This window comes from Leptodactylus fuscus, chromosome 5 (assembly GCF_031893055.1).
Source record: "Leptodactylus fuscus isolate aLepFus1 chromosome 5, aLepFus1.hap2, whole genome shotgun sequence".
NCBI classification, from domain to species: Eukaryota; Metazoa; Chordata; class Amphibia; order Anura; family Leptodactylidae; genus Leptodactylus; species Leptodactylus fuscus.
This window is the reverse complement of record NC_134269.1, coordinates 34,362,013-34,420,597: the sequence shown is the minus strand read 5'-3', so window position 1 is coordinate 34,420,597 and position 58,585 is coordinate 34,362,013. Positions and strand designations below refer to the sequence as shown.

At 44.6% G+C, this 58,585-nt stretch overlaps 2 protein-coding genes across 2 annotated transcripts in view; both read right to left on the bottom strand.

Moving 5' to 3' along the window:
• Positions 1-2,974: 2,974 nt before the first annotated feature.
• LOC142204482 (zinc metalloproteinase-disintegrin-like 4a) lies at positions 2,975-33,280 on the bottom strand. Its single transcript, XM_075275794.1, has 19 exons — positions 33,112-33,280; positions 31,992-32,074; positions 31,026-31,102; positions 30,793-30,871; positions 22,088-22,164; positions 21,019-21,196; positions 19,889-19,951; positions 19,210-19,281; positions 18,926-19,095; positions 18,688-18,769; positions 16,841-16,971; positions 15,900-16,077; positions 15,396-15,485; positions 12,805-13,000; positions 12,445-12,547; positions 5,770-5,914; positions 3,510-3,590; positions 3,134-3,212; positions 2,975-2,997 (listed from the first exon to the last, which is right to left on the bottom strand). Exons 1-19 carry the CDS (start codon positions 33,278-33,280, stop codon positions 2,975-2,977), a joined length of 2,076 nt encoding a protein of 691 aa, XP_075131895.1.
• Positions 33,281-44,778: 11,498 nt separating this feature from the next.
• Positions 44,779-58,585, bottom strand: part of LOC142202925 (C-type lectin domain family 12 member B-like) — a 21,380-nt gene continuing 7,573 nt past the window's right edge. The window contains exons 5-12 of the mRNA XM_075273313.1: positions 58,482-58,532; positions 57,961-58,077; positions 51,028-51,069; positions 50,505-50,582; positions 49,709-49,762; positions 49,425-49,573; positions 46,263-46,366; positions 44,779-45,109 (exon numbers count right to left, since the gene is read on the bottom strand). Of these exons, the coding sequence (XP_075129414.1) occupies positions 44,977-45,109; positions 46,263-46,366; positions 49,425-49,573; positions 49,709-49,762; positions 50,505-50,582; positions 51,028-51,069; positions 57,961-58,077; positions 58,482-58,532 (728 nt within the window). The 3' untranslated portion in view covers positions 44,779-44,976. The remainder of the gene's footprint in view (positions 45,110-46,262; positions 46,367-49,424; positions 49,574-49,708; positions 49,763-50,504; positions 50,583-51,027; positions 51,070-57,960; positions 58,078-58,481; positions 58,533-58,585) is intronic.

The window sequence follows — 58,585 nt, the reverse complement described above, 5'->3', positions numbered from 1 at the left end:
CTCTAGTCAAATATCAGGTGGAAAAATGGTGAATAATGTCTCCGTGTTATCTGTGAAGTGGGAACCAGGAAGTAATATGGTCAACCAAAAAGAGAAGCGGTAAAAAAACATGTCTCAGCCTGAAGCTAATAGCAAGAAGAAGAGGCTGAGATACGATGCTGCTGTGTCACTAATGGACAGAAGGAGCTGTGATAGAGATTCTAATGCCGAGATTGAGCAGCGGTCATTGGCATACAGATACAAGAGATGGTCTGAAGTCATTGTTGATGTTAAGCTAATTTACAAAAAGATAAAAGTGCTGAGAAACCAGAAATGTCAAGTGACCGCAACTTGGAAAATGAGACCGCCAGATCGAGACATCTGGAGAGACACTGGGCAAGATTGCCTGATTAACGAGGGACGTCGTCATTATATGTCTTGTCCCATTGTCGCTCGTCCCATAAGTGGTGAGCTGAGGGGGAGGAATACATAGGCGGAATTTATTATTTATAAATTTGTCAAAACCCTTCACAAATTCCCCTCTATTTTTGTACAGGGGATTTGTAGATGTGCATTGGTGAAGCAGAGCTCTAACCTCTATAAGGAAACTGATAAGCTGAGATTGCTGGACGTTAGAAGCTAGAGACTCAGATGTCATGTCACAGGAACATATTCCTTCTCTACTATCATTCCTCCCATCATGTAGGACTTAGCATTCTGGAATACTCACATTTTCACCTGTTTCCAGGACATCAGGTATTTGCCAGCATTACCAACAGACTGGCAACAATATGGAGACCAGCGCTAATGGTAATGTCCACCGCCATGTACACAAACTCCACAGCACAGAAGATACTGGGGGGTCCACATCTGTAAAAGAAATATAGAGACGCCCTTATGGAGCAATGTTTTCTGGATACTTGTAACAGAACGGCTGTGAGGGTCTTGTGCTCTGGAAGAAGCCTTCCCTCCACTGCAATAAGTTCTGGGTTGCAGGTGTCATAAGTATTAGAGAGGACTTTAGTTCTTGGACACCCCCCTCCATATTACAACATGAAAGCTGAGGCAGCCGATGAATGACCCAAGTGTCAATCGGAGCCCCTGTTCTGTTCATGCTAATTCTGCTAATAATATTTTTGGAGCATTTTAGTAAATAGATGTTCTGCTAGATAACAATGATGAAGTGTCTTCCATTCCGATCCTAGAAATGGATGTCAGAGGTGTCAGTGGTCCATGATTACCCTATCATTATTCTGATGAAGGACTCCAATTTCTAATAAAACCAGTTAGGTATAATACTGTGACATTCTGGTAAAACCATGGACAAGCTGCAATCCACAACACAACCACTTGTGGCTGCACATAGACACATGTAACATATCACTTTGTGAAAGAATACTAAAAAAATCTATAGTTCTAAAAAGCTGCTCTTCCCTTGGTACAGATATACTGTATATGGTATGTCCAGCCAAGAGGACAAATAAGGGAGGATACATCTGTATATACGACATATTCATGTACAAAAAAACAAAAACAACCCCCCCCCAAAAAAAAAAAACAAAGAAAAAACAATAACAATAGGTATTGGAAGTTTAAAGGGGCTCTATCACTAGGAAAAGTCATTTTTAACTAATCACACCTTTGCATAGCCCTTAGAAAGTCTATTTCACACCTACCTTTTGTATGTAGATTGCCTCAGTGGTTTCTGAATAAGTCCGTTTATATTCATATGCTAATTAGACTAGTGCACGATAGATGGTGCACACCTCTCCCTGCTGTTTTCTATGGGGGGCTGATGATGACTCAGCTTCCTGTTTGCTTCTCACACATTGAAGATAATGGGAGAGAGGAGGCTGCTGGGAACTTCCTGTACTGGCTGGAAGCTCATTAGCATATGAATAAAAACGGACTTATTCAGAGACCACTGAAGCAATCTACATACAAAAGGTAAGTGTGGAATAGCCTTTCTAAAGCCTATGCAAGCATGTGTTTAGATAAAAATGACTTTTCCCAGTGATAGAGCCCCTTTAAGGTACATGACTGCTATAGTTTCTGTCTGTGTATATAAATGTGAGATGGCGCTGTCTGATTTTTTTGGCCTTTTGGAACACAAAGATTTTACATGGGGATGCCCCTTAAGATTTAACCCATTAGTGACTGGCGTATACCCTTTGCATCAGTTTTGATGGAATAATATGGGGTACTGTGTACTCACAGCCAGGTACCTGTTCCTAATGACCCAGAATGGCGCACCATTGATCCACCTTAGATGCTGCGATCGCTATTAAGATTTTGGAAGAAGGGGCTCCATCCTATAGACATCAGAACCCCTGTGAACAAGATTGCAGGTTCCGATGCCTTTAAAGGACAGCCGGGGCCATATAGAATGCCTGCCATAAAATGACAAGTCGTATAATGCATTGCACTATATAAGGCTATGTCTCTATATGGAAACAGTTTTTGTGGTCATCTAAAGATCAAAAAAACTGAGTAGAACGGGTCATTGAATTCAATGAGTTTTTAAAACCATCCGCAGGTATGTGTTTGGAGTATGTCTACCATGTGTCTGCTCTTTAGGACGGAGACAAGAGTTGGACTTGCAGAACTTTTGCTCATTCCAAAAAATAAGTATACACAATGTCCAATGTATGGAAATCAAAGACAAATGGATTACCAAAGAATAGTAATCCGTTTTCGTTTCCATTTGGAATCCATTTTTCTCTCTTTATTCTTCTCTGCAAATGCTCAGAATGAAGAAGGGGGGAAAAAAGAGGACACCAATGGACAGTATTTGTTTTAAGAAAAATACCCATTGACTAATCTGTCTAAATTATGGTATGTGCTGTGTAGCCACTTGTGACTGTTTTTTGCCAAATCCGTTATAATATATATATATTATAATATAATGCAATGCATTATAAAAGCTATCAGAAGATTGCAAGCATTTCTATCCCAAAATAGCACCATTAAACACTACCAATTATCACAGAAAACGCTATAGGGCTTGGTAGGTGACAACTGAAAAATGTAAAATATGGTTTGGTCATTAAGGCCTAGACGAGGTCGCTCATTAATGGGTTAAACCATCGGTCTGCACATCCCCTTATTATAGTACAGAAACCCATTGGTTCTGTCTTCCATCTTGTAAACTTACTACTTGTCTCCACATAGACTGTACAGTCAGGGGGTGCCCAACCCTCCTCACAATGGCACTGCAAATCATGATCACAAACCTGTAGAGAAAAGAAGACACATCAGCCACATGCAATATTACAGAATGTATAATGTCTTACTACCAAATACAGTATATACAGATATCTCCACCCTTAGCTTGGCCCATATTTGGTTTAAGGATACCAATTTCTCTTGACTCAATTCAATAATTCACAATATTTTATCAAAACCCATGACGGGCCACCCTGCATAATATGACTTCTTGGTGGCATGTGTCCAGCCAAGAGGAAAGGTAAGGAAGGACACGTGTGTATGTATCTGCAGTACAAAGATCTAAGGAGCATGTCTAGTCTCACCGCATGTCCTGTGCATTTGCTTTCACAATCTGCTGTCTTGTAGGACTCCTCAATGCTGGAACATTTCCCATTGATACAGACCTGAAATACGCAGGAATTTACAATTATATATTGTATTATATTAAATCTTACTAATATTATAAATGTAAAAGTTTGGATGTTTGTGGGTTTTTGTGTTTGTTACTCAATCATGCAAAAACGGCTGAACCAATTTGGATGCAATTTGGCACATACATAGTTTGTAACCTCAATTAAAACTTAGGATACCTTTTATCCCAGTAAATGACATGGCTTCATGACTGTTATAAATTTATGTTCATATACTATATTACACTGCTCTTGGCAGGAACTTATCTCAGCTAATTGGAGTTTGCTGATAAAGCCAGGTCCATTATCTCTCTATGTAAACACACAGATAACACTGAGTCCATTGTGTACAAGCATGTGCATATTATGCTCCAGGCAACATGCTGACACACTCAGATGGGAAAACCACCTTTAATCCAAATTGGCAGTTTCCCAATTTTAAACATGCCGGGAAAAAGAAAATCTAATTTGTTGCAAAATTCTCAAAAAATGAGAGCTATGAGAGCTAGCCAGAAGTCACAGACTTCTCCTCAAGCGGAGCTCAGGAGGATTGAGCAAGCTAGGCGTCAAGCGGCTCTTAGAGCTGCCAAAACACAAGAGCATGCTGAATATAGGCGGATCATCGACACCAACAACACGCAGACGAAGTTGCGGGCAGAGGCTAGTTATATTATATTAATACTAATCAAAGAAATGTTGCTCTCTTATCTTCTAAAATCTTAAGATCTTATTGTATCTTTCACTACAAACATCCAAAGCTCACATTAGGATAGAGTTGTACTACAGATAAGTGAACGGTAAGCTATGACTACAGATGGTATTCGTCCAGCATCACAGCAGGGGCATATAGGGGTGCAGTGATAACAGTCACCACTGGGCCCTGGACCCTGCCATATAAAATATACCACTATCCTAAATGGTACAAGGTTGATAGGGGCTCCATTACAGATTTTGCCTTGGCACCCAGAAGCTTCTGCATCCCAACATCTCATCCTCTATATGAGGTCTTCTATTTCCACTAGGTTGGACATGGGAGCATTACCAACAATACAGGTGCCATCACCTACTTCGGAAGTCCCAGGCCCATAGCTGCTATGCCTGCAGTCCTGGTAGTTACATCCCTGGGTAATACATGTACAACATTTTATAAGAAAACAGGATGTATTTTCACTAGTAAACCATCAGACCCCAGCAAGTTAGATTCTCCAATACCCATTCACTATTTTACTTAAAGGCTTGTTACTTCTACAGACACATTTTATTTTTACTCAGATGCATCTAAAATACAAAAATAAGAAACCTTGTAAAATGCTGACTATCCCCATAATTTGTGTATACAGCCCCTGTGCAGTCCTATGTGTCTCCATAGATATACTGTATAAGCCAGCAGAATCAGACTACGCACAGGGTATGTCTCTAGTCTGTTATCACGGAGACACATTGGCATGGACAGGAGCTGTAGCCACAAGACACTAGGAGATTTCTATTTCTATCTATTTGCTAAATTTCTTTCTATTAGATGCATTTGAGAATAACACAATGGTTGTAGTTATAGCCTTATAATGAGTATTGTGGATTCACTTACAGTAGGTGACAGTAGGGCCGGGCGATTAATTGAATTAATTTTAGTAATTCACCCCTAGGCTAAGGCCGCACATAGCGTGCTGAAGCAAAAAAAGCGCAGAGCTTGTCATAGAAAGTCTTTCTGCTTCTATTATATCTATAGCGTTTGCCTAGGAATACTTGACGTGCTTTGATTTCCAAAACCCCATATTTTCCCACAGTGTGGGAAAGCGATTTACTAGATACAATACACTATAAAGCGACTGTAAAACGACACGTTTTTTTTTGCTCAGCATTTCTGCCGCAGCCAAACCGCAACGTTTGCGCCAAGTCAGGCATTCACCAAAATGGTACGAATTAAAACTACATCTCATGCCACAAAAAAGACACCTTACACAGCTCCGAATACGGAAAAAAAAATAATTATTTTTCAAAAATAAGAAAATCAAGAATCAAAACGAAAATCCTCTCTGGGTTGAAAGAAAATCGAGATTTGAACTTTTGGTAAAATTGACCGGCCCTAGGTAACAGTGGTGTGGGCACAGTTGGATACATCAGTATCTGCCAGCTTATAATGTTAGGTATGCAAGGTGGACAGGTATATACTCACACTTGTAGCACTGCACTTTGTCCCTGTATTCACCACTCCACCATCAAATATAATCGCTTTACATTGGCCAAAGTTAGTCATCATTCCACTGACGCTAGGAGCTGCTGAACCCCCGACACAAAATAAGAGGCCACACTTTACATTCCTGCAAGGAAAGACAAAGTCTGATCTGCACAGATGGCTGAGTATTGTATATAGACAGCACAGGGTGATTCTGATATGTGACCACTGACCAACCAGAACCGACGTGGAAATCTCATCCATAAATTCACAGCAATGTTTTATGGTGTTGTCATGTGTCTTGCCAGAGCCATACTGTTTTACAACACCCTTAAGCTAGCGGCACTGATGGTGCACTTTTTGGATCCGTTTATATCCATTAAAAATGGATCATTGGATTGGGTCAAAAAAGAAAGAACACTGAAATGAATACATTTTGTTCACTGACAGTTGCAAAACGGATGAGACTTAGCCATCAAAAATGGAAAAACAGAAAGGAACGGTCACGTGAATAAGGTGTTACATGTTATACAAATCCTATGCACATGCTGCAACTAAAACCTGCAGTAAGTCATTCACTGCTGCAAGTATCACCCCTGGGGTTTAACCTTTGCAAAGATTTACATGTAGGGGGAAAAATTATCAAAGAATCCAGACCAGTATTATGGCAAAGAAAAATCAAAATTTGAGGAGCATAGCCAAAAATTGCAGTGTTATGCTTTATACTTTTCATGTCCTCTATGATCTGATATTATATATTTCTGCAAATTACACTGTCTGTTCTGCAGGTATGTGCCCCGTTGCTAGAGATAACAGTGCTGTTCATTTCGGCTACCAATATCACTGCACTGTCAGAGGCAAGGGCGTAACTACCGTAGAGGCAGCGGAGGCGGCTGCCACAGGGCCCGGGCCATTAAGGGGCCCGGTGACAGCTGCTACCGCTGCGTTTTTTAATAGGCTGTAACGGGCCCTATTTACTTGCTGATCCTAGCTGGGCCGGGATCGGCAAGTGACACCGCGGGCCCCACAAATACTATCATTATACTCGGGGGTCTTTGCAGACCCCCGAGTATAATGATCGGCGGCCCGGGAGAGGTAAGGGAACGTAAAAAATACTGTTACTTACCTCTCCACGATCCTGCCAGGCCTCCTTCATACTTGTCTAACGTCTCTGATGTCACATGAACCCGGCCTGCTTCCGGGGTCATGTGACGTCCGACGTCATTAAAGAAGGACGAGAGCGGCGGCCGACAGCCTAGGAGTCGGGGAACAGGTAAGCAACTGTTTTTTTAAATGTTTTTATTCCCCCGGGTCTCCGATTATTATACTTTGGGGTCTGAAAAGACCCCAGAGTATAATAATTGTTTATGGGTGTAGACAGTGGGACATAATACTGTGTGCAGGGGCCACTGTGGGAGATAATACTGTGTGCAGGGGCCACTATTGGGGATAATACTGTGTGCAGGGGCCACTATTGGGGATAATACTGTGTGCAGGGGCCACTATGGGGAATAATACTGTGTGCAGGGGACACTATGGGGGATAATACTGTGTGCAGGGGCCACTATTGGGGATAATACTGTGTGCAGGGGACTCTATGGGGGATAATACTGTGTGCAGGGGACACTATGGGGTATAATACTGTGTGCAGGGGACACTATGGGGGATAATACTGTGTGGAGGGGCCACTATGGGGGATAATACTATGTGCAGGGGCCACTATGGGGGATAATACTGTGTGCAGGGGACTCTATGGGGGATAATACTGTGTGCAGGGGACACTATGGGGTATAATACTGTGTGCAGGGGACACTATGGGGGATAATACTGTGTGGAGGGGCCACTATGGGGGATAATACTGTGTGCAGGGGCCACTATGGGGGATAATACTGTGTGCAGGGGACACTATTGGAGATAATACTATGTGCAGGGCTTACTAAGGGACATAATAGAGTGTGGAGGAGGGGGTCGGTCGAGGTCTTCGGCGTTGGTGTCGGTTAGGGGGGGCCCCATGTCAAAAGTTCGTCACGGGGCCCTGCCATTCCTAGTTACGCCACTGGGGCCCTCGTATTCTTTCTGATGCTGAGACCTGGGAATGTCACGGGGGGTTTCATCACTTTAATGCATAGATGAGAAGTGAGAGGTACAAATCAAATTGCCAGAAATCTGCATTGAAATGTTCCACTACATGGATTCAGTCTTAGGGGGAGTTCACACGGAGTTACGTGCCGCCTGATGTGGCACGTAGACGCCGCGGGACCCTTTGCGGGCCGTACACGCTCCCATTGATTTCAATGGGAGCGGGGATCGTATGCGCCGCGCTAGTTTGCGGCCGTGCATTTATTTTTTTCTGCTGTGGAGATAAAGAGTTATATGTCAAAATAGGTAAAAATGATCTGGAACCTTAAAAATAGAAAAGCTGCATCCAATAAATTAATTAAATCCAAATATCTTATATCATGAGCACAAATCTCAGGCCATTAAAGGGTTAAAATAGCTTGGTCTCCATCCTGGAAGAGGTTTGTGATGGCATGAAATGTTCGGGGGCCTTGAGCTGTGATGTCACAATCTGCACGGAATGTTCGGGGCCTGGAGTTCTGATGACATCACAATGACCTCAGCCAATAAAGGGCTGAGCCCAGAGCCCACTCATCAGAACAGTGTGATACTCCGTACCGGATACTCGCAACTTCTGATAGAGAGAAAAAAACGTGACAGACGTCATCATGAGGCTTCATGGACGTCGCCATCGTCGTGCCCAGCGGCTGCTGGACACCGGTCTCTCATCCTGCAAGTCAATTGGCTATTTCATTCGTGCCATCAGCCAAGACACAGGTGAGAAGACACCAACCTACATAGTAGGGGACACTGACTCCACTGCAACCATTGCAAAAAGTGGAGCTGTAACTGCTGATCCAAAAACTTCACATCAGGGGCCCTTTATACTCCCGGGAGAAAAAGGAGACATTGATGCGAAGGAGCCATTCCATGTCCAAGAGCCACCGCCTGCTAAAAGGACAAGAAAGACTCGTCCAAAACAAGACCCAGTAAGAATGGTCATGCCTGATGAAAATCTGAAGGCATCAGGTGAAGGTCAAAGAGTCAGCCGTAAAAGAAAGGCACCTACCTCCAAGGAGAGTCAGCCCGGGACCTTCCCACCAGCCAAAAAATCTGCAGTGGAACACACTATTAATCCATCTGCAAAAGTTGTAGGGAACCCGGAGAAGAAAACACCCCAAGTGGAGATGCCTGATACCTGGAGACAGCACAACCAGCTGTCTCCAGAGCACTTATCTATTCTGAGGAGTACAGGAGAAGCCGGAATGCTGGATGATGACATCATCAACAAAGCCCAGGAGATCCTACAACGCCAATATGAGGACTTCGATGGCTTGCAGCCCTCCGCCGTTCTTCTCTTTCCAGGCTACATTGTACTAAAAAAAGCAGTACAAATCCACTACGATGAGGACAGGGTGCACTGGCTGACCACCTGCTTCAGAGATGGCAAAATCCTAGTGGCCGACAGCATCAAGACCAAAAATCTGTCTCAATCAATCCGGGAGCAGATCATTAATATCTACAGTGACGTGGTAAACGAGCCCCTAAAGAACCTGGTATTTCTGAATGTGGATCAGCAGAGGAACGACTATGACTGTGGGGTATTTGCTATAGCGTTTGCCTACGAGCTTCTGGCAGAAGATGGTGACCCCACAGTCATGTATGACCACAAGAAAATGAGAAACCATCTTATATCCTGCCTGCAGAATGGCAGGATAACAGGATTCCCCAAAATGGTCAAGTAATGACTCCATGTCGGCCGACATGTAGAGTCCATGGTGGGCACAGTGATTGCCCTGCCCTTCAGAGAGACCTAAGACAGACCCAGGTCCTCCCCAGTAGTCACTGCCAAACCCTGAAAATCGCCAGTGACTCTGGTACTTGACCACGGCATGCCAACCTGTTCTATCCGGTAAGTAACCATTGACTTATCTAAGTTCATTAACGTACTGATTGTAATAAATGATATGGAGGGGGTCACTGCTATTATAGGGAGGGGTCATTGCTATTATAGGGAGGGGTCACTGCTATTATAGGGAGGGGTCACTGCTATTATAGGGGGGGGTCACTGCTATTATAGGGAGGGGTCACTGCTATTATAGGAAGGGGTCTGACCTTCATTGTTTTCACCTTTTCTTTCAGAATGAATATCAAGCAAGTGTTGATGTCGCTGTCTACACCATGGAGCAGAGAAGATTACCAGGATGCAGATTACCGGCTGGTCTCTGCTCTCGCCCTCGGACTTGATACTTCACCGGACTTTCCGCAGTCAGACGCGCTCACTGAATAAGTGGATTTTCTGCTGCATCAGGAGACAGATTCCGGGCTCGGTCTTTGTTCTCACCATCCTGACTTTATCTGGAAACATCTAGATTTATCACCTTGTATAATTTAAATAAAGAAGTCAGTCTTAGGGCTAGTTCACATGGGGGCAATGAGGCGGATTTTGACTGCGGATTTTGCCTCAAAATCTGCCTCCATACAACAGTGGTCTATGGAGACCGCTAGCGTTCATTTTTCTGCTAGCGTTTTTTCGCCGCTAGCAGAAAAAAGAAGCGACATGACCTTTCTTCATGCGGATTCCGTCTGAGGAAAGCAATAGAAGTGAATGGGAGGCGGAAAACGCATCGTGTTTTTTTGCAAAAAAAAGTGTCACGTTTTTTGGCGATTTTTTTGCAAAAAACGCGTTGTGGGGTTTTTTTTACGGTCCATTCACTTTAGGGGAAAACCGCCAGTCGTTTTCTACCAAAAACCACTCCAGAAAAACGCTCCATAGTAAAAAAAAAAACGCTTCCTAATTAGGAAGCGTTTTTTTTTCTGGCCCTTATAGAATTTATCTGGCGTGGATCTCAGCCTCTATCTCAGACCTGGGCAGCAGAGGCGGATCCAGGGCCTGGCGATCCGCGCCTAGCGGAGCCTGCGGTAGAGCCCGGACCTAACAAAACACAGGTCAGGTTGGTCAGCAGGGCAATTGCAGAGGGCCCCAGCACTTGCAGGGACCCCCTGTCGATGGAATACTTACCCTATTAGTATAGGGAAAGTATATGTGTGAAGCATACTGTGTACCTGCAGCAGCGGTTAATAGACAGCAGCCAGCGCAGGGAGCTGCAGCTATTGAAGGAAGCTCCACTCAGCGATCTCAGGACGCTCCTCCTCACCCCCCTTCTCTGGCTGCCCTCTGTCAACCAATGAGAGGGTGAGGGGAGCCCAGGAGGCGGGGCTTATCGCTATACAGAAGATGGACCCAGCCGTCCTGCATCTTGCACACATGAGGGAGCAGAGGAAGCTTCAGCAAAGTGAAAGTAAAGAAAGAACACACAGCCTGGAGGGGGGAGGGGGGTTACTATCCATATTAATGTCAGGCAATTGGAGTTATTAATTTAGTTTTAGTAACTCCATGTGCCTCATATTAAAAGCAACTAACCCCATCATGTCCCTCACATTAACCCCCTGTCAGTAGCGTAACTACCGTAGAGGCAGCGGAGGTGGCTGCCACAGGGCCCGGGCCATTAGGGGGCCCAGTGACAGCCGCTACCGCTGCGTTTTTTTTTTTAATAGGCCGTTACGGGCCCTATTCACTTGCTGATCCTGGCTGTGTGAACTTAAAAAACACTGTTACTTACCTCTCCACGATCCTGCCAGGCCTCCGTCCTACTTGTCTGACATCACATGAACCCGGCCTGCTTCCCGGGTCATGTGACGTCCAACGTCATAGAAGAGGGATGATAGGGACATATGGATCCCTCCGTATGTTGTAGAGGTCCTAATTAGATAATTAATTAACAGGCCTAGATGGACTGCAGCCATCTTCTTTAGGCCTGGAGAACTGATTAAGACACAAGATGGTAGACAGTGTAGGAGCCGGGGACAGGTAAGAAACAGTAATTTTTTATGTTCTCCCCGGTCTCCAATTATTATACTCTGGGGTCTGAAAAGACCCCAAAGTATAATAATTGTTTATGGGTGTCCACTATGGGGTATAATACTGTGTGCAGGGGCCACTATGGGGGATAATACTGTGTGTAGGGGCCACTGTGGGGGATAATACTGTGTGCAGGGGACACTATGGGCTATAATACTGTGTGCAGGAGACGCTATGGGGGATAATACTGTGTGTACTGTGGGGGGGGGGCATGTCAAAAGTTCGCCACGGGGCCCCGCCATTCCTAGTTACGCCACTGATCAGAGGTGACAGTCTCACACCTCAGCGTCATCACTTGGTGATGCAGAATACCTCCTGAGGATACATCTCTATAGACTTGTATTGTAAAGGTTGGGCGTTCCTCACCACCCAGCGATGACGCTGTTCTGTAAGGCCGACCTCACTGACAATGCAAAGATATCAGTAGCCAAAACTAATGCACCAATATCTCTAGCACCGACGCATATACCTGCAGAACTGACAATGTCAGCTTTGCAGCAGCACACATTGCAGAGAACAAGAAAGCTCACCTTTAAGACTGGAGAAGGAAATGACAAATTTCTCAAAAGCAATTCAAGAAAAACATTGCAATGCAAACTGCTGTGTTGTTTTTTCACACTTTTTGAGCATAGAATGCTCTATATTCAGCTACAAAAAAAGTGTATGAAGGAAGCCTCATGTCATGACATACTCACTCCGTCTCACATGCTATGTACTCCGTTCCTTCTTTCCTGCAGTATCCCAATATGTTGCCTTCTACATTCATTCTAAAGCATTGATCATATCCAGCGACGGATCCTATATAAGAATAAGGTAAAATGTAGCTAAAACCACAGATTCCAGGAAGCAGCTGTAACTCTACATCCTGCTGTAAAATCTCCATATCCACAAGTGTGGGGAGAACATTATAGATAGCAGTATAAGGATAATGTTTCAGGTATTGCCCTTTACCACCTTGCGCTCTTACCAGGGAGGTCCTAATGTAGATGCGCCCTCACCTATGGTCTATATACTGGAGAAGACATTTTTCTGCTTCCTCCTTCTCCTCTGCTCACCTGGACCCCAGAATGCTACACATTGGCTATCCATCAGTGGACATTTTCCTCTGTAGCAAGCCCCTTTTCCATCCATACATGGAGAGCCATTTACTTTGAAGCTATCCTTCGGACAAACAGGAGACTCCCCATCACACACATCGGTAAGGTCACACTCATCTATGGCAGGTCTACAGAGAGATCCTGCAGGTTTAATCTGTGGGGAAAAGAAACATGTACAATGTATTAAAGGGATGCTAAAGTAACAAAAGAAACAAAAATAAAACTTTCCATAGACGGAAACTGTAAGATGTTCAGCAGCTCCTTGGACAAGCAGAGAAGACGCTGCAGCTTCAGAGGCAACCAGCACACCAAACCAGAGATACCAGTCCATACTGGGAGCAGAGAGAAGCAGGACTGAGCAGGAATGTCCACCTGCAACATCGCTACGCTCCTGTCCTGCATGAAGCCAGCAGTGGCAGGAGCAATGCTGCTATTCCGCTCCTCCGCCCCCCCTCCCCTCCCCTCCGGAATAGCAGCATTGCTCCTGCCGCTGCTGGCTTCATGCAGGGCAGGAGCGTAGCGATGTTGCAGGCACCTGTGTCGGCATCTACACTACCCGGCATCCGCCTCTCTATTACAGCGGATGCCGGGTCTGTATTGCATTGTGAAGGCTGTATGTCCGATGCCTAGCTACATCGGGAGCGCACACGCAGGGTCAGCAGCATAGAAGCGATGCCTTCTCGCCGCTGGCTTTGCATATGTAACCCCGCCCACCAATGACGCAACAAAGCCGGATGAAAGAAGAATTTACAGCAGCGAAGACTGGCGAGTATGCGACGTGGGAATACCCCTTTAATGTTCTATGGTTATTACATTATAGCACCATTATCCTAATAAGCCACCCCATGCACTGCCCCCTATAATACTACTCTCCTGTGGTTATTACATTACAGCCCCATTATCCTAATAAGCCACCCCCTGCACTGCCCCCTATCACACTACTACTCTTGTATACGGCAGGCCAGGGGCGGATCCAGGGCCGGGCGAGCCGGGCAACCTAGCCTAGCGGGGCCCCGCGGCGCGGCTGGGACCTAACAAAATGGTCCCGGTCGGCATGTCCCGACTTCTACTGAGCTCAGCGTTAAAGCAGGAGCTGAGCTCACAGCTCCTGCTTTAAACGCCTATGTATTCGGCTCATCGGCGGTAGGACGCCGATGAGCCGAATGCATAGGCGTTTAAAGCCGGAGCTGTCACAGCTCAGCTCCTGCTTTAACGCTGAGCTCCGGCCTCCGGCATTTGTAGCCGCGATGTGATGACGTCATCACATCGCGGCTACAATATGTGTATGAGGGAGAGAGCTGCGGGGGAACGAGGAATGGTGAGTGTGTGTGTGAGTGTGAGACCAGCATGACACTGGGACAGATGGAGGGGCAGAACGGCATGGCACTGGGGCAGATGGAGGGGCAGAACGGCATGGCACTGGGGCAGATGGAGGGGGAGAACAGCATGACACTGGGGCAGATGGAGGGGCAGAACGGCATGGCACTGGGGCAGATGGAGGGGGGAGAACGGCATGACACTGGGGCAGATGGAGGGGGAGAACTGCATGACACTGGGGCAGATGAAGGGGGAGAACGGCATGACACTGGGGCAGATGAAGAGGGGGAGAGAACAGCATGACACTGGGGCAGATGAAGAGGGGGAGAGAACAGCATGACACTGGGGCAGATGAAGAGGGGGAGAGAACAGCATGACACTGGGGCAGATGAAGAGGGGGAGAGAACAGCATGACACTGGGGCAGATGAAGGGGGGAAGAACAGCATGACACTGGGGCAGATGGAGGGGGGAGAATGGCATGACACTGGGGCAGATGAAGGGGGGAAGAACAGAATGACACTAGGGCAGATGGAGGGGGGAGAATGGCATGACACTGGGGCAGATGAAGGGGGGAAGAACAGCATGACACTGGGGCAGATGGAGGGGGAGAATGGCATGACACTGGGGCAGATGGAGGGGGGAGAATGGCATGACACTGGGGCAGATAGAGGGGGAGAGAACGGCATGACACTGGGGCAGATGGAGGGGGGAGAACGGCATGACACTGGGGCAGATGGAGGGGGGAGAACGGCATGACACTAGGGCAGATGGAGGGGGAGAACAGCATGACACTGGGGCAGATGAAGGGGGGGAATGGCATGACACTGGGGCAGATGAAGGGGGGAGAACGGCATGACAGTGGGGACAGAGATAGAGGGGGGGCATGAAACTAGGGGTAGATGAAGGGTGTATATGAAAATGGGGGGGGATATAATTTACGGGTGACTTTTGGAGGAATCCTGTGTGGAATCACATGAAAATTGAATGAGAATGGGTGGAGTCAACATAAAAGTGGGCGGGGCCTAATTTGCTGCGGCGCGCTGCACGCGCCGCACGTTTTCTTCCCTCTTTCTAGTCTTCGACAGTTGGGAAGTACAGGTTAGAAGTGCGAGACCCCCAGTAAGTAGGGCCCCGCCAAAGTCAATTGCCCAGGGCCCCGCAAACCCTGGATCCGCCACTGCGGCAGGCAGCACTGATATACTGTACGTATGTTGTGTAACTATACACTTACCTTACAATTCTGACAGCATATATCTCCATCACACTGACTTCCTGGCTTCAGTCTACAAGTTTGGGGATCACAGCAGTTACTGGTACATTCCTAGAAACAAAGTCACATTTCTAAATGACTATTCTGGAATATTATTTGTCTACCACTGACCTCTGCTTGCTGTCACTGTATAGGAGCCTATAGGAGGGCAAGGATCTGTGCTAGTCATGTGATAATCAGACAGGTGTATGGCTCCATACAGATCTAATACAGGTATGAGAGCTCTCACTTGTAAGAAGCCATACACGTGTGTGACCTGACAACTGCTTTTTTTCTGGATGCCCTGACTACCATACATACTAGTATTCCAATCTGGAGAATTTATGGCACGTCCACAGAAAGGTTTTCCTCTTTGTCTTCATTTGATTGCATATTTGGCACAAAAAAACCCTGATTTTGTATGGGCGGCTGTGTGAACATTACCCACCACAATATACTAACCAGCCATACTGGAGCGGCCATTACCTGGGGTTGACCACAGTCGCATTGCTCTCCACTTTCAATGAATTTATTGCCACACACGGGGGGAGTCATCAGCTGTGATGCCTGCGGTACATTTAACAAGCAGTCTGGAAAGTTATTGTAGAAAAAGGTCCTCATGTCATTGATGCTGCAGCCGGAGAACACAAGGGGAGCTTCAAAACTGAAATTATAAAAACATCATTACTCATCTGACTATAAGGGTGACTGGTAATGACTATATAACATGACCTGTAGGTCTTTGGTGTAGGTGTTGTACATAGGATCAGTCTCCTTCCCCCTCTTGTAGCTGATGGGATAGTTCAATCTAACATCTGTGAAAAGAGTCTTCTCAGCTGCTGTATGTTACCATGTACTGCACGGAGTCTGGGCAGAAAGCTATTACTATTGACTGCTCATTGTACAGAGACGTGGCTGTGGGGAGAACAACTGGGCATGTGTGTCCACCCGCACTCAGCCCAGTAGGTGGATGTGCACATTGTTTTTTTTTAAATGTAGATTGTGAGCCCCACATAGAGCTCACAATGTACATTTTTCCCTATCAGTATGTTTTTTGGAATATGGGTTGGAAATCCATGCAAACACGGGGAGAACATACAAACTCCTTGCAGATGGTTTTATGCCCTTGGTGGGATTTGAACACCAGGACTCCAGTGCTGCAAGGCTGCAGTGCTAACCACTGAGCCACCATGTGGCCCCAACATTGTTATACATTTTGAACACCTGGTGGCACTATTCTATGTTACTAAATGACATAACTCTTCAATGCATCATTATTACAACAGCATATAAATGGCAAACATTGCTCACTGCTTATGATCTACACAACAAATATGATATCTAATAGTCAGCCAAACCCTAGAATGTAATCTCTTCTGTTTAGCCCAGAAACATGTATGAATATAAATGGAAGTTGGGGCTTTCACCTGAGGATTGGAATCATGACACAGGGAGCATTTCCGCATGTACAGCCAGCCTTATCATGGGGCATCCCTAAATTATGGCCCATCTCATGCGCGACGGTGGCACCAACACTTGAATCAAACCTAGAGTGATCCTAAAGGAAAGAAAGCAAGTCATGATGAAGTGAATTATATAACATAAACCACTAGATTAATATACAATGAGCATTCCAGTGAAAATCGTCTTCTAGAGGGGTGCTGCTCATCGAAGAAGTCATAAGATGGAAGAGATGAAAGTCTATCATGAGATCATCTGGCCTAGATCAGGGATGGTCTTCTAAGATTTGGCCTTTTGGAGAAGAGTCACTGTTTCAATATAACCCCTTCTCCCATCTCCCTAAATGTAATCCTATACTATAAAAAGAACCCACACTTCTCATAGCCAGATGGCCAGGGCCCCGCAATATGGTATACTGACATTAACCCATACCACAGCCCGTCTTACTTACGATTAATGAAGATGACAATGCATCTCACAGATATGTCACCAAGGAATTTGTGTAAACTCGAGGTTTGGGCAAATGGAAAGCAAATAAAGTTTCATGTGGATAAATACAAAGAAAAGAGCAAAGAAAACAAGTTTTACAATTATGGATTAACCCTTATGTGACTGTAACATCCCTGTCCATTCAGACTTATGCACCATCCTCCCGCTGCATGGTACTGCGCGGGAGGAGTGTTCACTCATGATCCTGGGCCTACTGTTGTATTCTGTGTTAGCACAGCTGAGAGTTTGGTTCAATGTACCAGTCCAGCCAATACTCTGAGTTCCCTCTGGTTCACTAAGAGTTAATGTTAGTTGCTCCACGACTGACAGCTCACCTTCCAATCACATCTGGGGCAGATTCCGGGCTTCCCATATACAGCCCATTAGTCCACACATGAGTGTCTAATAGCGCATTACTTTCTTCTCTGATTATCTGTAGTCTGACCTTTGACCTCTTGACTATTCTTCTTAATTCCAATTTTGTACCTAGTTGTCCATCTGGTTCCGGCCTGTTGGCTTGTTTGACCTTCCGTTCTTATTGTTTGTCTTTTCTGTGTTCAGTGTTTCACTTGTAATAGGAAAGGCCCGTCGCCCAGTTGTCCTCTACTGTTGAGTTCTACCCAAGTTCCAGCAGCAGCTACTGGGAATTGCTTAACAGGCAATTCCTTAACAGCAAGGGTCCGTTCACACTTGTGCTCAGTGTCCGATGTGTTCCTTCCGCCGGGTTTCTGTCTTCAGCCCCGGCAAAACTGGACAGGGGACAGCTTTAAAACCCATTCATTTGAATGGATTTGTAAAGGTAACCGCCGGTGTCTGCCTGGTGCTAAAATAATTCATTAATAAAGGCCTCGAATGGCATAGGGAATGGGTGATTTATGAAGAGGCTCCGGCTTCTTCATAAATCAGGTGCATGTCCATGTGCCAGAATGGAGAGCCATGCCAGTTAGGAACCAGAAAATTGACGTAGAAGGATTGATAAATCTCCCCCATTATGCATGAATATGGACTCCAGTATAAAAGAAGAAATTAGATAAACCAAGCGGGTACAGTGAAGGGCAACCTAGGTCATTCAGACAAAGGCTGGACTACACAACCAAGACAAGTTATCAGACATTCAGTCTGGGCGATATAACTACTATGTAAAATATAGGACTGGACAATACAGAGATCTTTCTAATGATCTTTTTACGCATGGTCCTGTAACCATAAGGGGGTTTCCTCTACATCGGGAACTTTCTAGTTCTCTGGATATCTGGGGCCACCATTGTATTTCCACATATCCATACAACATTCTCTATGGACCTGCTGCCTACACTGAACTTACCTGGTTAATACCTGTGGAAAATTCCTCACACATCACCGACATACCAGCGTATCCAACCGTACTACCATCGAAGTCCACATTCCTAGAAGAAAAGACTAGACCCTGAATATCCAGAGATACACAGAACTGCATAGGAAAGTATGGTATATCTTCACACCAGACACTAAGACAATTGAACACATGTAACCAGCAGAAATCCAGACATTATCTCTATTAGCCCTGGTGGCTGGAGGCTTACGTAATAAACTGGGCATTGTCATGAGATTTCCTGGGTCGTAGGGACTGAGTCCTCCAGTCAGAAAATCTTTGCAGAAGTGTGTCCACATTGGAGACCACCTCGATCTGATTTCCAGAGTCCCAGATTTCAATCCCAATAAGGGCAACAAATATATTGATGGTTTTATAAACCTGTGTAAGGAGAAAGAGATAAATCTGTATAACATCAGCCAAGCTACCAGTACAGTCAAGATAAAGTTATATTAGTATCCTCAGCAGGAGTGTATATGGTACCAGCAGTCTTACCCTATTCATATAGTTCACAACTGCAAACAGACGCTCTTTAACCCTTTGTAGGCTGTGGTCATATTTATCGTACTGGAAGAATAGAGAGTTGTTCAGATGTGAGAACAGTTGTACTACCGTCATCCCTTCTACAGATCAATGATATTTATTCATATACCGTCACTTTATGATTGGGGGGCCTAAACTCTAGGACCCCCACAGATCCTGAGAATGAAAGATTGCAGCACCAATTTAGAGCTGCATCCCCGGCCCCTCACAGAGCAAAAAGCTGCAGCACAGAGTGGTCGCCTTTATACTCAGAGCTCAAATCCCACTATCATAAAGGGATGGAAGACTCCAGAGATAAGTCAACACTTTAAAAGATATAAATACCCATTAAATAACACAATTTCAGCTGACTACAGCCGCCATCGGGAGAATCAAGCTGCATAATATATATTTATAAGGTTCCCATTGAACGCATACAGTACTCTCCCTAGTGGCGGCTCTAAGTAAAGTCAACCATCCTGAACCCACAAGTGCCCAGATTCTGGTGTAATGCCGATTCTCAGGTGTGAGTCTCACAGTAGATCCTGATCAGAAGGGGGTGTCTGGATTCCCTTTATTCAGAAGCTTCTATAGATCCGGGAATCAATGAAGCGTGTTCCTATCACACATGTAACATCTCACTTTCACTTACCATACTCTGATCAGCCACCATGAAGAGTTCAACGTATTTTTTTGCTCTCCACAGATTTTCTTTCTGAAATTATTGAAAATGATGATAAACTGAATTAAAGACTGAAATTAAAACTAATTAAGAATAACTCACTTAAAATTAAAAATCACCTGCTTTCTAAATATGTGTCCATAACTTCCATAGAACCTGTCACCAATACGTCACTACTAATGATACAATAGTATTAGCTCTACCTGTAGACAACTAGCTGAGTCGGAGGACTCTCCTCTAGGAGCGCTATAGGTCAAAGCTGTATATAGTGAGTACCGGGCCAAGGAGATAATTTCTGCCATAGACTTACTAAGAACACAAAATGGTGGAAGGTCCCACTGAAATATCTAGTATATAAGAGACATCATAGCAGCTAGTCTTCACCCATCACCTCAGAGAGAACTGATATTAGAGACAGTCTGTAGATGGGGAAAGTATTAAAAATGCAGAATACAGATCCTATAATGCCCCAAAATAGAGTTACTCCTCATGTACACACATATGGCAGCTTATGCTGAAGCGCTACTCTCTTAAAGGTTAGGTACACTTTAAAGAAGCACTCCAATAATAAAATGTCTTTATTCATGATGTTCTTCTTTTATATCATAAGACCTGTGTTGGGTCTCTCTGAATCCTACAGTGTCTACTGTGTTGTAAACCGGGTATTGATGCATTTCTATGAAACGTACATTGAGCATGTGACTTCTGTTGGATTCAGAGTTAGAGTGTGGATTCTATGGTACAAAGGAGGAACGGAGCTGATAGGTCAAGAATTAAGCCACGCTAGATGTATTTACCTAGTGGCCTAGTTGTGTGGGAGTCCTTTTTAAGGGAAAGTAGATGCAGAGTCCATATAACTGAGCAATGAGCAGCTCAAGTGGGTATATTTTACTACCACCGTCATTGATAATATTCTTAATCTGGGACTAGTATACAGTATCTTCCCAGAAGTTTAAAACAAAATGTAACGTGGATCTATCAGGTCTCCTGTACAATAGAGGAGGAAATGCTGAGCCTGGCGATATATCTTCTTCTATGATTGGATTCATTTATGCACCATTCACCCATAGGACAGCCTAGGAGACCAAACACAATGTTACCTCAACATCTGAACTCCGAACTGATGTGATGGACGGTGGTTTACTTGGTGGAGGGTCATCACTTACACCGCAAGTTGTATAGGGTGCTTTCACTTCCTCATATACCGCGTGTTCCTCACTATCTGTGAATTTCAGGGGTTCAATGAAAAATCTCTGTGCTTGTGTCTGGATAATTCCTCTGTAAAATGATGGACAACACAGAAAATCCCATAATCATGTCTACTGCAGTATATTAGGTACAGAAAAGGATATGAAAGAGATGATAAATAATAGAGAAGGGATGGATGGATGGATGGATGGATAGATAGATAGATAGATAGATAATAGATAGATAGATAATAGATAGATAGATAGATAGATAGATATTAGATAGATAGATAGATAGATAGATAGATAGATAGATAGGAGATAGATAGATAGATAGATAGATAGATAGATAGATAGATAGATAGGAGATAGATAGGCAGATAGATAGGAGATAGTGTGAGGGTAAACCATGTCCATTCTTATTTTTATACATTCTTTATACTGCTTGAGAAATTATATTTTTCTATGAAGTTGTTAATGCCTTATATAATCTAAGATGGTGCCTGTATTCGGGACTGTGAGAACAAAGGAAATATTATGGAGTTATCATGAGGGGGATGTATTATGACCACGAAGAGACTTCACGAGCTGAACATGAGCCCATCATGCACTCCAGGGACCAATCTGAGACTAACAACGCACCCGGATACAAGACACATATGCTTACAGCCTGCCTACTACCTTATCTCTTGCATTCCTGTATAAGAACTGTAACTTCCTCAATAAACCTCAGTGCCGTGTGAATACCCACAGCGTCTAGTTGCATGGTCTGAGATTGAAACTGAACATTGTGTCAGAATCTTTCTTAGTGAGCGCGCTCATGCATGACTGATTTGGAGCAGGTGACTGACCACTAGAAGTGACTCGTACATTGGCGGAAGTCACGACCCCGTCAATAGATAGATAGATAGATAGATAGATAGGAGATAGATAGATAGATAGATAGATAGATAGATAGATAGACAGATAGGCAGATAGATACCTTAAACCATTGCATACACTGATGATCACCACTGAATTGTTCTGATGGGTTATATGCCCCTGGTAGTAACAGTGATCCTGGAGAGATACATATATACACTTAGTGAACATAATGTTTAGAATCAGTAAATAATTATAGATCAAAAGGAAAGGAGAATGGGCAGAATTGTCATACACCCATATTATTTATATTTATGTGCCATATTTATTAATAGATCCATGTGAAAGAGAACGAAATCTACAAAAGCCATGAGCTGGCATACAGTAGGTGAGTGATATCATGTACCCCAGTTTCTGGCCCTGTCTAGAGATGAGCGAACACTAAAATGTTCGAGGTTCGAAATTCGAATCGAACAGCCGCTCACTGTTCGTGTGTTCGAACGGGTTTCGAACCCCATTATAGTCTATGGGGAACATATACTCGTTAAGGGGGAAACCCAAATCCGTGTCTGGAGGGTCACCAAGTCCACTATGACACCCCAGGAAATGATGCCAACACCTCTGGAATGACACTGGGACAGCAGGGGAAGCATGTCTGGGGGCATCTAACACACCAAAGACCCTCTATTACCCCAACATCACAGCCTAACAACTACACACTTTACACACTCAATACCACCTCTCTGACAGTAGGAAAACACTTTGAAACATGTGTATTTGGCACTTGCAGTGAGGAGAGCTTGTCACCAGCAGTGAATTTGGCCCTTGTAGTAAGTTGAGGTTGGCATCAACATTTGTTTTGAAAATCAAGGATGATTGAGCCTCTAACCAGCAGAGTTTGGGCAAATTCATGGTGGAGGGAGCCTCAAAAAACCCCAGTTTGGACCAATTCATGGTGGAGGGAGCCTCTAAAAACCCCAGTTTGGACCAATTCATGGTGGAGGGAGCCTCTAAAAACCCCAGTTTGGACCAATTCATGATGGAGGGAGCCTCTAAACAGCCCAGTTTGGGCAAATTCATGGTGGAGGGAGCCTCTAAAAACCCCCAGTTTGGACCAATTCATGGTGGAGGGAGCCTCTAAAAACCCCAGTTTGGACCAATTCATGGTGGAGGGAGCCTCTAAACAGCTCAGTTTGGGCAAATTCATGGTGGAGGGAGCCTCTAAAAACCCCAGTTTGGACCAATTCATGGTGGAGGGAGCCTCTAAAAACCCCAGTTTGGACCAATTCATGGTGGAGGGAGCCTCTAAAAACCCCAGTTTGGACCAATTCATGATGGAGGGAGCCTCTAAACAGCCCAGTTTGGGCAAATTCATGGTGGAGGGAGCCTCTAAAAACCCCCAGTTTGGACCAATTCATGGTGGAGGGAGCCTCTAAAAACCCCAGTTTGGACCAATTCATGGTGGAGGGAGCCTCTAAACAGCTCAGTTTGGGCAAATTCATGGTGGAGGGAGCCTCTAAACAGCCCAGTTTGGACCAATTCATGGTGGAGGGAGCCTCTAACCAGCAGAGTTGGTGGAAATCAGGGTGGAGGAGCCTCTAACCAGCAGAGTTGTGGGAAAGCAGGGTGGAGGGAGCCTCTAACCAGCAGAGTTGGTGGAAATCAGGGTGGAGGGAGCCTCTAACCAGCAGAGTTGTGGGAAAGCAGGGTGGAGGGAGCCTCTAACCAGCAGAGTTGTGGGAAAGCAGGGTGGAGGGAGCCTCTAACCAGCAGAGTTGTGGGAAAGCAGGGTGGAGGGAGCCTCTAACCAGCAGAGTTGGTGGAAATCAGGGTGGAGGGAGCCTCTAACCAGCAGAGTTGGGGGAAATCAGGGTGGAGGGAGCCTAGTATTAGCAGAATTGTGCAACGCTTATGGTGGATGAGTATGAGGATGCGGAGGAATTGGAGAGGTTGAGTACAGACATGGAGTTTCATGTTGGGGTGCTTTACACAGGTGGGCACAAAAATGAAGGCTCTATCCAGTGGTGGTTCATTTTTATCAAAGTGAGCCGGTCGGCACTCTCAGCTGACAGACGGGTGCGCTTGTCAGTGATGATGCCACCGGCTGCACTGAACACCCTCTCAGATAGGACGCTGGCGGCAGGACAGGACAGCACCTCCAAGGCATATAGGGCAAGTTCAAGCCACAGGTCCAACTTCGACACCCAATACGTGTAGGGCGCAGAGGGGTCGGAGAGGACAGGGCTGTGGTCGGAAAGGTATTCCCGCAACATGCGCCTATACTTCTCACGCCTGGTGACACTAGGACCCTCCGTGGCGGCACTTTGGCGAGGGGGTGCCATCAAGGTGTCCCAGACCTTAGACAGTGTGCCCCTCGTTTGTGTGGACCGGTGAGAACTTGGTTGCCTACTGGAGGAACTGCCCTCCCTGCCGCCAACGTCACATGCTGGAAACATCTCCATCATATTCTGCACCAATTGCCTGTGGCAAGCATTGATGCGATTGGCCCTCCCCTCTACCGGAATAAAAGAGGAGATGTTGTTTTTATACCGGGGGTCAAGGATAGCAAAGATCCAGTACTGGTTGTCCTCCATGATTTTGACAATACGCTTGTCGGTTGTAAAGCACCCCAACATGAACTCAGCCATGTCTGCCACAGTGTTAGTTGGCATGACTCCTCTGGCCCCACCGGAAAGTTCAATCTCCATTTCCTCCTCATCCTCCATGTCTACCCATCCGCGCTGCAACAATGGGACGATTCGAAGTTGCCCGGAAGCCTCCTGTATCACCATCACATCATCGGACAACTCTTCTTCCTCCTCCTCCTCCTCCTCCTCCTCCTCCTCCATTAAACGCAGTGAAGCGGACAGATGTGTGGACCTACTCTCCAGCTGTGACGGATCGGATGCTATCCCTAACTCCTCTGTGTGATCTGAGTTATCCCTGATGTCAATCAGGGATTCTCTCAGAACACACAAGAGCGGGATTGTAAGGCTCACCATCGCATCCTCAGAGCTCACCCTCCTTGTGGACTCCTCAAAGACCCGTAGGATGTCACAAAGGTCTCTCATCCATGGCCACTCATGGATGAGAAACTGAGGCAGCTGACTTTGTGGCACCCTAGGGTTTTGTAGCTGGTATTCCATCAAAGGTCTCTGCTGCTCAACCACTCTATTCAACATCTGAAACGTTGAGTTCCAGCGTGTGGGGACGTCGCACAAAAGCCGGTGTTGTGGCACATGCAGGCGTTGCTGGAGAGATTTTAAGCTAGCAGCGGCTACTGTCGACTTGCGAAAGTGGGCGCACATGCGCCGCACTTTCACCAGTAGCTCTGGAACATTGGGGTAGCTCTTTAGGAAACGTTGCACCACTAGGTTGAAGACGTGGGCCAGGCATGGAACATGTTGGAGTCCGGCAAGCTCCAGAGCTGCTACCAGGTTCCGGCCGTTATCACAAACGACCATGCCTGGGCCCAGGTGCAGCGGCTCAAACCATATTGCCGTCTCATCGAGGAGGGCATCCCTCACCTCGGAGGCAGTGTGCTGTCTGTCCCCCAAGCTGATCAGCTTCAACACAGCCTGCTGACGTCTACCAACGCCAGTGCTGCAACGTTTCCAACTCGTAGCTGGGGTCAATCTAACAGCGGAGGAGGAGGCGGTGGCGGAGGAGGAGGCGGTGGCGGAGGAGGAGGCGGTATAGGAGGAGGAGGAGGGGGGTGTTCTTCTCGTGTCCCTGCCAGGAATGTTAGGCGGGGAGACGAGGTACACCGGGCCAGTTTGGGAAGCAGTCCCAGCCTCAACTACATTCACCCAGTGTGCCGTCAGTGAAATGTAGCGTCCCTGTCCGCATGCACTTGTCCACGCGTCGGTGGTCAAGTGGACCTTTGTGCAAAGCGCGGAACTAAGGGCCCGCCTGATGTTGAGTGACACGTGCTGGTGCAAGGCGGGGACGGCACACCGGGAGAAGTAGTGACGGCTAGGGACGGCATAGCGAGGTGCCGCAGTTGCCATCAGGTCCAGGAAGGCGGGAGTTTCAACAAGCCGGAACGCCAACATCTCCTGGGCCAGCAGTTTAGCGATGTTGGCGTTCAAGGCTTGCGCGTGTGGGTGGTTAGCAGTGTATTTCTGCCGCCGCTCCAATGTCTGAGAGATGGTGGGTTGTTGTAAAGAAGCGCCTGATGGTGCCTTTGATGGTACAGGAGAAGGAGATAAGACAGGAACAGGGGAGGATGAGGGAGAAGTCAACAAAGTGGCGGAGGCAGATGAAGTGGTGTCCTGGCTCGTCCTCTGGAGTGCATCGCCAGCACAGTCAGCAGTGGCAGTGGCAGAGGCAGAGGCAGTGGCAGAGGCAGTGGCAGTGGTGTGAACGGCAGGCGGCCTTTGTCCTGCCGTTGCTGCCTGCCACTGATTCCAGTGCTTGGATTCCAAATGACGGCGCATTGAAGTGGTGGACAGGTTGCTCTTCTCAGAGCCCCTAATCAATTTCGAAAGGCAAATTGTGCAGACAACACTATATCTGTCCTCGGCGCATTCCTTGAAAAAACTCCACACCTTCGAGAAACGTGCCCTCGAGGTGGGAGTTTTTCGGGGCTGGGTACGAACTGGAACATCTTGGGAGATTCCGGGTGTGGCCTGGCTTCGCCTAAGCTGCTGACCTCTGCCTCTGCCTCTAGCTACCCTTTTTGGTGCTGCACCTGCCTCAACATCCACACTACTTTCCCCGCTTGACATCCCCCCTGTCCAGGTCGGGTCAGTGTCCTCATCATCCACCACTTCCTCTTCCAACTCCTGTCTCATCTCCTCCTCCCGCACAATGCGCTGGTCAACTGGATGCCCTGACGGCAACTGTGTCACATCATCGTCGATGAGGGTGGGTTGCTGGTCATCCACCACCAAATCGAACGGAGATGGAGGAGACTCTAGTGTTTGAGCATCTGGACACAGATGCTCCTCTGTTAGGTTCGTGGAATCGTGACGTGGAGAGGCAGGTTGAGGGACAATGAAAGGAGCGGAGAACAGCTCTGGGGAGCAGGGACAGTTGGGGTTATTGTTCTGTGAAGCTTGGGAATTTTGGGAGGAAGGAGGACAAGACTGTTGGGTAATAGGAGGAGAGGAGGCAGAGTCTGACTGGCTGCTGGACAATGTGCTGTAAGCGTTCTCTGACAGCCATTGCAAGACCTGTTCCTGGTTCTCGGGCCTACTAAGGTTTGTACCCTGCAGTTTAGTTAATGTGGCAAGCAACCCTGGCACTGTGGAGTGGCGCAATGCTTGCTGCCCCACAGGAGTAGGCACGGGACGCCCTGTGGCTTCACTGCTACCTTGCTCCCCAGAACCATTCCCCGACCTCGCCCACGGCCTCGTCCACGTCCCTTTCCGGGAGCCTTGCGCATTTTGAATTCCCAGTTAGAAATTGGCACTATATACCAGTAGCAAAAATTGTGGGTGCACGTAACCCCAATATATTCTTTGAATTCCCAGTCAGACAATGGCACTATATACCAGTAGCAAGAAATGAGGGTATTTATAACCCCAATATATTCTTTGAATTCCCAGTCAGACAATGGCACTATATACCAGTAGCAAGAAATGAGGGTATTTATAACCCCAATATATTCTTTGAATTCCCAGTCAGACAATGGCACTATATACCAGTAGCAAGAAATGAGGGTATTTATAACCCCAATATATTCTTTGAATTCCCAGTCAGACAATGGCACTATATACCAGTAGCAAAAATTGTGGGTGCACGTAACCCCAATATATTCTTTGAATTCCCAGTCAGACAATGGCACTATATACCAGTAGCAAGAAATGAGGGTATTTATAACCCCAATATATTCTTTGAATTCCCAGTCAGACAATGGCACTATATACCAGTAGCAAAAATTGTGGGTGCACGTAACCCCAATATATTCTTTGAATTACCAGTCAGAAACTGGCACTATATGGCAGTAGCAAGAAATGAGGGTATTTATAACCCCAATATATTCTTTGAATTCCCAGTCAGACAATGGCACTATATACCAGTAGCAAGAAATGAGGGTATTTGTAACCCCAATATATTCTTTGAATTCCCAGTCAGACAATGGCACTATATACCAGTAGCAAGAAATGAGGGTATTTGTAACCCCAATATATTCTTTGAATTCCCAGTCAGACAATGGCACTATATACCAGTAGCAAAAATTGTGGGTGCACGTAACCCCAATATATTCTTTGAATTACCAGTCAGAAACTGGCACTATATGGCAGTAGCAAGAAATGAGGGTATTTGTAACCCCAATATATTCTTTGAATTCCCAGTCAGACAATGGCACTATATACCAGTAGCAAGAAATGAGGGTATTTATAACCCCAATATATTCTTTGAATTACCAGTCAGAAACTGGCACTATATGGCAGTAGCAAGAAATGAGGGTATTTGTAACCCCAATATATTCTTTGAATTCCCAGTCAGACAATGGCACTATATACCAGTAGCAAGAAATGAGGGTATTTATAACCCCAATATATTCTTTGAATTCCCAGTCAGACAATGGCACTATATACCAGTAGCAAGAAATGAGGGTATTTATAACCCCAATATATTCTTTGAATTACCAGTCAGAAACTGGCACTATATGGCAGTAGCAAGAAATGAGGGTATTTGTAACCCCAATATATTCTTTGAATTCCCAGTCAGACAATGGCACTATATACCAGTAGCAAGAAATGAGGGTATTTATAACCCCAATATATTCTTTGAATTCCCAGTCAGACAATGGCACTATATGGCAGTAGCAAGAAATGAGGGTATTTATAACCCCAATATATTCTTTGAATTACCAGTCAGAAACTGGCACTATATGGCAGTAGCAAGAAATGAGGGTATTTGTAACCCCAATATATTCTTTGAATTCCCAGTCAGACAATGGCACTATATACCAGTAGCAAGAAATGAGGGTATTTATAACCCCAATATATTCTTTGAATTCCCAGTCAGACAATGGCACTATATGGCAGTAGCAAGAAATGAGGGTATTTATAACCCCAATATATTCTTTGAATTACCAGTCAGAAACTGGCACTATATGGCAGTAGCAAGAAATGAGGGTATTTATAACCCCATTATATTCTTTGAATTCCCAGTCAGACAATGGCACTATATGGCAGTAGCAAGAAATGAGGGTATTTATAACCCCAATATATTCTTTGAATTACCAGTCAGACAATGGCACTATATGGAAGAAGCAAGAAATGAGGGTATTTATAACCCCAATATATTCTTTGAATTCCCAGTCAGACAATGGCACTATATACCAGTAGCAAGAAATGAGGGTATTTGTAACCCCAATATATTCTTTGAATTCCCAGTCAGACAATGGCACTATATACCAGTAGCAAAAATTGTGGGTGCACGTAACCCCAATATATTCTTTGAATTACCAGTCAGAAACTGGCACTATATGGCAGTAGCAAGAAATGATGGTATTTGTAACCCCAATATATTCTTTGAATTTCCAGTCAGACAATGGCACTATATACCAGTAGCAAGAAATGAGGGTATTTATAACCCCAATATATTCTTTGAATTACCAGTCAGAAACTGGCACTATATGGCAGTAGCAAGAAATGAGGGTATTTGTAACCCCAATATATTCTTTGAATTCCCAGTCAGACAATGGCACTATATACCAGTAGCAAGAAATGAGGGTATTTATAACCCCAATATATTCTTTGAATTCCCAGTCAGACAATGGCACTATATACCGGTAGCAAGAAATGAGGGTATTTATAACCCCAATATATTCTTTGAATTACCAGTCAGAAACTGGCACTATATGGCAGTAGCAAAAATTGTGGGTGCACGTAACCCCAATATATTCTTTGAATTCCCAGTCAGACAATGGCACTATATGGCAGTAGCAAAAATAGTGGGTGTATATAGCCCCAATTCTATTGCTAGGGGACTTGCAGGGTATTTCTGGGGTGAAGGTGGGGGGGCACACCGTTGGAACGGGTATCGGGGGTATATATCGGGTATACGGGAATACACTGACAGTGTATTCCATTCAGGATCCTGGGAAAGCTGGGTTGTGGCGATTGAGCCCGTCAGTGCCACGTTACACTGACAAGCTTCTCCCTGGAATTTAGCTCTTACAAGAGCTGTTGGTTGTCTTGTCCTTCCTATCCTAGCCTGTCCCTGCCTACCCAGAATCTAACCCCTAGCTAACTGGACGGAAACCTCCGTCCCCGGTGAATTGCAAGCTCAGAATGACGCGAAGCTGGGCGTCGCTGTTCTTTTAAATTAGAGGTCACATGTTTTCGGCAGCCAATGGGTTTTTCCTACTTTTTTCAACGTCACCGGTGTCGTAGTTCCTGTCCCACCTACCCTGCGCTGTTATTGGAGCAAAAAAGGCGCCAGGGAAGGTGGGAGGGGAATCGAGTAATGGCGCACTTTACCACGCGGTGTTCGATTCGATTCGAACATGCCGAACAGCCTAATATCCGATCGAACATGAGTTCGATAGAACACTGTTCGCTCATCTCTAGCCCTGTCCCATCTGCTTTTATAGAGCAGTGACATAACAGCCAAGTCCTGATTTTTTGCGCTAATAAGATTAGTGCCAAAGTTACTTCTGTAGACCAGTTAGCTGGTGTAAAAACTCTCATAAATTTCTCTCAATGTGTTGATGTCATTTTTATCTTCCAGTCCAAACCTGCACCACTACTATCCAAAGGACACTGCGACACTTCCTGAAGACATCTCAGTATAGACAATGTCACACAATGAACATCTCCCATCAATGACTAAGGTTCTCCTCTCCATGTTCAGGACTTACTGTACCTGGTGCTCAGGGCTGCTGGTTACCAGAGTCCCATCCTCCAGATAATGGCTTTCTGTGTAATTCTCAGCAAACAGATCTCTGCAGAAACATAAAGGAATAAATCAGTGGTCAGTGTAAATTCATCATCAGGTCAATGGAAATCTCCCCTTATAATGTTATAAGGGATATGTAGAAGAATCCTCTAGTCACTGTCCAACCAGTCACATACAGAACATATACTGAGACCACTCACTCTGACTTCTCAAGGTGAAGGATTGTGGAGTTTCCACCCAGGCGGATCTCATATTGGAGAACGTCTGGATACATGTTCTGGAGATGAGAAAGACAAGATTGGGAAATACATGTGTATGAAGGAGTTGTCAGTTGTCACCCCTGTTTCACTGTGTAAGGACCGGAGGTACGGCGCATGCGCACAGAAGCTATGGTGTACTATTCTGGCTTCAGTGAAGAACTGCCCCAGCGCAGGGAGCAGCAGGGGGAGTATAAAACTTAGGATCTGTAGGCAGTTTAGTGCCCCAAATCACCCTGACAAATTTCCTTTAATAGAAGGATCCCTTAGAAACTTATTGTGAGTTTTCTAAAGTCAGGTAACCCATTTACATTGTTTTCTTAAAGTGATCAGATAATATTACAAAAGTAGCATTGAAGGGATTATCCGGTCTGTAATATTGATGGCCTATCCTTAGGGTAGGATGCCACACACATCTGAAGGAGCCCATTAAGCAATAACAAGATCCACCAGGTTACTGTAGCATTATACAAATAATACTATAAAAATACAAAATAATTTGTTGAATATCAAAAATATGTAAACTACATGCAAGACAAAGAAAACATGCTAAAGGAGGCTTATCATATTGTGGCAAATAGATACCAAAAAAATCTTTATAGTATTATTTGTGTTGTCTCAATTGTGTTTGGTTTTGATTTCTTTTGGGTTTTGAGATTTATTGAATTATTTGGGGTACCTTGTTTGGTTTCCCTGTAGCATTATATGCTGAGTTATCTTTCCTATCAAATATGACAGAATCTGCAATGGAATCTCTGATGCAGATGTGAACAGAACCTTAGACAACCCAATATAACATATACAATACAGGGTATTGCGTGCCTAAATTAATACAAACTAAATGTATTCTTCCACAGACATTTGCTATAATTAACAGAAAGTTCCATGTGCACTTGAGGTGGAATCTACCTGGACGTCTCGCTTGTAGACAGCATGCAGCTTCCGAGGAAAGACGACTTCAGATGTCTGTCCTCTTGGTAACTGAGTGAAAACTAAAAGACAAAAACACAAGAGCGCTAATAAAAGGCAGTAAAGGGGCTCCACATATTGTACTGGACAGGGTCATCAGCACCAGCAAACCTGAGTGGGTGCCAATGCCCAATGCAATCTGAGTAAACATGCCGTATACTTGTGAAGCTGAGGGTGTATTCGACAGGGTCATATGTGTCTCTGTCACCCCAGGGCCAATGAACACCCTGATGGGTCCCTATACCGCCATCCTGCATAGCTGCTAACATTAACTCCCTGAGTGCTAACCATGAGCATTACTTGTGTACTTACATTAAATGCAGCTTATACCTGGCCATATATATTACATAGTAGGAGATATCAACAATATAATGTGGCTAGTAGCTGCTTATACCCTCACCCTATGGCAATAACCATGCACACTCAGCTGATACATGTCCATGGGGCAGTCAGGAGACACTTGGACATCACATGAGATTATCTCAACCATCCAACTATCTAATGTGTAACAGGGGCTTCCGGATTGTTGGATTTCTTCATGACCAATAATTATGTTCCCTGAGGAGATAAGACAAAACCAGAAGTGTCTGACAGCAGCCTGCTCTTCTCTCCTCATCCACAACACATGTACGCTCACCTGAGCTGAGTACGAGAGGATACCCAAAAGTTTCCAGAAAAGTTGTTTTTGAAGCGTGTATTTATTTTTTTGTACAAAATTCCTTCAATCTCCTTCAAAGTCCTCTCCTTTAGTGGCAATACACTTGTTAAATCTTGTCTGCCATTGTTCAAAACATTTTTTAAACTCATCTACTTTATGTGTGCAAGCGTCTCTGTCGTTTTCCTCTTCACCTCCTCCACGTCGGCGAAACGCTTCCCCTTGAGGTTCCTCTTCATTCGTGGGGATAAAAAAAAGTCATTGGGAGCCATATCGGATGAATATGGTGGGTGGGGCAAGACAGCCATGCCGTTTCTTGCCATGAAAGTGGTCACTGAGATGACGGTGTGGGCTGGGGCATTGTCGTGGTGGAAAAACCAATCAGCAGACTGCGGCATTTCGGACCTTTTTCGCCACACACTGTTGTGCAACCTCTTGAGAACCCCCAAGTAGAAAACTTCATTCGTCGTCGATCTTCACGCACGAACTGGTTGATTTTTTTGGACACTTTTGTCCGTTTGGGAAGTTGACGGACGTCCAGAATACGGATGATTATCAATTGACATTTCACCATTTTTAAAGCGGGTGAACCACGAGTAAACTTGAGCTTGACACATAGCGTCATCCTTGTAAGCGGTCTTCAACATTTGAACGGTTTCCGATGCTTTTTTCCCGAGCAGAAAGCAAAACTTCACAGCCGCGCGCTGCTCATAAAACTTCTCCATGAAGAAAAGCGACGGCTGGACAAAACAGCTCTTGCAAGAAAATTCACTGCAGGTAGACAAAACCTTCCTCATCAACGCCGCTTGGCACACTGACTGAGAAGGCGTGGTTGAACAAATAACTAGTTGCAGAATCGCGTACTACGAAAACTGCGCGTGCAGCAGCCTCATTCTGGAAACTTTTGGGTCCCCCCTCGTATGTATGTGTAATATAGATGCTACTAGCTCCTGTTCTAAGAGATGCCCAAAAGTATATGCTGTATGCCAACCATAGCGCCACCCCATCCGGATGATGAAGTAACAGTTGTTCATAGCTATCACTTCTTTCAGCACACAAGTGACATGGTTGCATGTTCCATGATACCTCTGGGCCATGCAGGCGGGGCGGCGCCATAAGTAACAGCGCAATTTTTAACCTTTTCAGCAGGAGTCCGGGCCACTGTTCAGCAGGTGACCTAGTAATATAAAGATGGATGACAGAATTGCTTTACTTCATATAGACGTTGTACCATGTGATATGGTTGACATTGATGTGTGTACCCGACATTACACCGCCACAGTCACTATGTACCATTTACCTTACAGCCACCTATATACTGTACCTATATACCGTACACTGATGTCTATACTAGAGATGAGCGAACACTAAAATGTTCGAGGTTCGAAATTCGATTCGAACAGCCGCTCACTGTTCGAGTGTTCGAATGGGTTTCGAACCCCATTATAGTCTATGGGGAACATAAACTCGTTAAGGGGGAAACCCAAATTCGTGTCTGGAGGGTCACCAAGTCCACTATGACACCCCAGGAAATGATACCAACACCCTGGAATGACACTGGGACAGCAGGGGAAGCATGTCTGGGGGCATAAAAGTCACTTTATTTCATGGAAATCCCTGTCAGTTTGCGATTTTCGCAAGCTAACTTTTCCCCATAGAAATGCATTGGCCAGTGCTGATTGGCCAGAGTACGGAACTCGACCAATCAGCGCTGGCTCTGCTGGAGGAGGCGGAGTCTAAGATCGCTCCACACCAGTCTCCATTCAGGTCCGACCTTAGACTCCGCCTCCTCCAGCAGAGCCAGCGCTGATTGGCCGAATTCCGTACTCTGGCCAATCAGCGCTGGCCAATGCATTCTATTAGCCCGATGAAGTAGAGCTGAATGTGTGTGCTAAGCACACACATTCAGCACTGCTTCATCACGCCAATACAATGCATTAGCCAGTGCTGATTGGCCAGAGTACGGAATTCGGCCAATCAGCGCTGGCCAATGCATTCTATTAGCTTGATGAAACAGAGTGTGCACAAGGGTTCAAGCGCACCCTCGGCTCTGATGTAGCAGAGCTGAGGGTGCACAAGGGTTCAAGTGCACCCTCGGCTCTCCTACATCAGAGCCGAGGGTGCGCTTGAACCCTTGTGCAGCCTCGGCTCTGCTACATCAGAGCCGAGGGTGCGCTTGAACCCTTGTGCACACTCTGCTTCATCAAGCTAATAGAATGCATTGGCCAGCACTGATTGGCCAGAGTACGGAATTCGGCCAATCAGCGCTGGCCAATGCATCCCTATGGGAAAAAGTTTATCTCACAAAAATCACAATTACACACCCGATAGAGCCCCAAAAAGTTATTTTTAATAACATTCCCCCCTAAATAAAGGTTATCCCTAGCTATCCCTGCCTGTACAGCTATCCCTGTCTCATAGTCACAAAGTTCACATTCTCATATGACCCGGATTTGAAATCCACTATTCGTCTAAAATGGAGGTCACCTGATTTCGGCAGCCAATGACTTTTTCCAATTTTTTTCAATGCCCCCGGTGTCGTAGTTCCTGTCCCACCTCCCCTGCGCTGTTATTGGTGCAAAAAAGGCGCCAGGGAAGGTGGGAGGGGAATCGAATTTTGGCGCACTTTACCACGCGGTGTTCGATTCGATTCGAACATGGCGAACACCCTGATATCCGATCGAACATGTGTTCGATAGAACACTGTTCGCTCATCTCTAGTCTATACCCAAACTCTGTTCATAGACATTACCAGGCAGTATATTAGAGAAGAGCAGCAATATACATGTACTACAACCTCCAGCAGTATCACATGGAGAGCCCTCATATTACTACTACTTCACATTAGAAAGAACCTTCAGGAATGAGGACTTCTTGTCGGCCATTTTCTTACCCAGAAGTCCCAGTATCAGTAGGACAGGTCTGTGCATGGCGCAGACACTTCTTGTCACCTTTATCCTACAAGTAAGAAGGAGAACAACCCTCATCATCCCCTCAGTGACACAGCACAAGATTGTGGGAGATTATAGGGAATTATAGTACGTACAAGTAGTGGAAGGGAATAGCGGTGCAGTTACAGGGCAACCAGTCAGGTTGTTGCTTTCATTTTTTTAACATCAATGTACAAAAGAAAGCTGGAATCTGATTGGTTGCTATGGGTAACTGCGCCATTTTGCTTTGCCCCAGTTTTGGTAAAGCTACAGTAATGTTAGTGATGTCTGTGACAGCCTGAAATGTGCTAAATAGTCTATAGTTATCATAGCCATAGACCCCTATAGTACTGACAGCCATAGACCCCCATACCAGTGACAGCCATAGACCCCCATACCAGTGACAGCCATAGACCCCCATAGTAGTGACAGCCATAGACCCTCATACTAGTGACAGCCATAGACACCCATACCAGTGACAGCCATAGACCCCCATACTAGTGACAGCCATAGACCGCCATAGTAGTGACAGCCATAGACCGCCATAGTAGTTACAGCCATAGACACCCATACTAGTGACAGCCATAGACCCCCATACTAGTGACAGCCATAGACCCTCATACTAGTGACAGCCATAGACCCCCATAGTAGTGACAGCCATAGACCCTCATACTAGTGACAGCCATAGACCCCCATACCAGTGACAGCCATAGACCCCTATAGTACTGACAGCCATAGACCCCCATACCAGTGACAGCCATAGACCCCCATACCAGTGACAGCCATAGACCCCCATAGTAGTGACAGCCATAGACCCCCATACCAGTGACAGCCATAGACCCTCATACTAGTGACAGCCATAGACCCCCATACTAGTGACAGCCATAGACCCCCATACTAGTGACAGCCATAGACCCCCATAGTAGTGACAGCCATAGACCCCCATAGTAGTGACAGCCATAGACCCCCATACTAGTGACAGCCATAGACCCCCATACTAGTGACAGCCATAGACCCCCATACCAGTGACAGCCATAGACCCCCATACTAGTGACAGCCAGAGACCCCCATTGTAGTGACAGCCATAGACCCCCATACTAGTGACAGCCATAGACCCCCATAGTAGTGACAGCCATAGACCCCCATAGTAGTGACAGCCATAGACCCCCATAGTAGTGACAGCCATAGACCCTCATACTAGTGACAGCCATAGACCCCCATACTAGTGACAGCCATAGACCCCCATAGTAGTGACAGCCATAGACCCCCATAGTAGTGACAGCCATAGACCCCCATACTAGTGACAGCCATAGACCCCCATACTAGTGACAGCCATAGACCCCCATAGTAGTGACAGCCATAGACCCCCATACTAGTGACAGCCATAGACACCCATACCAGTGACAGCCATAGACCCCCATACTAGTGACAGCCAGAGACCCCCATTGTAGTGACAGCCATAGACCCCCATACTAGTGACAGCCATAGACCCCCATAGTAGTGACAGCCATAGACCCCCATAGTAGTGACAGCCATAGACCCCCATAGTAGTGACAGCCATAGACCCTCATACTAGTGACAGCCATAGACCCCCATAGTAGTGACAGCCATAGACCCCCATAGTAGTGACAGCCATAGACCCCATACTAGTGACAGCCATAGACCCCCATAGTAGTGACAGCCATAGACCCTCATACTAGTGACAGCCATAGACACCCATACCAGTGACAGCCATAGACCCCCATACCAGTGACAGCCATAGACCCCCATACTAGTGACAGCCATAGACCCCCATAGTAGTGACAGCAATAGACCCCCATACTAGTGACAGCCATAGACCCCCATACTAGTGACAGCCATAGACCCCCATACTAGTGACAGCCATAGACCCCCATACTAGTGAAAGCCATAGACCTCCATAGTAGTTACAGCCATAGACCCCCATACTAGTGACAGCCATAGACTCCCATACTAGTGACAGCCATAGACCCCCATACTAGTGACAGCCATAGACCTCCATAGTAGTGACAGCCATAGACTCCCATAGTAGTGACAGCCATAGACCCCCATACTAGTGACAGCCATAGACCTCCATAGTAGTGACAGCCATAGACTCCCATAGTAGTGACAGCCATAGACCCCCATACTAGTGACAGCCATAGACCTCCATAGTAGTGACAGCCATAGACTCCCATAGTAGTGACAGCCATAGACCCCCATACTAGTGACAGCCATAGACCTCCATAGTAGTGACAACCATAGACCCCCATAGTAGTGACAGCCATAGACCCCCATACTAGTGACAGCCATAGACCTCCATAGTAGTGACAGCCATAGACTCCCATAGTAGTGACAGCCATAGACCCCCATACCAGTGACAGCCATAGACCCCCCATACCAGTGACAGCCACTGCTCCCTCTCTCAAAAGAGTTAGATCCTCTACATCCCCATAGTGTCTGCCCTAGGGCCTATACAGTGTCAGGACCCCCATAATAGTGCCCAGTGGCAGGGATGAAGCATCTCCCCTCTTACAGGATACTTTCTCAGGTTTAGCAGCATTACTTGCACACTGGGTCTGTCTATGAGTGATGTTGCCCCCTGCTGGCTGCACCAGTCATAGCTCCTGTAGGCACTGAGGATACAGCTACTATAAACATGACTGCAGGCTTCTCCTGACTCTCTTGACTATTGGCATCTAATGAGGAGGCACCTAGGACAGTGCCATGAATCCAAGACTGTCTAGCTGAATCTAGGGCACTTAGGGGCTAGGGTGTTACGCATTGGTGACCTCTGATCACCAGGGATTGAGCCACTGGTCTTGTACTACACACTAGTGACAGAGAAGTCCTCCTGGTAGAGCAGATGATATGACGATTCTCTAATGGTTGTAACAGTGTGGCCTACTGACATGGCTTGTAATACAATGAGATACACAGATCTATATCCATCCATAGCAGTGTTATATCAGGATAGAGCTCAGCAGATAATCTTCTGAAGCAGAGAACTCATTGGAGGTGCTGAGCCCTGTCGAGTACTCGGTGGAGGTGCTGAGCCCTGTAGAGTACTCCATGGAGGTGCTGAGCCCTGTCGAGAACTCTGTGGAGGTGCTGAGCCCTGTAGAGTACTCTGTGGAGGTGCTGAGCCCCGTAGAGTACTCCGTGGAGTTGCTGAGCCCTGTAGAGTACTCTGTGGAGGTGCTGAGCCCTGTAGAGTACTCTGTGGAGGTGCTGAGCCCTGTAGAGTACTCTGTGGAGGTGCTGAGCCCCGTAGAGTACTCCGTGGAGTTGCTGAGCCCTGTAGAGTACTCTGTGGAGGTGCTGAGCCCTGTAGAGTACTCTGTGGAGGTACTGAGCCCTGTAGAGTACTTCATGGAGGTGCTGAGCCCTGTAGAGTACTCTGTGGAGGTGCTGAACCATGTAGAGTACTCCGTGGAGGTGCTGAGCCCTGTAGAGCACTCCATGGAGGTGCTGAGACCTGTAGAGTACTCTGTGGAGGTACTGAGCCCTGTAGAGTACTTTGTGGAGGTGCTGAGCCCTCTAGAGTACTCCATGGAGGTGCTGAGCCCTGTAGAGTACTTCGTGGAGGTGCTGAGCCCTGTAGAGTACTTCGTGGAGGTGCTGAGCCCTGTAGAGTACTCGGTGGAGGTTCTGAGCCCTGTAGAGTACTCCATGGAGGTGCTGAGCCCTGTAGAGTACTCCATGGAGGTGCTGAGCCCTGTAGAGTACTCCGTGGAGGTGCTGAGCCCTGTAGAGTACTCTGTGGAGGTGCTGAACCATGTAGAGTACTCCGTGGAGGTGCTGAGCCCTGTAGAGCACTCCATGGAGGTGCTGAGACCTGTAGAGTACTCTGTGGAGGTACTGAGCCCTGTAGAGTACTTTGTGGAGGTGCTGAGCCCTCTAGAGTACTCCATGGAGGTGCTGAGCCCTGTAGAGTACTTCGTGGAGGTGCTGAGCCCTGTAGAGTACTTCGTGGAGGTGCTGAGCCCTGTAGAGTACTCGGTGGAGGTTCTGAGCCCTGTAGAGTACTCCATGGAGGTGCTGAGCCCTGTAGAGTACTCCATGGAGGTGCTGAGCCCTGTAGAGTACTCCGTGGAGGTGCTGAACCCTGTAGAGTACTCTATAGAGGTTCTGAGTCCTGTAGAGTACTTGGTGGAGGTGCTGAGCCCTGTAGAGTACTCCGTGGAGGTGCTGAGCCCTGTAGAGTACTCGGTTGAGGTGCTGAGTCCTGTAGAATACTCCGTGGAGGTGCTGAGCCCTGTAGAATACTCCATGGAGGTGCTGCACTTATAGCTGCATGTATAGCAATCTCCTCATTCCCATTTCTTTATGCAAAACTGATCTGATGGCTCTCAGCACTGATCTCCAGGACTGTCCACAAAATGGAGGTCACACAGCTGCCTGGATTCTGTCTATTGGAGGGAAGATTAAGCCATTTTTTTTTTTCCTGACCTCTCTAGTGTATCATCTATTCAATCCATAACTTGTAGGGACCAGAAGCAAAACCATCAGGTGCTTTGCTACCATTTACATGCGAGTAGATGATAGGAAATATTGGGGTGCAAATGTACCAATACTGAAGATGGGAAGGCCATGCGTGCATGCCTTACATACAGTCCTATGAAAAAGTTTGGGCACCCCTATTAATCTTAATCATTTTTAGTTCTAAATATTTTGGTATTTGCAACAGCCATTTCAATTTGATATATCTAATAACTGATGGACACAGTAATATTTCAAGATTGAAATGAGGTTTATTGTACTAACAGAAAATGTGCAATATGCACTAAACCAAAATTTGACCGGTGCAAAAGTATGGGCACCTCAACAGAAAAGTGACATTAATATTTAGTAGATCCTCCTTTTGCAAAGATAACAGCCTCTAGTCGCTTCCTGTAGCTTTTAATCAGTTCCTGGATCCTGGATAAAGGTATTTTGGACAAACAATTCAAGTTCAGTTAAGTTAGATGGTCGCCGAGCATGGACAGCCCGCTTCAAATCATCCCACAGATGTTCAATGATATTCAGGTCTGGGGACTGGGATGGCCATTCCAGAACATTGTAATTGTTCCTCTGCATGAATGCCTGAGGATTTGGAGCGGTGTTTTGGATCATTGTCTTGCTGAAATATCCATCCCCGGCGTAACTTCAACTTCGTCACTGATTCTTGAACATTATTCTCAAGAATCTGCTGATACTGAGTGGAATCCATGCGACCCTCAACTTTAACAAGATTCCCGGTGCCGGCATTGGCCACACAGCCCCAAAGCATGATGGAACCTCCACCAAATTTTACAGTGGGTAGCATGTGTTTTTCTTGGAATGCTGTTTCTTTTTGGACGCCATGCATAACGCCTTTTTTTATAACCAAACAACTCAATTTTTGTTTCCAAAATGAAGCTGCCTTGTCCAAATGTGCTTTTTCATACCTCAGGCACCTCTATTTGTGGTGTACGTGCAGAAATGGCTTCTTTCTCATCACTCTCCCATACAGCTTCTATTTGTGCAAAGTGCGCTGTATAGTTGACCGATGCACAGTGACACCATCTGCAACAAGATGATGCTGCAGCTCTTTGCAGGTGTCTGTGGATTGTCCTTGACTGTTCTCACCATTCTTCTTCTCTGCCTTTCTGATATTTTTCTTGGCCTGCCACTTCTGGGCTTAACAAGAACTGTCCCTGTGGTCTTCCATTTCCTTACTATGTTCCTCACAGTGGAAACTGACAGGTTAAATCTCTGAGACAACGTTTTGTATCCTTCCCCTGATCAACTATGTTGAACAATCTTTGTTTTCAGATCATTTGAGAGCGGGCTGTCCATGTTCGGCGACCATCAAACTTAACTGAACTTGAATTGTTTTGTAGAAAGAAATGGTCCAAAATCCCTTCATCCAGGATCCAGGAACTGATTAAAAGCTACAGGAAGCGACTAGAGGCTGTTATCTTTGCAAAAGGAGGATGTACTAAATATTAATGTCACTTTTCTGTTGAGGTGCCCATATTTTTGCACCGGTGAAATTTTGGTTTAATGCATATTGCGCATTTTCTGTTAGTACAATAAACCTCATTTCAATCCTGAAATATTACTGTGTCCATCAGTTATTAGATATATCAAACTGAAATGGCTGTTGCAAACACCAAAATATTTAGAACTAAAAATGATTAAGATTAATAGGGGTGCCCAAACTTTTTCATAGGACTGTACATGTTGTTAGATTTACTTTACTTTGCCTGACAGTTCATAATATTTACTTACTTGTCATACATGGAGGCAGAGTATTTCTTTCTTCCAATTACTTTCACCATTGTGTTCCCAATTCTTGCTTCCGCTGTTGGCAAGGAATGGACTGTCCGTTGCAAGCAGAAGAGGAATGGTCTAGCTATATACTACCTAAACAATGGGCCACCTATGGGTGAAGAGGATTCTTGCATTCCACATACCTGTTAGACTATGGAGGAAGTTGTGGACATCCCCTTATTCCAAGCCTGCTTCTTCAAGCTGACCAACTGTTATGACTCGGTCTTCGCTATCTCAGCCCGTAAGGTTCAGGCGTGGAGTGTCTGAATGGCATTCTACGCGTGAATCGCCTGATGCGTGGCAGGGGGATACTCACATTGGGCATGCGGTCTCTGCGGTTACACTCTTGCATGGATCGCGCAATGAGCTGCACCACTGATCATTGCTCTAGTGTGTCTTGGCATCTGAGCGGGTTTCTCTGCAGTGCTAGGACTCATTACAGGTTGTGGGTGGTTCAGAGTTCTGCTATCCAATTGGGCTTCTGACTACTCCTGTTTCTAGCTATTTAAACTCCACTTTGCAGGCTGTCAGTTGCCAGTCTTAAAGGGATTCAATCATTAAAATGCAATTTTTTTCTCCCTAACACGTAGTAATAGCCTTAAGAAAGGCGATTCTTCTCCTGCACATGCCCGCAGCAGTAAACTGGTGTAAACAGCCGTTTTCTTGTGGCTACTTACACAGTAAGCTGGGGTAAGTGGCCACAAGAAAATGGCTGCGGGCATGCGCAGTCGGCTCTGCCTGAAGCCCCATGACAGAGCCGACTGCGCATGCCTAGAAGTTTGAAGCCAGCACCGGAAGAAGACGCAGGGAGAGGCCGTTCCAGATGCAGACAGAGGCGGCGATGGAGATTTCTCTCGCAGCATTGGGGACGCCCCCAGTGCTGAGAGAGAACTCATTTGCATCGTTTTTTGAAGCGTTTTTCAGGCGTTTCCGCCTGAAAATAATCAATGCAAGTCAATGGGAGGTGGAAAATCCACCTGGCGCTAGAGGTTTCTGGCAAAAAAAAACGCTAGCGGTTTTTCCACCTCCCATTGACTTGTATTGATTTCCTGAGGCGGTATCCGCCTGAAGAATGGACATGTTGATTCTTTTTTCCGCTAGCGGATTTTTCCTGCTACCGGAAAATCCGCTAGCAGAAAAAAAAAACGGATTACATAGGACTGTACGGTAAGGTGTTTTTTGGTCAAGATTTTGAAACAGATTCCTTATCAAACTCCTGACCAAAAAAACTCCGTGTGAACGCAGCCTAACAGTGACAGCCATAGCACTATTAATAATGGATTAATAGCAATCCAAATATGAATACAATATTGACTCAGACTAAAAAAATTCATAATATTACAAAATCAACATTTACTGAAAGAAAGAATGAATAAAGACAAATGAATTATGAAAGAAATGACTAATTATTAATTATACATTTATATTTACTTAATATTTTTTAACAATTGTCAATCAGCATCTAGGAGATACAAACACCTCTGGATACTAGTGAGTTGTGTGTAAATTTGCTTTCCACTTGAGAAATTAGATTTTATTAAACTAGTCTTATAATATGGCACCATTCCAGCAATCTGGAGAGTGTGGCATGTACAGTATATATAATCTACATAAAGAGAGATGATATATATAAAATATATAATGTAATGTATATATAATCTACATAAAGAGAGATGATATATGTAATATAATGTAACGTATATATAATCTACATAAAGACGGCTACTCACTCCCAAAGACTGAACCCTTGAAAGCACCCTGAGAGGGAACAGCAACATGTAACCTTCCACTGCCTTGGTCCACCAATGACTTTACTAATAACCCTTTCACTGCCCTAGACCACCAGGGACTTTACTATTATTTCCTTTACTGTTTAGGCATTTTATAACAATTTTATTTAGATACTTTTAAGGTTTTTTACAGTTAAAGGGGTATTCCCATAACCGTTGTTCACCAACCTTCAGGCTCTGTGCTCTGTTCACTTCCTGGTTTTCTGGGAACATTGATGGGCGGGGTTTCACTTGCTCTGCTATCTGCTATGTTTGCAATCAGTAATGAGGGATTGGTTGTAAATGAATTACCATAGTGTGAAGCTGATGTAGCAGAGCTGGATTTGAGTCAGCTTGCATTACATACAGAGGTACCGGACTCCCTATCTCAGCCCTTATCAGCCAAATTCAATTAAACCAGCAGATAAGTGGAAGAGCTGAAGATAGACAGCACAGTAATCTCGAAGCTCTCACCTCCCCCCTCCCCTATCTGAGGAGCTCCATTACTTGTCAGACATAAGCAGCACTCAGTCCCTCCCTTCCCTTTTGAGAGCAGGCAGCTAGGTCACTTGGGAAATGAGCAGATAAGCCCAGTGGCCATAGAAACGCAGTGTCTACAATGAAGTGAATAAATTAAGATAGCGGCCAAACAAAGCAGTTTTGATAAAACAATGTATTTAGGAAAATTCTTAAATCCACATAAACTAGCAGTATATATAGGATCCTTGTTATGGGACAACCCCTTTAAAAATATTGCCAGCTTTCTGGCCTAAGTAATTTGTCAGACAAGGCTTCCCCACCACACTCTCAGCCCCTCTCCATCCACTTTCTCAAAAAGCAGTGAGTTAGGCTCAGCACATAGAATATATTGGAGCCGTGCACCAAAAATGTGTCACATTAACACCCATCTATGCCAGGAAATTGGCATGGATGGGTTAATAAGTTGGAAGTATTTAGGCACTGGATGGTAATATTTTTGGGTATTGTACGGAAGCATTATATGTCATTGTATGGCAGGTATACAAAGTGCTGAGCTTTATGTGTTATTTAGTAGAGTACAATAGTAATTTGTATATGTACATTTATATATTGTCCATGGCCCAAATTTCTATACAACCAATAAAAGAGCTAGTCTTGGATTAAAAAAATGAAATGAGCTCCCCTTAGTGGCATTGGATGTCATGTCCCCTGTATGGTGGCTATAGCTCTGCCATCTGAGTAGCATACAACCGTTTGCCAGCTTAACAAGCAACTGTGCATTGACCTGAGTTACAGACTCAGCATTTAGGTGATTTTTTGCAGACATAATCTATTGTTTTGCTGCATTCCAAGTCATTCCATCCTCCTGCGATCATCTCTGTGCAGTGCTCGCTGTAAGCATAGTTATTGGGTTCACCTCGATTCCAGTTACTGTAAAGGAAAGGTATAATATCAGTATACAGGATTAGAAGAATACACCCGTTTATATGCCTAAAACATATCATTTTAGCAATTTAGCCTTGATTGTGAAAATCATATAAGTATCAACCTAGTAGTAGCAGGCTTGTATGATTGTATGCAGGGGTGAACCTAGGCTCTCTGCTGCCTGCGGCGAACTGAGACGCCCCCAGCCAAAAAAAAAAAATCTGAGTTTACACATTACTAGCTTCAGGCAATAAATGTACACAATAAGCTATAAAAACGTACGACTAGAAGTGACAGTCTCGGCACACTAGGTGTCGCAATAAGACTTAATTCACAAACATAAGTGAAGGATTTGCAGGGTGACACAGCAATCTATGGTCGAGTGATAAGAGTGTACCCTAGCCTTATGCTGTGTTATGGGGCTGCTGGGAATGTCATCTCTGGCAGTGCCCACAGCCCCATAGCAGTGAATGGTGCGCCACTTACGCAAACACGCTAGTGCTCTGTTCACAATCAGTCACCAGTTCTCCTGATTGTTGGGGGACCCAGCAGTTGGACCTCCAGCAATGGGACATTTATCCCCTCCCCTTTGGATATGGGGTAAGTACCCTTAATTGAACAACCCTTTAAATAGCCAAGGTCATAGGTTTGTTCTCAGCTGTCAATCATCATGTCATGTGCACTGGTGTAACTTTACTTGTCATAGCGATTGCATTTAGGACTAGGTCCAGTAGCCAAGGGGGCTTTCAGGTGAAACTCAACATACCAGGGCAAGACAAACTTCTATGATCTAATTTATGATTTACTTTCATGGCTGGCAGTCTGTCCATCATAAATGTATTAACCCTGCCCTCTGGTGAGCTGAACAAAGAGGATTTATTATACACAACCTTCCACTGTCAGAAAGGAGAAAATTTTATTGTTTTTGGCAATAATGCAAGTTGTACAGCAACATATAGTCAAGAAGGGAATCTGTTGGAGAGGCCATGTTACAAAAGGGGGCTAAAACCTCAATAGTGCCTTCCTATGGGAATATGACAGACCCATTAATTCAGTACTACCGTAGTAGTATAGCGTTTTAGATCCAATGAACAATATAGTGGGGGTATAACAGCTTTCAGAATATGTATTATTTAAAATATATGTATTCATCACTCACGTGTACACGGGGATTGTTCCATCCACCCAACGCCAACTATTTCTTTCGAATTTCTTGAGCCCAATCCAGAATCTCTTATTTCCAATTAATGGACGAAGTGCATCCTGGTGGGAGGTGAACAGATCTTAGACACAAGAAAATGTATTCTTATTATCTTTTACTGACCCTCAAAGTCTACTTTGATGACTGAGAATAATATTTAAGATAGAAAGAAAAAAGCAGAGTGGCGTGCTCAGATATAAATTTTTCTCTCAACTGCATGTAAATAGCACCAGGATGGACTTGTATGAGTCAGTGGTGCTCTCCCCGTACATAGCAGTGGTGCTCTCCCTGTACATAGCAGTGGTGCTCTCCCCGTACATAGCAGTGGTGCTCTCCCCGTACATAGCAGTGGTGCTCTCCCCGTACATAGCAGTGGTGCTCTCCCCGTACATAGCAGTGGTGCTCTCCCCGTACATAGCAGTGGTGCTCTCCCTGTACATAGCAGTGGTGCTCTCCCTGTACAAAGCAGTGGTGCTCTCCCTGTACAAAGCAGTGGTGCTCTCCCCGTACAAAGCAGTGGTGCTCTCCTCGTACATAGCAGTGGTGCTCTCCCCTTACATAGCAGTGGTGCTGTCCCTGTACAAAGCAGTGGTGCTCTCCCTGTACACAGCAGTGGTACTTTTCCTGTACATAGCAGTGGTGCTCTCCCCGTACATAGCAGTGGTGCTCTGCCCTTACATAGCATATGTGCTCTCCCCGTACAATGTAGTGGTGCTCTTCCCATACAATGTACCCTGCACTGTACTCTTTCTCTTGCTTCTATACTGAGAGCTGTTTTTGCCTCTCAATGAATTTACTGTGCATAGAGTGCAGGCTTGGAGTAGGGGACTGTGTAAGGCCCTATCCACATATGTATTCGGGGAGTCTGCTTGGGGATCCCCCGAACGGAAACCTATGCACATACAAAAACGGTTACCTAAGGAAACCCGCAGACCCCATAAACTATAATGGGGTCCGTGTTTTTTCCGCTCGGTTTCTGCACGAAAAGTGGAGAGAAAAGTGCTGCTTGCAGGACTTCATATAGCGATATCTCGGACATTAAAAACAAACAATCTTACTTATGGTGTCATATAAAAGAGGAGACTCTAATGTTATGTAGATTTCCAGAGATATCATTGGTTGAAAACAGTCGGGTTTGGGATATTTATCAGAGTCACATTCAGTGAGAGGCAGGAACAGCTTTCAAAACAAGAACAAAGGGAAGGGTGAAAAATACAGGATTTCACAGAAAGGAGGCAAAATCTGGTATTAAAGTTGTGGGGAACCGCTAAGGTAAATGCTTGTAGCAGCGCAGGAAACAGGGATACAGACACTGGATTGCACACGAGTTCAGGCTTTATTCACATGCAACGCATACACTGCTATTGCAAAGCCACAGGATAAACAAAACAAAACCTTTCTCAGCTGAGAAAACTAACTTAAACGTAAGGAAACTTTTCCCTGACTATACAGGAGACTGGCTACCAGTCTCCCACCTTGGCAACAACAACGGGTGGCACAGTACCTGCTTTGGAGGTTCGGTCTGGACAGGTCAGCTCTGTCAGTGTGGTGCCATACTTCCCAGTCTTCACACAGACTATTATCAGGCCTTGATTAGTCATCTGACCTCCCTGGTGTGGGTCTTTACCAAACACCCCTTAGCTCCCTGGCTGGGACATACCTGTCTTCCCAGACCACACCCTTCACTCTCAAACAAAGTATATTACAAAAGGTATTAATGACAAAAATACTGATAGAAAATCAAAAGTTGCCTGAAAGTAAGTTAAGGGTTATCAGCTCTGTATACCACTGTATGTCCTGCACATTAAAGGGAACCTGTCACCATGACACTGTTGTATAATCAGCAGGTATCATCATCATCATAATCAGCAGCTACTGGAAAATTTCAAAAATTAAAATGGTCGGAGTTTTTGGGTGCAGTAGATGCTGGGGAAGGGGAGGGGGTGTTTTGGTTGTCTGTCTGCCCCTTCCCTGAGCTTGAGGACTGGGTTTTTTTTCCCCCACTTGGAATTCAGCAGGGCTGAATATAGGGGATCTGCAGTGCTCCTATTAACCCCTTCCTGACGGAAGAGGAGCACTGCAGATCCCCTATATTCAGTAGACCGGGCACTGTCAGACACAGAGATACCTAATGTGTTTGTGTTTCACAGTAATTTTCTACTTTTGTATGTATTCTAGGGAAAGGAGGGATTTAGAAATTTCATTTGTAAATTTTTTTTAAATCTTCTTTCTTTTATGTGCACTATGTTATGGGAGATTCTATACATTAATATTGTGGCTGGTCATAGACCCCCCCCCCCCCCCTAAAAAAATATTTTTTATTTATTTTTTGCTGACTCGATTATAAGCCGAGGGGGGCTTTTTCAGCACAAAAACTGGGCTGAAAAATTTGGCTTATACTCGAGGATATACGGTAATTATTTTTATTAATTTATATTATTTCTATGCTTAAAAGGTGTAGTTGAACCCAGTGGGCGGTCCTAACAGTGACTGTGTACACAGAGACAGCTGTCAATCAGCGTTAGGACTGCCCACTGGACTCAATTCCAAGTATAGAAACAACAGAGAAATAAATGGATAAATTACGAGTTATACTGACTCTTTTCCCAAAAACCTATACGTATATCTTAGTCTACAATATGTTGCCTGTGGGTTACACCACATTTTCATGGTGACAGGTTCCCTTTAAGGGAAAATGCAATGTGAACAGAGCCTTACTTGTACAAGTTTTGTCCTCCTAATTTGACTCCAGATTATGTGCTATATCGAAGGAATGTTGTCACTTCTACATATCGTCTGCCAACATGAAATATAGTGGTGGATAATTAAAGGGATTGTCCACTATGGAATATCCCTTATTGTTAGAACAGTACATTGACAATAAGCTGACCAGACTGCTGCTGGGACCCTCAGCAATCATGATTTCAACCTCCCTGCAGCACCCCCAGAGGGAAAATGAAGCATTACACAGTTCTCATCCAAGTCAGTGTGATGTATATGTAAGGAACAGATGTGCCCCCCCCCCCCTTTATGTGGGTTTGTAGCCATATGAGTGTCCCACCCCAATTTATTTTGCTCAATGAAAACACCTTAATACTCTGAGAAGTCTTAAGAAATTACCAGTTCATTCTTGTTACTCAGAATGAGGAGGGAGGAATCCATTCTCTTGCAATCCTTCTGTGAATTCTCCCATGTCTGATGAGATGTAGAGAAGAAATAGCAACTTGAACCGAGCAGAGTCCAGTCCGTCGGACAGGAAGTACAGAGACCTAGCGAATATAATGAGAACATGAAATCCCTGTACACTAGGTTGCATAGTACATCACATACAGGTAGATAGGTACAAGAGGTTTATACAGGGCATACTAACTCAAGGAAAAACAATGCCTTCTTGGTAGACTTACCCAAGAATATTTTCATGAATAATACATCTGATCTTAGGGCAGTTATTTCATTCACTGAAATATACAAGCAATGTTAGGATACAGAGTTTGACGACATGTGTTATAGGTGTGTAGATTGCCTTCATTCACACCAGTTATTGAATCGAAGGACACATCATGCAAATAAATGCACCACATGGTGGTGACCAGGACCAGCACTTTGCCTTCAGGAGCTGTGGCCAGAAGAATGGAATCGGGGGTGAGATTCACATTTTTAACAACAGGTGATATGGGGCGTATGGGGAGGGGGAGTGATTGGTACTGAAGCCATGAAAAAGCCCCTTTATCACAAAACCATGACGTCTGTTGGTGTTGTGAAAACACAATGTGCCTCCTCTCCCCCTCTAGTTTCCCCTGTTTCCCACATTAATGTTCCCCTTATATAAACTGTCCCATTGAATTAACATTCCTGCAACCTACAAGGACATGAAGATTCTGGAGAATGAGGCATGATGTTGTGACATCAACGCGCCACCTTCTCCAGGATGAAGATGTCTTCTCTGTGCTCCTGGAAACTTTTAGGCCATAGGCCTAAAGTGTTTTGTAGCCTACAAGTCAGAGGGTGGTAGTCCAAGAAGTCTATGGCTTCCTTCTATCTCTCTCGGAACCTTGTCCAAGCATCTGTCATCCCTGGTTCTGTAACCTGGAAGTATTTTAGCAGCTGTGTTGAGAGATTTGGGATGAGAGAACCAGCTGCATCCATGAGCACAGGATATGGTAGGGACCCCGGTAAATTGTGATGAAAAGTTCTACTTGCCCAATGTTTCATTGACCTTCATTAAGTCTTCCTTCCACGTTCCTCTTTCTTTCTCGGTTGAGTCCTGGACATAGGACACTGTGTAAGAATCAGAAACTAGTTATGGCAAGGTTATAGCCTTGGATACTCCTATATATAATGTGGTATTAGCTGACGTGATAGTCACCATTCATCTTCAGCTCTATCAGTTGACTGGAGATGCTGGAGTCTGAAATGGAATTAGAATTTGTTATACAATTATACATATATTACTATGGTGTATACACAACTTATAGGCTGCCTTCAGTTTCTCCATCTTATGTACCGATGCCTACAAGGTATCGAGTGGTATCTTAAAGGGGCTATTTAACAATAAAAATGGTGTCTGCTTTTTCCACCCAAAACAGGACACTCTTGTCTATTGGCAAGATAGGTCAATGTATAACATGTGGATGTGCGGGCTGTGGCTTTATACTATGTCGGTGTGCAGTGGTTACTCTAGTTTACTCATGTCTAGTTTGGAATAAGCGGACATGCTAGTTACCGTTCTTCTTCATCTCTTCCAGTTGTCTTGAGATGCTGGAATCTGAAATGGAATTAGAAATTTGTTACGGTTAGACATATTACAATACTGAGGTGTGTGCACCTCTTATAACCTACCTTCATGTTCTGCATTAAAAATAGTCTGTTATGTACTGACTCCTACACAGTGTCGACTGCTAAAGTATGAAATTAAAAATGGTGTCTGATTTTTTCCTCACCAAACAGCGCCACCCTTGTCTATTGACTGTGGCTGGTATTGCAGCTGAACTTCAATTTTAACCCCTTAGCGACCTTTGACGTACTATTACTTCATGGGAGCTTGGTACTTAGCGACCCATGAGGTAATAGTACGTCATGGTTATAAATAGTCTCCGCGTCTCAAGAGACGCTAACTGTAAGAAGGTTGCTGCTGTCCATGACAGCAGACAACCTTTTCCACGTGAATCGGGAGGTTTAACCCCCTCCCTGCCACTTAGATTGCTGAAAATGACCGATCTATTCAGATCGGTAAATTTCAGCTTTCCGGCAGCTTTCCGGCACAGATCATTGGATCTGCGCCGGCAGATGTCAGTAAAAGTGACAGGGATTGGAGGTATACATACCACCAATCCCTGTCGAGTGTTTGGGGGGCGTACAGTGGCGCCAACCCTCCAGATGTTGCAATTGGTTGATTGGCACGTGTCACGGCCGATCAACCAATTGCAGGCTTGCAGGACAGTGTTAACCGGGGGTCACTTTGCTTCCCATGTCAGTTCCCCTGGGACTTGCGAGCAGAGTAGACCTCCGTGCTGCCCTGTGAGCCTTCTGTGCGTTACCGCTGCTGCTGCGTGTCTTCAGTGACATATTTGATCTGATCAGAGCTCCGTCGCTGCTGCTGCCAGCCACCCTCTCCTGTCATTCCTAAAAATCTCCCCCCAGCCACTCCACCAGCCACTCCACCCTCCCATCCCCATTCCCATCCCCTTCCCATCCCCTTCCCATCCCCCCTCTCCACCAACCTCTGATCTCACGTCTGGCTGCATCAGCTCCTAAAAAGTTCTGCAATCTGCACCTAGCCAGTGGGTGCAGAACAGAGCCTCCCTCCCCCTTCTTCCTGACTGCTGGTAAAATTAACACTTTACCAGCAGAACTTTTTTTGGAAAGCCCTTCTTGGGGTTTTTTTTTTAGTTAGTTTCTGCAATAAAGATATAGTGTGTGTGTGTATATATATATATATATATATATATATATATATATATATATATATATATATACACACACTTCTATCTGTATTATTGCAGTTCAATTTTAGCTAGGAGAAGAATTTTTTTCTAAACTCAGTTTTTTTCTAAAGCGCAGTGATCAGTAACAAATAAACGTTACTGATCACATCTGTACTGTTTTGCGCACTTTTTTTCTAGTTAGATTTAGTAATAAAATATATATAGACTGCTCCGTCTATTTTATATTTTATTAGTTCAATTTTAGTTAGAAGAAAAGAATCTTTTTTTTTTCCGTTGTGCTAAACTCAACGCAGTGATCAGTAACAAATAAACGTTACTGATCACATCTGTACTGTTTTGCGCACTTTTTTTCTAGTTAGACTTGGTAATAAAATATATATAGACTGCTCCGTCTATTTTATATTTTATTAGTTCAATTTTAGTTAGAAGAAAAGAATCTTTTTTTTTTCCGTTGTGCTAAACTCAACGCAGTGATTAGTAACAAATAAACGTTACTGATCACATCTGTACTGTTTTGCGCACTTTTTTTCTAGTTAGACTTAGTAATAAAATATATATAGACTGCTCCGTCTATTTTATATTTTATTAGTTCAATTTTAGTTAGAAGAAAATAATCTTTTTTTTTTCCGTTGTGCTAAACTCAACGCAGTGATTAGTAACAAATAAACGTTACTGATCACATCTGTACTGTTTTGCGCACTTTTTTTCTAGTTAAACTTAGTAATAAAATATATATAGACTGCTCCGTCTATTTTATATTTTATTAGTTCAATTTTAGTTAGAAGAAAAGAATCTTTTTTTTTTCCGTTGTGCTAAACTCAACGCAGTGATCAGTAACAAATAAACGTTACTGATCACATCTGTACTGTTTTGCGCACTTTTTTTCTAGTTAGACTTAGTAATAAAATATATATAGACTGCTCCGTCTATTTTATATTTTATTAGTTCAATTTTAGTTAGAAGAAAAGAATCTTTTTTTTCCCGTTGTGCTAAACTCAACGCAGTGATCAGTAACAAATAAACGTTACTGATCACATCTGTACTTTTTGCGCACTTTTTTTCTAGTTAATTCAATTTTAGTTAGAAGAAAAGAATCTTTTTTTTTTCCTTTGTGCTACTCAGCACAGTGATCAGTAACAAATAAACGTTAGTGATCACATCTGTACTTTTTTTGCAGGTTTTTTTTTTTTTTTACATCAAATACACGTGTTAAAGCACAACACACACCCCACACTTTGAATTTTCAATAAAGTTTCAAGAAATAAAGTTTTATATACTCAAGTAAAACACCACACACACACAAAAATGTCCCAACAGTCCCAATCATCCCAAAGAAGGTTTTCAGTAGAAGAGGCGTACGCCATACTGGCCTCTGACACTGATACCGCCAGCGAGGGAGAAGAGGAAAATGCCCCATTCCTTTATTTTTCCTCTTCTTCCTCCTCCTCCTCCTCATCCAGTGATGAGCAACCTCAAAGGAGGCGCCCCAGAACAATTGCTGATTTAGTTGCCACACCTGTAGAGCCCATGTGGACCCCACCACCAGAAAATTTTGAACCTCAGCTTCCTGACTTTGTTGCCCGGTCAGGAATACAAATTGAGACTGAGGGCTTACTTTTTCAAAATCTTTTTCTCTGATGAGTTTGTAGATCTTATGGTGGCCCAAACGAATTTGTACGCTGTACAATTTTTGGAACAAAATGCCACCTCTTCCTATGCCAGGCCACAGAACTGGACCCCAGTAAATGCAGCAGAAATGAAGATTTTCTGGGGTCTTATTCTGCATATGGGCATAGTGAAAAAACCTAAAATTCGTCAGTATTGGAGTACAGATGTCTTGCACAACACTCCAATCTATCGAATGGCTATGTCCAGGAAGCGGTTTGAAAGTATCCTAAAGTTCCTTCATTACAATGATAATTCCCAGTGCCCGCCCCAAGATGCCCCAAATTTTGACCGCTTATACAAAGTTAGGCCAGTTATTGAACACTTTAGTACCAAATTTGCAGAGTCCTACATCCCTGATCAGAACATTGCAATTGATGAGTCTCTGATCAGTTTCAAAGGGAGGCTAAAATTCCGCCAATACTTGCCCAGTAAGCGGGCACGGTATGGCATTAAAATGTATAAGCTATGTGAGAGCAGTTCAGGATACACTTATAAATTTAGGGTGTATGAAGGAAGGGACACAAGGATTGAGCCCCCAGACTGCCCCCCAATCCTAGGAGTTAGTGGGAAAATTGTGTGGGATTTGATGCACCCACTGCTGGACAAGGGTTATCACCTCTATGTAGATAACTTTTACACCAGCATCCCACTCTTTAGATCCCTGAGTTCTAGAGGAACTGCAGCTTGTGGGACTGTGCGCAGAAATCAAAGAGGCCTCCCTAGGGCACATATTGCGCAGCCCCTCAGAAAGGGTGAGAGTAGTGCCGTCTGCAATGAGAATATGCTGCTGGTCAAGTATAGGGACAAGAGGGATGTTTTTGTACTGACCACAATTCATGGCAGCGGCAGCACCTCTGTCCCTGTGCGTGGCACCAGTACCACTGTCTCCAAGCCAGACTGCATCCTGGCATACAATAAGTACATGGGAGGGGTTGATCTATCTGATCAAGTCCTAAAGCCCTACAGTGCCATGCGAAAAACAAGAGTGTGGTACAAAAAGCTGGCCGTGCACATGGTTCAGATGGCATTGTATAACGCGTACGTGCTATCACGATGTGCAGGCCACACAGGAACTTTCCTTGAGTTTCAGGAGACAATTATCAAGACCCTGATATTTGGGGACCTAGAAGTGCCAGGCCCCAGTACTTCTGAAACTCATGGTTCCCGTATAGTACCAGGGCAACATTTTCCCGGTGAAGTCCCCCAAACTGCTAAAAAAGGGAAAAACCAAAAAAGATGCAGAGTGTGTTACAAAAGAGGAATAAGGAGAGACACCACTTATCAGTGTGACACCTGCCCTGATAAACCTGGCCTGTGCATGAAGGAGTGCTTTAGATTGTACCACACTTCCATGGAATATTAATTTTAGAATTTATTTTCCATGGAATATCGCCTCCTTATACCATCACGTATTCTGCACACAATTACTTTCATACGGTTATGCAGTAATTTCTGCAAAATAAATTATTGCCATACAAGCTGCATCCAAATGTTTGCTATACTTGGGTGCAATTTAACACTGACGTCACTGAAGTCAAGGGGTCTAGTTTCCAAAATGGGGTCACATTTTTGGGGGCTTTCACTGTTTTGGCACTTCAAGGCCTCTGCAAATGTGACATGGTAACTAAAACCAATTGCAGCCAAATCTACCCTCCAACTATTGTTCTCTCCCACTGTGTGACCATAGATCACTTTACATACACATGTGGGGAATTTCTGTAGTTGGGAGAAAATGCTTGACAATTTGTGGGGTGCATTTTTTCTTTTAACCCCTTGTGGAAATGCAAAATTTGGGGTTAAAGCAACATTTTATTGTAAAAAAGGAAATTTTTCATTTTCACATCCCAATAGTTAATTATTTTGTGAAACTCCTATAGGGTCCAAGTGTTAACTATGCCGCTTGATAATTTTCCTGAGGGGTCTAGTTTCCAAAATGGGGTCACATTTTTGGGGGCTTTCACTGTTTTGGCACTTCAAGGCCTCTGCAAATGTGACATGGTAACTAAAACCAATTGCAGCCAAATCTACCCTCCAACTATTGTTCTCTCCCACTGTGTGACCATACATCACTTTACATACACATGTGGGGCATTTCTGTAGTTGGGAGAAAATGCTTGACAATTTGTGGGGTGCATTTTCTCTTTTAACCCCTTGTGCAAATGCAAAATTTGGGGTTAAAGCAACATTTTATAGCAAAAAATGTTACTTTTCCTTTTGTTGGGCCAATTCTGCTACGGGGTATTGTCGTGTTCGGGAGAAATTGTGTAACAATATGTGGGGTGCAATTTTTCCTTTAATCCCTTGTGAAGATGAAAAATTTGGGGCTACAGTGACATTTTATTATAAAAAAAGTAATTTTTCATTTTCACATCTCAATGGTAAAAAAATCTGTGAAACACCTGTAGGGTCTAAGTGCTCACTATACCCCTTGATAAATTCCTTGAGGGGTCTAGTTTCCAAAATGGGGTCATTTTGGGGGGGTTTCTACTGTTCTGGCACTTCAGGGGCTCTCCAAATGCAACATGGTGCCTGAAACAGATTCCAGCTAAATTTGCCCTCCAAAATCCCAATAGCGCTCCTTCCGCTCTGGACCTCACAGCGTGCCCATAGATCATTTTACATCCACATATGGGGCATTTCTGTTGTTGGGAGAAAATGCTTGACAATTTGTGGGGTGCATTTTCTCTTTTAACCCCTTGTGGAAATGCAAAATTTGGGGTTAAAGCAACATTTTATAGCAAAAAATGTTACTTTTCCTTTTGTTGGGCCAATTCTGCTACACTCCTGTAGGGTCAAAGGGCTCACTATACCCCTTGATAAATTCCTTGAGGGGTCTAGTTTCCAAAATGGGGTGACATTTTGGGGGTTTCCCCTGTTTTGGCATCTTGGGGGCTCTGCAAACGGGACATGGTGCCTGAAAAGTATTCTAGCAAAACCTGGCCTACAAAATCCAATTAGCGCTCCATCCGTTTTGAGAGCGACCGTGTGCCCGTACATTAGGGTACCAGCACATACGGGGTATTGTCGTGTTCGGGAGAAATTGTGTAACAAAATGTGGGGTGCAGTTTCTCCTTTAACCCTTAGTAAATGTGTAAATTCTAGGGCTAAATGAATATATTAGTGACAGAAATTGAAAAATGTAAATTTGACCTCCATTTTGCTGTAATTGCTGTGAAATGCTGAAAGGGTTAAGAAACTTTCTAACTGCTGTTTTGGATTCTTTCAGGAGTGCAGTTTTTAGAATGGGGTGACTTTTGGGGGGTTTTATTAGAGAGGCCTTTCAATTTCCCTTCAGAACTGAACTAGTCCCTTGAAAAATGTGTTTTTGAAATTTTCTTGAAAATTTGGAAAATTACTGCTTGACTTGTAAGCCTTATAATTTCTGAAAAAAATGAAAGGGTGCTTAAAATTTGATTGCCACATAAATATGAGACATGGTTAATTATATTTATGAAAAAATTTGGGTAGTATGACTTTTTATTTGAAAGGCTTGCAATTTCAAAGTTTGAAAACTGCATTTTTTTCAAAATTTTCACCAAATTTCCTATTTTTTCATAATTAAAGACAAAACATATTGTCGAAAATTTACTACTGACATGAAGTACAATGTGTTACGAAAAAACATTCTCAGAATCACTTGTGTAAGTTAAAGCGTCTCAAAGTTATTGACATTTAAAGTGATACATGTCAGTTTTGAAAAAAGAGGCCTGGTCCTTAAGTCACTTTTGGGCTGTGTCTCTATGGGGTTAAACAAAGCTTGTGTTTTCTTGTAGCCCCCCACGGTATTGTATACTGATGCCCTATCCACAGGGAAAGTCATTAGACTGTGATTGCCGGGGCCCACATCGGGACCCTATACTGATTTGCTGGTCTGACCAGCACTAGAAGCCCCTTTCAAAATCTTGAGTTTGCCTCTGACATCTAGGCTTTCTAGAAATCTGGAACACCGATGGCCAGAGGGTTTACCATTCTCGCTGGCTTTATGGAATGACGTCCTCAGATTGAGAGGATTTAGAAATCTTCTGTCCTGGATAAATACTCACAATAGATAAACATGAAGATGGTCAGAAGAATCCAGAAAATAAACATAAGAACCAGGCAGAAAATCAGAGCCATCTCCTTCCAGTGCCAAGTGTGCTTCTTCTCGGAGGTATGGTCCACTGGAAGACATCAAGATGCCAATGACAGAGAATAGAGAGACATCCCAACAAACATTTTTCATTATTTTTTATATGGTTTTATAAAGTTTTGTTTTTTTAGAACAATTTTGTTCTTCTTAGACAATGGGGGAAACTTATAAAGTCCTATCTGAGATGAGACTGCTACAAGGGCCGTGTTCCTATGATAACAATGAACCACCGGAGCACAGAATGCATTGCCAAGGGGACATCTGTAACTTTCACCTCCGCACAAGAGTAAGATATCTTTTTGGCATTATTATAGATCATTTGGTAGTAAAATCTCGGCGTCAACCCAAACCCTCACATAGTCACTAACCACAGCATATAAATTAGGACTGCTTCCTCTTTTAGTAGGTCACGTTCACAGCCTTGTGCGTCCTTACCTGTATCGTCTCTGAATGCCGCGTTTACAGCTGGGGAGGTGAAGTCAAGACCTAAAAGGAGATATCAGACTGTCCTATGAATGGAACAAGCTATAGTCCACATT

Coding starts and splice junctions, on each gene's coding strand:
- LOC142204482 (XM_075275794.1), bottom strand. CDS start 33,280: ATGGTGAAATGTCAATTGATAATCATCCGTATTCTGGACGTCCGTCAA. Junction 19,096..19,209: donor TTGTGAACTATATGAATAGG/GTAAGACTGCTG, acceptor CTCCTTACACAG/GTTTATAAAACCATCAATAT. Junction 3,591..5,769: donor CAAAGTGCAGTGCTACAAGT/GTGAGTATATAC, acceptor TGCGTATTTCAG/GTCTGTATCAATGGGAAATG.